This window comes from Cetorhinus maximus, chromosome 6, assembly GCF_964194155.1.
Source record: "Cetorhinus maximus chromosome 6, sCetMax3.hap1.1, whole genome shotgun sequence".
NCBI lineage: Eukaryota > Metazoa > Chordata > Chondrichthyes > Lamniformes > Cetorhinidae > Cetorhinus > Cetorhinus maximus.
Genome location: NC_135884.1, coordinates 58332346 through 58404434, shown reverse-complemented (window position 1 = coordinate 58404434; position 72089 = coordinate 58332346). Strand labels below are relative to the sequence as shown.

Genomic DNA, 72089 nt, shown 5'->3' with positions numbered 1-72089 from the left:
AAAACTCATCCCTAACACCTACAAATACCAATATAACTTAAACTATCTCTATTTCCTAACAATATGCCAACAAAATGAAAGCCCATCTTTGAATTCTGGCAGAGGCTACAGTGGAATTGCTTTATCTTCACTAAATAAACCTATAAGTGGCTTGTAATCTGACACTATGGTGAAATGTTGACCATGCAAATATTGATGGAATTTCTTTACCCCAAATATTATGGATAAGCCTTCCTTTTCAAGCTGTGACTAACCCTTCTTGGCTGCAGAGCGGGTTCTGGAGGCATAGCCAATTAGTCTTTCTGAACCATCTTCCATCCTGTGTGACACCATTGCTCCCACCCTGTAAGGAGATGCATTACAGGTTAATATTAATTCTTTTGATGGGTCATAATGTACTAACAGACATGATGAGTGCAAAAGCTCCTTGACTTTTATGAAGGCTTCTTGTTGTGCCTTCCAAGACATCTATGGTGGTTCCACAATAGTAAGTGTAAGGGAGCTAACACTGTAGACAAATTTGATAATTCATCATGCACAAAAAAAGTTTTGATTTCAGTGATGCTGGTAGGAGAGGGCACCTTCTTGAGTGCCCTGACTTTTTCCTCTACTGGATACAACCCCTGGACATCCACTCAATAACCCAAATAAGTGACTTCAGTCACTTGGAAAGTACACCTCTTTTTTCAATCATATCCCAGCCTCCAAGAATCCCTTTAAAACCTCTTCTAGGTTGGCCATATGTTCGGCTTCCATTGATCCTGTGATCAGGACTTCATCCAGGTACATTACAACTCTGGGAAGTCCTTGTAGGCTTTCCACGGTTCTATGGAAAATCACACCGGCAGATCATACACCAAAGGGTAGACGTGTATATTGGTACAGGCCCTTGTGCGTTTTGATGGTTACATTCCCTCTAGATGTGCTGTCCAGCACCAGCTGTTGGTATGCATGGCTCACGTCCAGTTTGGTGTAGGATTTCCCTCCTGCAAGCTTAATGTACAGATCTTCAATCCTCGGGATTGGATATTTGTCTAATTTAGCAGCCTTGTTCACAGTTAATTGGTAGTCTCTGCAAATGTGAATAGTTTGATCTGGTTCCATCACAGGGACTATGGGCGCTGCCTATTTTGAAAATTGGGCTGGTTGGATTATTCCTAACTTCTCTAAGTGGCACAATTCTGCATCCACCTTCTCCTTTAGGGCGTAAGGCACAGGTCTGGCCTTAAAGAACCAGGGTGTTGCCTTCGAATCTACATATATTTTTGCTTGTAAGTCTTTTATCTTTCCCAACTCATCACGGAATATGCAGATATGCTTTTTTTAACAGCTCAGGAATTTCTCCTGTTCTGACTTGAAAAATTTCTGACCAGTTGAGCTGAATTTCTTTTAACCAATCGCGGCCCAGAAGGCTTCACCTGTTACAACAATCACTGGCAGCTGGGTTGTCTGTTGCCTGTAGGATACAGGTACAGAGATGGTGCCTTTCATCTGTATTGCCTCTCTAGTGTACATCTTCAACTGAGCCATGGTTTGCTCCAGAATCAGCGGCTGGGTACCTTCGCTTAGGTACTTAAGAAGATGTGTTCCCAGCCATTGTGGCTGATGCTGTTGTGTCAACTTCCATGGCTAAAGGCTTCCCACTTACTTGAAGGATGACAGTAATTGGTTCAGTTTTCACTGCCTTGAGATTGTATAGGGAATAGATATCAGTTTCAGCAGCTTCTGATTCATTTATATTGTGCACTTCAATCATCTTGGCCTGCTGTATGATTGGCTGCCTTGATTTCACCCTGCATTGCTTTATAACATGCCCTTTTTTGCGGCAGTAGTGGCATACTGCCTCTTTAAATCTGCAGGTTTCTGGTACATGGTAACCCTCACATCGGTAACAATTTAATTTCTGAATCGCTGGTGACATGCTTCCAGTATTTCTTTTTGTTTTTCGAGTGGTAGAAACTGTCTCCTGCTTCGCTGCTGTCTCCCTGGTTTTTGCGCCACACTCCGCGGTAGGTTCCACCTCAACTGAAGAACGATGCCATGTTACACACTCTGTAAAGCCTGCAAGTCCCTCTCAGCATTTTCTATTGCTAGCGTCATTTTCATGGCATGCTCCAGGGCAATATTAACTTCTGCAAGTAAACCTTGCTGAATGGCGTCATTGTGTACACTGCAAACCAAATGATCTCGCAACATGCCATTGAGCATATCCGTGAAGTCACAGTGCTCAATCAACTGTTTTAATTTCGCAATATACCTTGTGATTGACTTACGCAGGGCCCTTACTCTAGGGTTGAACTTGAATCACCAAATCACTTGCATAATCACTAATGGCTTAGGCTGAAAATGTGCCTTCACGAGGTTTACTATCTTGTTAAAAGATTTGGAATTTGGCGCATTCAGGGCCGTCAGATTACGGGTGAGGTTATGGGCAGAATTTTCCCAGCCCGCTGGCGGCGGGCGTGATAGATGGTGTGCATGGAAAATATGGTGCGACCTGCTTCATGACGACGTGAAGGCAGGTCGCGATCATCCGCTCAGCCCGCCGGTGGCAGGCCACGTTTCCCACCATCGGTTGGCGGGGACATAATTGTAACATGTTAGCATATAATTAAAATGCCATCCCGCCAGGCTCTTGGAACCCTGCTGTATCGTCCGTGCACACCGGCAGGAAAGCATGCTGATGTATTTCACAACAGCACACAGGTGACATGCTCTTGGCAGCCTTAACTTTGGGGGAACTGAGCTGAGTGAGCACCAGCTTTACCGCAACTCGCCTGTTATTTACAGGGGTGCCAGGGGGCATAGGAAACTGATGCCTGGCCCCAGAGGCAACTACTGAGGGAGGTGGGGGGATGGGTGGTGGTCAAGTGCTGCATCCAGCGCACAATTAAGCGAGGTGGGGGTCAGAGTGAGTGAGGGAAGTGGCCACGCATTAGGGACACCTGTATAAAGTGACAATGCCTTTGCAACTAAGACAGATCAGGCACAGCTACAGCGATATGATTGGGGTCGGACTCCTAGCCTGCTCACACATGCAAGCAATGTGGAGGCACCAAAGGGCCACCAAGCCCTCCATACCTTACCCACCCCCCATCCCCCCGGGCACAGACCTTGAGTCCGCCACCACATTTGGACTGCAGAGCTGTTGGACTGCACACGTTGTACAATCTCCTCGCAATGCTGGCCATGTAGCTGCTGGAGGCGCTCACAGCCCCTTGCAATCTCAGCATCCTGGTTTGGACCAGTGTCCCCCATGTCACAGGCTGACAGGGCAGACATGCAGCGCACCTATCTCTGGCCATGTGAGGGGTGACCTGCACTCTCCAGGAAGCATTAAGGGGCGGTCACACAGGGCCAGGAAAGGTGCTAAGTATAGCCATGATAACCATGTCTCTCTGTCTCTTTCATGCTGCAGGAGAACCACATCAGGATCATGGATCCTGGTGACCTAGCTGTGTGCCTGATGGCCTATAGAGACTGTAGAAGACGGAGGAGGGAGCGACTAAGGTTCCTGGCTGTGCAAAGGCTGGAGCAGCAACCTCAGGACGAAGGGGCTGCTGGGGCCCCTGCACACACTGCCCAGGAACGACAGCGAGCTGTGGCTGGTCGGCGCCTAGCGACACCCAGGGTCTATAAACACCGCCTGTCATTCCTGCAGATGACTGAAAGCCAGTGTCACCGATGATTGTGCTTCTCTTGGGACCTGGTGGCTCACATCTGCCATTTACTGCAGGACTTGGCACCAAGGGGACATGGAGGGCATCCACTGCCAGTGGCTGTGAAAGTGACAGCGGTGCTCAATTTCTATGCCAGTGGCTCCTTTCAGGACTCCACAGGTGACCCCTGTGGATTTCACAATCCGCCACCCACAAATGCATCCATGAGGTCACGGATGCCATCTTCTCCATGGCACACAACTTTGTGCATTTCGCCCGGGACTGGGACAGCCAGGATACAAGGGCTATTTCATTCGCCCTGATCTTGGGACTCCCACAGGTGCAGGGTGCAATTGACTGCACTCATGTGGAGCTCAGGCCTCCATCGCTACACTCGGTGGACTTCATCAACCACAAGAGCTTCCAGTTACTGAACATGCAGCTTGTATGCGACCACCAGAAATGCATCCTGCAGGTGTGCGCATGGTTTCTAGGGACTGTGTATAATGCTGACACCCTGAGTCACTCGCAGATCCCTGCAGTCTTGCAGGGTCCACAGAGGCAACAGGTTTGGCTCCTTGGGGACAAGGGCTACCCGCAGAGGCCGTGGCTGATGATACTCGTGCGGTGGCCTCAGACAGCTGCAGAGCGACGCTATAATGAGGCTCATGCAGCAGCTCGCAACTTGGTGGAGCAGACCATCGGGATGCTGAAGGTGCTGATCTGGTGCCTGGACTGGTTCGGTGGAGCCCTGCAATACAGTCCGCAGATGGTGTCACGCATCGTTGTTGTCTGCTGCACCCTTTACAACCTGGCTCCACATTGGGGAGACGAGCTGGCTGAGGAGGAGATGGAGGAGCTGGAGGTCTCCTCCGATGAGGAGGACGCTGATGGGAATGAGGGTGAGAGGTCCTTCGGTGGTGATGATGACGGGGATGAAGCTCTCGCACTGGCTCGACGAGACAGGCACGCTCGGGAGGCCCTCATAGCTGCCAGATCTGTGGAGGGTGATGATGACATGTAGTGAGGTGTCCCCATGGATCCTCATATCGGAATTGTGAATGTTTGACTCCAGTCTGGTTTATGGCAGCGCCAATACCCTCTGTGAGAATGCTCCTGTCATGGAGATGCAGTGGAGGCCCTAATAGTCACTCGATCGCAGGAGGATGATGACGACATGCAGTGAGGACGCTCCATAGATCTTCACATAGCCTCTGAGAATGTCTGACTCCTGTCTGGCCGAAGGCAGCTCGCTTGCGCTCCATGATCAGGGACATCTCAGAGATGCAGCCATGAAACTTTAGACGCATCTGATGCTGTGTCCGCCTTCAGCACCTCAGCCCTTCAGGAGCTGGTGCACAGCGTCACTGGTCGCAGATGCTGGTGTGATGGGGGCCAGCCCCACCTTAAAGGTGCTGAGAGCGCACAGTGAGTATGGGAGAACTCTGTGACACCTGCCCACTACATTCTGGCAGCAATGACCAGCACCGCCGAGGTGCAGGCATTAATAATGTTTCCAGGGAGTGTGAGGCTGGATCATCACTATGGTCTGAAGGCTGCACAGAGCACAGGGAAGAGGCACTGGACTGAGACACCTGCCTTTATCTTGTGCAGAAAGGTTTCACATCTGAGTGACAAGAACACTGCTCACCAGAACAAGGAGCCACAGGCAGGGTGACACTCTTAGGAGTTTATTGACAATAATGAATGTAAGTACAAGCGATCAACAACTGTGTCCAGGCTGCAACTACATTTACCTAACTTTCCTTACTCTGATGCTATGTCTTGGTGCTCCAGACACCAAGAGGTGGAGGCAGCCTGCTGACTTTGATCCCCTGCCCGTGATAAATTTGGCAGGCGTCTTCTGGAGGGCCAAGACTTGGTGGGCCCCAGCCTGCTTTTGGGCTCCTGCATTATCGCAGTGACACCCTCCTCAGCTGTGAAGCTGGAGCTGCAGAGGTCACAAGAAGATAGGATTTGGATGGGCCGGTCACTCCCAGAGTCACCTGGGTGGATGGCCCTGGAGTATGCACTTGCTGATCCTCCTCCCTATAAGTGCGTGAGGGCCCCTGGCTGACTCCATGAGCAGGAGGGGTACCTGGACTGAGATCGAGCTGCCCATCACCCCTCTCATGTACACACTGTTGGAGGCCAACTATGGCATCGGCGATGGAGTTGAGCCTGCTCAGCAGTGTAGAGAATGATGTCCTGGACCAAGGTCTCCATGGCGGCTGCCATGCTACCAGTGTTGACCTCGGTGCATTGCAATGCCAGCGCTATCACCTCTGCCTGAAGGCGGACGGACTCCTCCATCGTGCCTTGCAATCTGAGGCGTGCAGTAGGCATCCCTTCCTGATGTTCCCTAGTTTTCCTTTGCAGCTCCAGCAACTGTGACTTGACCGAGCCCAGAGGCTCGTCATCTGACTCGGACTCAGCAACGTTCTAGCCTCCAGCAGCCCTCCGAGTGCCGGGGGGCCTGGGAAGTCCCTCGCTCCACCTGCTGTGGATCAGAAAATGCAATGTGCTCACCAAATTGTGATCCCGAGGCTACTCTAAAGCTAGGTCCCACTAAGGTTTGTGTCTCTGCGCTGGAGGACGGTGTGGGTGAGCGCTATGATGGGACTTCAGGAAGGAAGCCTTCAGATTCATTTTTAGAGGTTTCTTTGGAGCTTGATTGGAGGCCCTGGGTCATGGACTTTGTCGGCTGTTTGGCAGATGTGCCTGTGAAAGCAAGCAGAGAGAATTAGTGCATGGCAGTGGCCTGTGAAAAAGGACACATCACTCATGGTATGGTTGTCTGATGGATGTTGCATTACTGAATCCTCACTTGCTAGAACAGCACCAACCTCACCGTCAGCACAGGACTGGTCCCTATCATTGCCATCCAGCTTGATGGCTCTGTTTTCGAATTCTGCCAGAACTTTGAATTCTGGCATCCCTCCACCTGTCTGCGACCTTTCCCCCCTGTTGTGTGCCAGTTTGTCCTTCATGGATAGAGATGGGGAAAGTGTATCAGGATGCCTGCCATGCCAAATCATAAGTATGTCTGGCCTGTGTGGGTGGTGAGTGGTACCATGGATGGGATGAGGACAATGAAAGTGTGTGTGAAAGAGTGAATGGTGATGTCCCTTGCACTGGCGGTGAGTGAGTGCCCTATGGACGTGTGATGTCTTTGTGAGTATGTGAGTTGGGAGTGATGAACAGAGTGACTTACCCTGGTGGAACGGAGGAGATAATTCATCTTTTTGCGGCACTGGGTGGTTGTCCTCCTCTGCAGGGTGTTCGCGCTAACCATCGCTGTCACCGCCTCCCAAGCCAGGTTGGTGACATTGTTGCCCATCCTGCAGCCAGAGCGGGGGTAGAGCACATCCCGGCGAGCCTCCTCAGCACCCAGCAGTCACTCGAGGGACCTGTCATTGAAGCGGGGAGCTGCAGTCTTTCTTCTTTTGCTGGCCATGTCACCCAGGCAGCGGTGGTGAGCTGGTGGCTTTGAGCGCTTTGCTGGTGGCTGCCTTTTAAAGATGGCGGCCAGCGCGATGCAACAGGGGTGATGGCGGGCAGGTGAATGAGATCCCATTCACCATGGAAATGGCGTGTTTCATGGGACTGAATAAATAATGAGGCGGGCTGGGGATGATACGGCGACAAAACCCACTATTTTCGTCAGCGGGTAGGACTCCATTTTACTCACCCGCTACCGCACTTATTGCAATTCTTGGAAAACTTTGCTCTATTTTGCTCTTGCAGGCACTTAGAAGAATCGCTTTCTGCTTCTCCTCCGCTGTTAGTCAATTCGCCACAAAGTAGAAACCTAGGTGCTCTATGTACTGACTCCTGTATTCCATGGAATAGTCGTACAGGTCAATTCTGTTGAAGAGTGGAATGACTGGTGAGTATATTCTTCTTTCTTGCCTTAAAAATCGATGTACTCACATTCAGGAGGTGAGTTGCAGCACTGGAGCTATTTATCCTCATCGCCAATTATAATGCACTTGGTATGGCGAACAGGTTCCTTGTTAGAAACAGTAAACTTTATTTACAAAGCTCCTGATGAAGCTACATGCTTAAACAAGGTCCACGGCTAGAGGGCTCCGCCCCTAAGATTACCTGTGTTAGGGCTGATTCGTCTTTACAGTCACGTGACCCCCAAAACCGTATGAAAGGTTTTACTTACAATCACTGCAATCATATATTCTTATAATTTTAATTTTGACCTAACTTTCTTACTTCCGATATCTGCGTGTGTGTGTCATCTTTATTATATTTTTCTCAGGTTTAATAAAATTACTCTTTCTCTGACTCAAGAAATCCTAGTTTGATTGGTTCCTTATTAAAAAAAAAGTACATTTGGATTGGAAAAGGCATTTATGGGAAAAGGGAATTTTAAAACCTTTGTTGGGACCAGCCGAGGGGCTGAATAGAAGGGGAACCAGCTCGCTCCACTTCACCCAGTTATAACATGGTCTTTACCTACTTTCAGACCCTTCAGATACTGTTGATTCAGAAAGCCTAATTCTTCTGTCAGTGCTTTCTGCACTAATTCAAGATAATTATTTTCAAGGCATAGAGACCATGCTCCTTGCATTTATTTACAGAAAGAAGAGGATGCATTATCCACTCTGGCACTCAATATTTGGGCTTAGAGCAAGCATTACGGATTGGAGCATGGGGTATTGACCCATCATGTTAGATCACTCTCCATTTTGCACATCACACACTTTCCCAGTTTCAGGTATCTGGTCACAGGAAGCTTCTGCATAATTTATAATACTGAAATGAAATCGCCAAGGCATCATTTGGACAGGAGTGCATTTTTCAGCTGTTTTCTTTCATACAGTACTAATTCATATTCCTGACCATTGAAAGTGTTTGACCAGTATGGCTTAGCACAGGCAAATGTCAAGATAGGCTTAATGGGTCCTGTCAGAAGATCACTATGCACTTTTGGGGACCCTTTTTTCAATTCTTTTCTTTCCCTGCTTTTGAATGGGTAATTCTGGCTCCGCTATTTAATCCAAAAACAATTGTGGAGCAATTGATTTCCCCATGAGAATCACTCAATACTTGTGCTTGCTGGAGAACTTGGAGGAATATCATGCAAGTTAGGCCACACCAGAAATCCACCCACCATACTTTCACATGTGTGCCTGCAGATAAAGATACACACCCCTTTCTGTCTCAGAAGATTATTGCGTGCAGAGATTCCATCTCCGAAGAAACCTATGACTATTTTGTTTTTTTGCAACTGTGCTGATCTCCTGAACTAATGTTCATAGACCTTCATGCTGGTTTCACAATTTAAAAAAATTGGCTGAGGGATGGATGAGCAAACAGTTGCCAGCCCTGTCTCATTAACAGCCTGGGAGGTACAGATTGTCTTGCTTTCTTTTGCTGTTCCTTCCTTACTCTAGCAAAGTATGTCATTATTTAGTTTGTGTATTTTATTTAAGGTAGGAGAGTGTCCTCGTGAGAAACTACTGTTTTTCTGTTCCACTGTACCACATATCAGTGCACTAATTTAATTGGGTAGCATGTACACCTGATGTACATATCGCAATGAAACCAAGAAAACATTAGTGCAGACAGCTCAATACAGCAGAAGATTTGAATGTATCATTTACACTTCTGCGTGCAGTCACATAGAAGTAATCAATCTTGTGCAATAGTTATTGAGCTCTTTTTTTGGAGTTAGATGACATTGTTGAAGTCTGTTCCATCTCATTTATAGCCTAGATTCAGATAGTTTATTAACTTTGTACCCTCTAGGTCTGGATGTAATCCAAGTTAAAATGACATACTTAAATATTTTGTGCCAGTCATCACTTTAAAATATTTTATCATCGCACTCAATCGCCTTTGCATAATTTCTCCATCCTGATTCACTAGAATGGTACCAGGGATTGAGGGACTTCAGTTATCTGGAAGTGACTAGAGAAGGTTAAGAGGAGATTGAGTAGAGGTGTTCAAAATTATGATGGGTTTTTATAGAGTAGATTGGAAGAAACTGCTTCCACTGGCAGAAAAGTCGATAACCAGACAAAACAAATTTCAGATAGTTGGCAAAGAAGGAGATGATAAAATTTTTTTCTATGTTGTGAGTTGCAATCTGGAATGTAATGCCTGAATGGCTGGTGGAAACAGATTCAATAGTGATTTTCAAAAGAGAATTGAATAAATACTTCACAAATAAAAACTTTCATTGCTAGGGGAAAAGAGTAGCAAGCAGCACTAATTGAACCACTCTTTCAAGGAGTGACACAGGCATGATGGGCACAATGGCCTCCTTTTGTGTTCTATTATTCTATGATGCCTTGGTGCATGTGAAAGTATTTTTTGCGTGCCCATTCTGAATCTGTTAACTATAAAATAAGTCTTTATGATGCCCTCTGAGATGTGTCTTTGAAACTGAAGAACAATCAATTCCTTGTAGTTCATCCCTCTGATTAGCCTTATTATTCTCTTCAAAATCATTTTTAGTGCCTGGATGGTACCCTTATTGTATGACAAGTAAAACATTGCAAACTGTTTTATTTTTCTTCCTATAAGTTTGGTATACATTCCCCTAGTAAAATATTTCAATATATTTGAAAATGCAGTTGCCACGTATGTAAGTCATCAATCAAAAATCCCTGAGAAACTGAGTACTTGTGCATAAATTTATGTACAAAGGTCAGTATTTCAGTACATATCTAGAGTGTTCTCTCATGCATTACAAAATAGATGAGTGACTCAACAGAGGATTGCTCACAACTCGTGTAAATATATCCTTGTAATAAACAAAGCAAAATATCAGCGGCTATCAGTGCAATGAAATGTATTATGAGCTGTGTTTTCCTGGGTCACTCAGCTTTTCATGGTCTGGTGGACAAGCAGAGTTGAGGCCCTAACCTTTCCATATGCACATTTAAATCACTCATGATACCACCTTATTTTATGCGATCTTGTGCTCATATTTACTGCTCTTTGCTTCTGGTAATTTATTTAAATTTTAACCAGCGTGTTTAGCTTGCAAGTGGTATTTATCTCTCTTTAGCTGCCACCAGTTATTATAGTTCGTGATTTTCCCAACACTTTTATTATCGTTGAAACAGCTAGATGGTAGTTCCCATTAACAGTCTCCTAATAACCCTAATTTGCATCATTATATATGCCATCTATGGGTTTGCTTGTCTGGGTTTAGCAATTAATCCCTAATTGTAGTTTTTCGAAGAATATGTCTGATGCCTTGTATAGGCTATAAGTAATTACTCTTTTTTTTGCAAGTTACATAGAAATCAAAAGACAGTAAGCTGTTCAACTATGGATGAGTGTCTTCTTTGCTTCCAAAGCTACAATACTCCCTTGTGTACCAGTGACCTGAATTGGTTATAGGACTCAAGTTTGCTTGAATTTATGAGTTACACACCTCATACTTCTATGACAATCATCATATTGAAGCAATAAAAGGTATCAGTAACTACCACCTGCTGTGCAAGCTGTTGTTGCAAGAGGTGAGCCCATAATATGGATGGAAATAATCGCTGAGAGAAATGCAAACATACACAAATCTTTCGAATTGCAAGTCAACTATACTCACATTTCGCACATCCACAATATGCAGATAAATAACCATATTAAGCTCTTGTGTATCTTCTAACACACATTTCTTCAATGCCAGTAATAGCGCTTCGACACTCATTATCAGCTGCACATTCTGCTGTTTTCTTACTCTAACAATCAGATCTTCCAATTTCTCTCTTTTTAACATGCATTTTAATCCTTAAATGTTATAAGCAGTCAAATTATGCACATGATTGGACAGGATTTTGGATACAGATTAACCTCTGGTTAGTTGCCCTGCATGTTCTAAAGGCTATTGTGCAACAATTTCTGGCTGAGTTTTGTGGCAATGTGAAAGTTAAGGCCAGGCTTGAGAAAAAGGGGAGCACACAAATCACATTGAGACCCTCCTGCAACACAGAATGTATAGATACTACGGATACTTTAATTATTGTAGTAAAACTGAATTGACATTCTGTTTAGAGAGAAGGTTCCAATCCTGTTAATTGGTTCTTTGTTGAAGGATTTTCACAGAAGACATTAAGAGAATCTATGCTGATATTTACATAATGCTCGGGAAAAGAGCAAGAGGATTAATTTTGTATAATATGTGAAAGTGACTTTGGAACCAAATTTGCAAAATTTACAGAACTCATCTTGAATGACAGGTGGGAGCAGGTATGAATAGATTTATGCTGATATTTGCGTGGTACTTGAGAGGACCATTAGAATAGTAATTTTTCAATATCCGTTTTGCATAATTTGTACACGTTCACTTTTAATCAATACTAGATTTTTAATATGGCAGCCAGGAAGGAAACAAAGAAGGAAGATATGTGAAAATGGAACAGTGAATAGCACACAGGTTGAGGAAGTTGTTGAGAGTAATAGTGGGTAAATTTATGAAACTGTCATTAGAATGCTTACCTGTAGTTTTAAGGCAAGTTAAGTACTGTGTTGCATAAGCAAAGGAGATGAATGAAATCAGGTTTTATTGTTGTTCTGTAAGTTGCTGATCAGGGTTCCGCAGACCAAAGTGCAGTTCTGGCCACCTAAATGTAGCTAAGATTAGTGTCCTTGAGTGGATTATGAAGTGATCAGCAAAAGTAGCCTGAAATTTAAGTTGTATTTTTTTTCTCTTCAAGATGGCTTAAATAACATTTTTGAAAGGAATTGACAAAAGACCCAGCTATATTTTTGTTACTCTAGTGAAAGCTTCAAATACCAGGGAAGATGAGTTTTTAAAAAATTAAGTCAAGAGAAAAAGAACATTGGGCGCAAATTTTTCCACAAAAGGGAAATTTAGTTGTGATAAGTTTTTGAAGCAAATACTATAAAAAAAATTCAAGGAGCGGTGGCATAGTGGCATTGTCATTGGACTAGTAATCCAGAGACTGATGATAATGCCCTGGGTTCAAATCCCACCATGGCAGATGGTGAAATTTGAACTCAATAAAAATCTGGAATTAAAAGTCTGATGATGACCATGAAATCATTGTCGATTGTCATAGAAAACCTGGTTCACGAATATCCTCCAGGGAAAGAAATCTGCCTTACCTGGTTTGGCCTACATGTGACTCCAGACCCACACCAATGTGGTTGACTCTTAAATGCCCTCTGAAATGGCCTAGCAAGCCACTCAGTTGTATCAAGCTACTACGAAGTCTAAAAGAAATGAAACTGGACGGACCACCTGGCATTAACCCAGGCACTGAAAGCGACAACGGCAAACTTGGCCGCGTCGACCCTGCAAAGTACTTCTTGCTAATATCAGGAGGCTTGTGCCAAAATTGGGAGAGTTGTATCATAGGCTAGTCAAGCAGCAGCCTGATATAATCATATCTTACAGACAATATCCCAGACACCACCATCACCATCCCTGAATATGTCCTATCCTACCCAGCAGAGGTGGTGGCACAGGGGCATACAGTCGGGAAGGGGTTGTCCTGGGAGTCCTCAACATCGACTCTGGATCCCATGAAGTCTCATCATCAGGTCAAACATGGGCAAGGAAGCCTCCTGCTGATTATCACATACCCCTCCCCCTCAGCTGATGAATCAGTGCTCTTCCATTTAATTACTGCTTGAAGGTGGCAAGAGTGCAGAATGTACCCTGGGTGAGGGACTTCAATGTCTACCACCAAGAGTGGGTTGTTAGCATGACTACAGACTGAGCTGCCTGAGTCCTAAAGAACATAGCTGCCACACTGGGCCTGCAGCAGATCAGGAGGAAATGGGAATGTAGGAGTGGTAGAGGACAGTATAATTAAGGGGATAGATACCGTTCTCTGCAGCCGTGAGCATGAGCCCCAAAGGCTGTGTTGCCTCCCCGGTGCCTGGGTTAAGGACATCTCAGTGCTGGAGAGGAACTTGGAGTGAGAGGGGAAGAATCCTGTTGTTGTCGTCCATGTTGGCACCAACGACATTGCCAGGACTAGAAAGGAAGTTTTGCTGAAAGAATTTGAACAGTTAGGAGCTAAATTAAAAAGCAAAACCTCCAAGGTAATAATCTTAGGATTGCTACCTGAGCCACGGGAAAACTGGTATAGGGTAAATAAAGTCAAGGAGTTAAATGCGTGGCTCAGAAATTGGCGTGGGAGGAATGTGTTTCAGTTCATGGAGCACTGGAACCAGTACTGGGGTAGAAGGGAGCTGTTCCAGTGGGACGGACTTCACTTGACTGTGCTGGGACCAGTGTCTTGGCGAAGCAAATAACTAGGGCTGCAGAGAGGGCTTTAAACTAAATAGAGGGAGGGAGGGTTCTGGAAAGGGGATACGTAGACTTACAAAGCAAAAGGACATGGCAGCCTTGCAGGGCAGCTATTTAGGTAATGATACCCAGAGTGTGACAGGAAGGGACAGAGTGTACAAACATAAAAAAAAATAGCAGCAAATAGGGTCAAAAGGGGAAACAATGGTTAAAAATTAATGGCTCTTTACTTAAATGCAGGTAGTATTTGGAACAAAATAAATGAACTAATGGAACAAATAGATGTTAATGGGTATGATCTTATAGCCATTATGGAGACGTGGTTAAAAGGAGATCAAAGCTGGGAACTAAATATTCAGGGGTATGTGACTTTTTGAAAGGACAGGCAGGAAGGAAAGGGTGGTGGGGTACCTTTGTTAGTACGAGATGGAATAAGTACAATAGCAAGAAAGGATCTTGGATCGGAAGATGTAGAATCCATATGGGTGGAGGTAAGAAATAACAAGGGGAAGAAGACACTGGTGGGAGTAATCTATCGGCTCCCTGACAGTAACTATACTGTAGGACAGAGAATAAATAAAGGGATAATGAGAGCATGTAAAAAAGGCAGCACATTAATCATGGGTGATTTTAACCTTCATGTAGATTGGGAAAATCAAATTGGCAGAGCTTGACATGGTAGAATTTAGCATTCAGTTTGAGAGTGAGAAATTTGGGTTGGAAACATCTGCGCTAAACTTAAATAAGGGTAATTAGAAAGGAATGAAGGCAGAGTTGGCTGCAGTGGACTGGGAAAGCAGTTTAGCAGAAAAGACATTTGATGAACAATGGCAAATATTTAAGAAAATAGTTCATGACTCTCAACAAAGATATATCCCAGTGAGGAAGAAGGATTTAAGGAAGGGGATAAACCAACCATGGTTAACCATGGAAGTTACGAACAGTATCAAATTGAAAGAAAAAACATACAACGTGGCAAAGATTAGTGGTAAGCCACATTGGGATTGGGAAGTTTTAAAAACCAACAGAAGATAACCAAAAAGTAAATAAAGAGGGAGAAAATAAACTTTGAGGGTAAACTAGCAAGTAATATAAAAATGGACAGTAAGAGCTTCTTTAAATAGATAAAAAGGGAGAGGCCAAATTGAACATAGGCCCCTTAGAGAATGAAGCTGGGAAAATAATAATGGGGAACCAGGAAATATTTTGCCTCAGTGTTCAGTAGAAGATACTAATAGCATTCCAAAAATACTAAATAATCAAGGGGCAAAAGTAGGGGAGGAAAAAAATCCAAAAACTATCACTAGAAAAAATGTACTAGGGAAACTAATGGGGCTAAAGGCCAATAAGTCCCCTGGACCTGATGGGTTGCATCCTAGGATATTAAAGGAAGTAGCTACAGAGATAGTGGATGCACTGGTAGTAATCTTCCAAGAATCCTTAGATTCTGGAAAAGTCCCAGAGAATTGGAGAACAGCCAAAGTAACACCCCTATTCAAAAAGGGAGGGAGACAAAAAAAACAGATAACTATAGGCTAGTTAGCTTAACATCTGTCATTGGGAAAATGTTGGAGTCTATTATAAAGGATGTAATAACAGAGTATTTAGAAATACATAATCAAATCAACCAGAGTCAGCATGGCTGCATGAAGGGGAAATCATGCCTAACAAATTTATTAGAATTCTTTGTGGAGGTCATGAGCAGGATAGATAAAGGGGAACCAGTAGATGTAATATATTTGGATTTCCAAAAGACGTTCGATAAGGTACCACACATAAGGCTACTTAATAAGATAAGAGCCCATGGTGTTGGGGGTAGTATATTAGTATGGATAGAGGCCTGGCTAACTAATAGGAGACAGAGAGTTGGGATAAGGGGGGCATTTTTGGGATGGCAACCTGTAACTAGTGGAGTGCCACAGGAATCAGTGCTGGGGCCTCAACTATTTACAATATATTTCGATGACTTAGATGAGGGAAGTGAATGTACTATCACCAATTTTGCGGATGACACATAAATAGGTGGGAAGGCAAGTGGTGAGGATGACACACAAAGTCTACAGAGGGATATAGACAAGTTAAGTGAGTGGGCAAAATCTTGGTAGATGGAAAATAATGTGGGAAAATGTGAGGCTGTGCACTTTGGCAGGAAGAATAGAGGAGCTGGATATTATTTAAATGGAGAAAGACTGCAGAAGGCTGCAGCACAGAGGGATTTGGGAGCCCTTCTGCTTGAATTCCAAAAAACCAAGTTCAATAGGTAATCGGGAGGACAAATGGAATGTTGGCTTTTATTTCAAAGAGAATGGAGTATAAAAATAGGGGAGTCTGGCTAAAACTATACAAGGCCCAAGTTCGACCACACCTAGGATATTGTGAACAATTTTGGTCCCCTTATCTAAGGAAAGATATACTGGCATTGGAGGCAGTCCAGAGAAGGTTCACTAGGTTAATCCTGGGTGTGGAGGGATTTTCTCATGAGGAGAGGTTGAGTAGGTTGGGCCTGTGCTCATTGGAGTTTAGAAGAATGAGAGGTGACCTTAATGAAACATGTAGGGGAGAATTTTCCCCATGTCTGGCGGGCCGGTCGGGAGTGGGCACGGGCGGGCGCGGACCTGATTGCCACCCGCGATCAGGTCTACACCACCATTTTTCACGGGCGGGCCAATTAAGGGCCGCACAGTATACTTCATGACCTGTGCATAGTGGGAGTAGGCGGGCAGTGGCAAGCGCACTCAGACCACCTGGCCCAGTGGTGACCTGGTGGCCTGTATAAAGGAAGGCCTGGTAGCCTTGGAAAGGCTGCTTGCAATGTCTGGGAGAAGGGCTCTGCAGAGGGGCAATGTTGGTGATGCAAGTCCGGAGGGTAGGCCATCGGGGCAGGCCAGGCCAGAGGGTAGGTTAGCAGGGTAGTGTGCCCCTCGTTTTTCAGACGAGTTCCTAACTAACCTCCTGGAGGAGGTGGCAGCGGCGGGAGGTCCTTCTTCCGAGGGACGGGAGGCGGAGGCCCCCCCACCTGACCAAAGGTGCGTGGGAGGTGGTGGCCGAGAGTGTGGGCTCCCATGATGTGGTGCGGCGCACATGGCTCCAGTGCCGCAAAAGGTTCAATGATCTCCTGTGCTCGGGAAGGGTGAGCACCATGTTGCCTCAAGTCACTTAATGCAGCCGTCACCCTTTCCCCCAACCACCCCCCACACTCCACACGCCCTTCAACTCTGAGTACAGTAACGTCATTGAATCCCTCACGGCATGGATCCCTCGCTGGGTGTGACAGCAGAGATTGCCCATGTTCAGTTCACCCTGAGAAGTTTGAGCTAGGATGTGTTCTGCATCCGCAGCATGTGTGACACTGACACCCCGAGAATAGAATGGGGGTGAAAGTCAAGGGTCTGCATCTAGGCAGAGCGCTGGAACTGGGAAGCATGCTGAAGTCAGGGTGAAAAAATGATGGGAGGGGAGCTTACAGTTGGCAGGGCACTAATCCATCTTCTGGTGTTTGCGCACCATGTGCTTGTGCCTTCTTGCTTTGCAAAGTTGCACCTTGTAGTGCCACATGTGAAGGAGGCAGCATTTGGGCAATGGAGAGGGTGGCGGGGGTCAGCCCCAGCTTGTTTGGGTGAGTGTGTGGCAGCTGCAGGGTAACAAAGAACTGGAGTCCTGCAATGTCCCACTCTGGCTGGGTTGTCAGGGATGTGATGGGAATTCAGGTGCAGGCTGGACTAATCAATGCTATTCCTTTTCAGGAAAAGACTGCGCACAAAGTGTCAGAAGGAATGCGGACTGGCAGAGGGCAGGCCCAGTTGGCCATCCTAACAGTTTTTGAGCAGCAGGCCATGGATCTTGAGAGGCGCCATGCTCCCAGGTCCATGGGTGACAGTGAGGCTGGGGTACCACGTGGAGGTATGTTTGGCGAGCACTCAGGTCACCATGTGTGTCACAAAAGCCAAGGCACTGCTGAATGCTCAGTGATTGAAGTTAGCAACACGCGTTTACCCTTGATTATGGAAGAATGAGCACATAATGATCCGGGGAAGCGGCATTCAAGTTGACATTGTCTGCACTGTAACGAATCAAATGTTGTTCTTCTTCCTTTCAGCGTCATCTGAGCAGGGCCGGGAGCAGGAGACAGAGGGCCCACCTCTCACATCTGAAGCCCCCAAGCAAATATATTCACCAGTATCACACCATCTCAGCCGGGCAGGCACCAGCACAGATACTAGCACTTCGGTGGGTATTAGATCTTTGGCTAGTGTCCCGGGGCACAGCGGTGAGGGCACTTCACACTTGCCTGCAGTGCGGGCAGAGACAGAGAGTGCCCAGGGCGCCGGCAGTCGGTCGGTGGCTGATGATGTGCCTCTAGAGTCATCCGTGAGGCAGTGAATGCTGGAAGTGCAACAGGGTATGTGGGACGATCTGGTGGAGATACATTAAGCTATGCGTGGCATGGTGCCCGTGCCGGAGAAGTCCACACGGCGCATCACTGATGCAATGAGCCTCATGGCTGAGCACCATGCTCCATGGAGAGAGTGGTGACTCTCGTGGAGAGGCTTCTCCCAGGAGAACAATCAGGTCCTCCTGGGGTTGTGCTCGGATCTGCAAGCCCTCACAGCGGCATTGGCCACAGCTGGTCGGTGCCAGTGTGGGAGATGGTCTGGGCACCAACTATCCCAGCTCGGTGCCCATTCATCTACGGTAAGCAGGGAGGTCCAAAGCGACCTCACATTGGTGCAGCAGCTGCCTGTTGTCTCTGCCGGCTCCTCTCAGGGTGCTCCGGATGAGAGCAGAAGCTCCTCCACCCCTCTGCCAGTGACCATGGCATCCAATGAGGCTGTGGCAACTGGGGACAAGCCAGCTGTGGAACTGGCCGCTCCCTCCCAGGCGGGGCCATCAAATGCTCCGCAGGCCAGAGAACGTCCGCCAAGGTCATCGAGGCCATCAGGACAGCACAGTGAGCAGGCTGTCTCAGATGCCAGTGCCAGCGAGGGGATAGCACCTAGACATAGCACCCGTAAGTGTAAATTTAAGGCACCTTAGGCACACCACGGGTTTATCAGTGGTGCTTTTATGTTGGCCCATAGTACTTAATCGAAGACTTGGTGTGATGCCCAACACCGTTTTTGTTTTGCTTTATGAATTTACTTTTGTTTATTCAATACATTTTGATATGTTGCCATGCCTCAGGGTGATTCCTTACTTCTGCATGTGTACGGGAAGCCATGATGTTATGAATGAGTTGTTTGACATTGAGCTTTATGGAAAAGGGCCTTAGTTAATGTTAGTATCCAGGCTGATTTAGCACTCAGGTATCGCGTGTGGAGCCTGCAGCCCTGGTGTGTGTTGAAGGTCCATCTGTGGTGTGCTAGCTGAAGGTTCTTTGGATTAAAGCCTCCCGTGTGTCCCTGCCTCCCTGGAGTATGCCCAGGTCAGTGTCTATCCCCTCAGTGTTCTCCTGTGCGTGCTAATCCTCAGACTCACTGTTGGACTCATCGTGTGCATCCGGAGCAACTGCTTCCATGTCTTCCTCATCCACTGCGTCGCCCCTTTCCAGCACAAGATTGTGGAGAGCGCAGCATGCAACTACTATCAGCAACACACAATCTGGGGGGTACTGGAGTGCGCCCCCAAGCAGTCCAGGCATCGGAAGCGCATCTTGAGAAGACCGATGGTTCTCTCCATCACAGCCCTATTGTATCGCTGCTCAGCTTCTGTTTTGGGATGGCGGAGAGGCGTCATAAGCCACCTTCTGAGGGGATAGGCCTTGACACCCAGCAGCCATCCATCCAGCTGGGCTGGAGCACTGAAGAGCCCCGGCACCTCAGGGTAGTGTCCTTGGTCTAACCATCTTCAACTGCTTCATCAATGACCTTCCTTCCATCATAAGGTCAGAAGTGGGGATGTTCACTGATGATTGCACAATATTCAGCACCATTTGCAACTCTTCAGATGCTGAAGGAGTCCATGTCCAAATGCAGCAAGACCTGGACAATGTTCAGGCCTGGGCTGACAGCTAGCAAGTAACATTTGCGCCACACAAGTGCCAGGGAATGACCATCTCCAACAGGAGAGAATCTAAGCATTGCCCCTTGACATTTAATGGCATTAGCATCACTGAATCCACACAATCAATATCCTGTGAGTTACCATTGACCAGAAACTGAACTGGGCTAGCCATATAAATACTGTGGCTACAAGAGCAGGTCAGAGACTAGGAATCCTGTGGCAAGTAATTCACCACCTGATTTCCCCAAAACCTATCCACCATCTACAAGGCACAAGTCGGGACTGTGATGGAATACTCTCCACTTGCTTGGATGACTGCAGCTCCAACAACACTCAAGTTGCTGGCACCATCCAGGACAAAGCAGTCCGCTTGATTGGTACCCCATCCACAAACTTTCAGTCCCTCTACCACTGATGCACAGTAGCAGCAGTATGTACCCATCTACAGGATGCACTTCAGGAGCTCACCAGCCTCCTTAGACAGCACCTTTCAAACCCACGACCACTACCATCTAGAAGGACACGTGCAGCAGACACATGCGAACACCACCAGCTGGATGCTCCCCTCCAAGCCACCTAACATCCCGACTTGGAAATATGTCACTGTTCCTTCACTGTTGATGGGTCAAAATCCTTGAACTCTGTCCCTAACAGCACTGTGGGTGTATCTACACTACATGGACTGCAGTGGTTCCAGAAGGCAGCTCAGCATCACCATCTCAAGGGCAGTTAGGGATGGGCAATAAATGCTGGTCTAGCCAGCAACACCCACATCCCATGAACAAATAAAAACTAAAAGATGTTGAGAAATAAGGTGAGGAGGTGGGGTTGATTTATTTTTTAAAAGTAGTCCAGGCTTCTCCAGCCTATAATTGCCCCTTTTCAATTCTGGAGAATTCTTATGTTCTAAACAATATATTATCCTTTGTTCACTAATCTTAACAAAAAAAATCAATGAGCATAATGTAATGTTTCTTATTTTATACTGATAAAGACTTTATTTCAAAGTTCCAACATATATAGGATAACGGAGACTGGATATCAAGAGAGTAACACGTTAACTGAATCCCAACGTGTGTTGCATTCTGTAAGTATAGTCCAGGCTATGTTATTTTATATAGAAATGCATTTGAGAGTGGGTGCTAGTATGTAATACATGCAATGCATTGAAGTGCATTTGTGGGTGGTGGCTTAAGTGTATGGACTTCGAAATACCAGCAATTTTTTTACTATCAATGGTAAGCTTCCCCCTACATGGCCTTTTGAGCACCCCCGATTTAATCACTCCACCAGACCTTTAGTTGCCTAGGCAACCTCTCTGCCTTTCTATCTCGCTTTCCTCCTTTAAGACACTTAAAACCTACCTCTTTGACCAAGTTTTTGGTCATCTGACCTAATATCTCCTTATGTGGCTCAGTGTCATTTTGTCTTATAATGCTCCTATGTAGCACCTTGGGTTGTTTCATTACATTAAAGGTGCTATATAAATATAAGTTGTTGTGGCATTTATGTGGCTGATGCTCTTTAAATTTCAAATTAATGGTGACTTCCAGAATATTGATAGTGGGAGTCTCAGTGATGATAATGCCATTGAATGTTAAGGGGAGATAGACTCTCATTAGCTGGAGGTGGTCATTGCTGGTATTTGTGAATGTCACTTTCTGCATTAGACCAATATTGGATGTTCTCCAGCTTTTGCTGCATGCACGCATGGTCTGTTTCATTATCTGAGGAATTGCAAATGGAGCTAAACAATGTACAATCATTAGTGAAACATCTCCACTTCTGATTTTATGAGGGATGCAAGACCATTGAAGCAGCTGATATTTGTGCCTAGGACACTGCCCTAAGAAACTGCAGCAGCTAGTCCTGGGGTTTAGATGATTTGCCTCCAATATGCACAATCATCTTTCTTTGTGTCAGGCATATATTATGATTTTCTGAATAATCAGTTTTGCATTTTTAGTTACTTTAAAAAGTGACTGGTAATGACGTCATTAGGGGAACTGGCTAGATGGAGTTTCTAAGCTGGCAATTTTAAAGGAATGGATAATTCAAGTGCTTCTGTGGTTGTTGTATTAAGTGAATTTTCATATCGGTTCCTCTTTCTGCCTTTATTTATTCTCTCTCTCCCTCCCTTCGCACAGGCTCTGTAACTCCTGTAAATTGGTTCACTTGTTAATCTGTAAGTCCTTGACATTTAAATGAAAATATTCCAAGGATAAATGAATAGAAAAGCATTGCTCCTAATGACCTTGTTGTAATCTAGGGGAATTCATTTAAATGGGTTCTGCGGCTGTATGAAATGTCCAGTCAAATGCAACTTTCCAGGGAGGATCACTGAATGACAATCAGGGACAGGTACCTTAGCCAACTTAATTTAGTGATGCTGTGGTCTATAATAATTCTCCATTCACATGAACATAACTGAATGAGTACAGGTAAGCAATTGAACATGGTGGTTTCCTGTTTTTTTTAATGATGGAACATTAAGCACTGCAATGCATTCACCATCTCCTCCACTTTGATAATCAACATTTTTCAAGTATGCATCATTTAAACAATTGTTCTTGTACATGCACTTTACTCTCTATCATTATTAAAAGTAAAATTATAAAAATGTACATAGTTGCTCTGACTGCCATTGTCTAGGTTTAAACATTTTCTCTGCTCTGGTGAGAATAGTTTACTCAGTTTACAACTGAAATATATAGGCACCGATATGGATGAGAAGGATGTGGGGGGAAACCCATCAAGGAGCTGGTGCTGAATTAATGGCAGGGCCTAATTTGTTTCTGGGCAGCTGGCCAAATTAACAGGCTGGCCTTCAGCTGGGCATGAAAACCAGGCGGGCATAACCTTGAAGACAGTCCCTGACAATCACAATCATGAGGCAGGCTGCAAATTGGAGGTTGGGGAGAGATTGCCAATGGTGGCAGGTGCTAGAGAGTGACCACGATCAGCAGAAGAGAAGCCAAAGGTTTGCTTGAGGGGCTGGTGGGAGCACTCCTGGCACACAAGGAGCACTGAAAAAGCATTTACCTGCTGGAGCCAACAGCTTCCATCTCTATTTTAATGCCAGGTTTTCAAAACCCTCGGCAGCCCATGTAACAATCGTTAAAATTAAATCAACCTCCCAATTTCATGGTAGGAAGATGATTTAAATAGGTTAATAAAGTCTCCCATCTCTCCAAGACAGATCACTCACATGCTGGAAAGCAGGTGCCACTGTGGGTTAGGGTTACATTTCCTGTTTTTTAAAATATCTAATCCCACCATCAACCCCTACCAACTCCCTTCCCCCACCCCACCCAGCCCTCCACACAAGAGGCCACCTCCTGCCCATTGTGGTCTGTTAATATTGAAACATAGTGTTTTACATTGAGATGTGGGGACCCTGGCAAGTATGTCACTGGTCAACCTGGAGATGCACTTGTGGGCAGCAGATTGTGAAATCCTGCAGATGTCACAAGCAGACCTGGAAAGAATCAGAGGTGAAGACATTTACGGCTGTGGCGACCTTTCTGGCCAGTGGCAATGAATGACCGACCACCTGGTCCACTGGGAAAGAGGTCTTGTCCCAGGAGGCTGCAGATGTCAGCAACAACCTGCTAGGAAGGTATAAGCTGCCTGATTCATGTTGTGAAAGCTGATTTTCTGCCTGGCGGTATCACTTCCTTCAAGCTGCAGCAGTGTGTCCATCCTCTCCGTCCTGTGGAACAGCATGTGGTTAAGGAGAAGGCAGCTGCTGGTGTTGCTCTTGGAGCTGTTGATGTTGGTATTACTGCTCCTTCTTCATCAGGAGCCCAAAGTGGAGCTGCACAAGTTGTTCCCATGCTGTAGTGGAAACTGATAACAGGGAAGTACAAATCAAAGTGAATAAAGGCGAAGTTATGCAGAAATGATCTCTAAAAGTTTAGAAATGGCCTCTAAAGAAGTGAAAGCACATTCTCAGAACAAGTCTTGTGAGCAAAAGCCTTTCACCTAGACATGGAAGCAGCTGCCCTAGTTCAGTATTTAAAGGCTATCCAACCTGTCAGTTTTACAGAACCATCAATCCCCACTGTGCTGCCAGCTTCTTGACCTTGGTGGATTTCACACCCGTGCGCTGGCCGTTAATGTCAGAATGTTGGATTAATTCTTCATCCAATTTCCTTTTTACACATTTAAATATCAGATTTGTCATTCCCACAGTGGTTTCCCACATGCCTCCACATGTGCAGGGGCTAAAGGTGGAGGTGAATGGGATCATGTCTGGTTTTTTGAGGCTGTGACCCTACCACTTCCACTGGCACCTGTCGCGCCCTTTATATGTTAAAATTCTGCCCCATGTTTTGAAATTTACCTAAGCCATATGCTTCCAGATCTATCACACAGCAATTACAATATACATCAGGGTCAAATGTTGTAAAATTGTCGGCTTTTATTTGGTGTGTACTATGCACATATAGGAGTTGACACTAAGACATAAAGAACCAAAGACTTTACCCAGCATGATCAGTAAACTGCTCATGTGGTTAGCAATGTAAGAAATGAATTGTTATCCAATGACTTTTGTGATTCTGCCAATTTAATTTTGTTTTTGGGTGCATAATTATAATCTACATGAAACACTTAAATGATACCCTGACTTGTATCGGAATGAGTCAGGGCAATGTTACTTGTTTTAAAAATGTGTGAAGTCCTATTATTTACCAGTAACACTTAAAATTGAATATTTTGTTTATTTGGAACTTGGCGATCTTATTATTTTCTGTGCTCTTTTACACACCTTACAGACTTTTGTGTCACTGCTTAGTATTGAAAAAATATTCGGATGGTAATTATTTGAACATTTACCTTTTTCATTCCTAGTAAGTCAGTCTATTAATTTCAAAGGTTGACTAATTGGCCTTCATGTTGCCACCCCATTCTTATCTTTTGGAGGGATATTACATTTTTTTTGAAGATGTAAATAGTAGAACAAGAGAACAAAGTATAAATAGTGTGATGCATCCAAATGTTATAACCCAATAAAATGAAATGTGTTATAACACATGTTAAGGAGTCTTGTAATTGATGTAATATAGTATGGTATGCACAAAGGAGTGCCATATTCGAGTGTGCTAGAAAAGGTACCCATTCTTCCTTTCTTGCTATTATGTTGACCTTATTTTCTGTTGGTTACTTCTAAATTTTCCTTCAGGTACAATCTATCCCTCAAATTCACTTACATAGAGTCACAGTCATTTGGCCTATCATATCTATGTCACTGAAAAAGAGCTAGCCAGCCTAATCCAACTTTCCAGCTCTTTGGTCTGTAGCCTTGCAGGTTACCACACTTCAGGTGCCTATCCAAGCATTTTAAAAATGTGATGAGAGTGTCTATCACCCTTTTAGGCTGTGAATTCCAGACCCTACCCACCTTCTGTGTGAAAAATCTCTTCAACTCCCCTGTAATCCTTCAACCAATTACTTAAAATCTTTGCCCCCTGGTTATTGACCTTTCTGTTAACAAATATAGGTCCTTCCTATACAATTTATCAATGCTCCTCATAATTTTATACACCTCATTTAATATTCCCCTCTGTTGCAAAGAAACTGAGCTCCAGTCTATCCAGTCTTTCCTCATAGCTAAAATTCTCTAGTCCTGGCAGTATCCTTATAAATCTCCTCTATGCCATTGCTAATGCAATTACATATTTGTTATAGTGCGTTGACCAGAATTGCATGCAATACTCTAGCTGTGGCCTAAATATTAGGATTAGGGTTAGGTTTGAGATTAACTTCCCTGTTCTTATATTCTATCCCTTGGCAAATATAGCAAAGTATTCCATATCCCTTCTTAACCATCTTATCTGTCCTACTATCTTCAGGGATCTGTGGACATGTACTCTAATGACATGTACTATAATGTTCCTTTATACTTTTATTGTATATTCCTTTGCCTCGTTTGCCCTCCTCAAATGCATTACCTCACATTTCTCTGGATTGAATTCCATTTGCCACTTTTCTGTCCACATGGTCAGTGCATTGATATATTCCTGCAGTTTGCAGCTTTCTTCCTCAGCCGTTCTCTGCAACACCACTATTAAAAAACATATTTAACATATATAGCATTACATTATGACATGTGAAAAAGTTCCCAATTTCAGACTAGGGGTTCCCCCATAGTTCAGAGCTGTCGTGAACCACGACACCTTCAGAAACTGGCCGACTCCACTGCTGTGACCTTCAAGTAACTGTTTCCAATCCACTTTCACTAAATCACATCTCAGCTTGGTGAAATTGGCCTTTCCCCAAATAAGACCATACGACATAGGAGCAGAAATTAGGCCATTCGGCCCATCGAGTCTGCTCCGCCATTCAATCATGGCTGATAAGTTTCTCAACCCCATTCTCCCGCCTTCTCCCCGTAACCTTTGATCCCCTTACCAATCAAGAACGTATCTATCTCAGTCTTAAATACACTCAATGACCTGGCCTCCACAGCCTTCTGTGGCAATGAATTCCATAGATTCACCACTCTCTGGCTAAAGAAGTTTCTCCTCATCTCTGTTCTAAAAGGTCTTCCCTTTACTCTGAGGCTGTGCCCTTGGGTCCTAGTCTCTCCTACTAATGGAAACATCTTCGCCACGTCCACCCCATCAAGGCCTTTCAGTATTCTGTAAGTTTCAATCAGATCCCCCCTCATCCTCCTAAACTCCATCGAGTATAGACCCAGAGTCCTCAAATGTTCCTCATGTGTTAAGCCTTTCATTCCTGGGATCATTCTCGTGAACCTCCTCTGGACCCTCTCCAGGGCCAGCACATCCTTCCTGAGATACGGGGCCCAAAATTGCTCACAATATTCTAAATGTGGTCTGACCAGAGCCTTATAAAGCCTCAGTAGCACATCCCTGCTTTTATATTCTAGTCCTCTCAAAATAAATGCCAACATTGCATTTGCCTTCCTAACTGACTCAACCTGCAAGTTAACCTTAAGAGAATCCTGGACTAGGACTCCCAAGTCCCTTTGCACTCCAGATTTCTGAATTCTCTCCCATTTAGAAAATAGTCTATGCCTCTATTCTTCCTACCAAAGTGCATGACCTTACACTTCCCCACGTTGCATTCCATCTGCCACTTCTTTGCCCATTCTCCTAACCTGTCCAAATCCTTCTGCAGCCTCCCTGCCTCCTCAATACTACTTGTCCCTCCACCGATCTTTGTATCATCTGCAAACTTAGCCAGAATGCCCTCAGTTCCTTCATGTAGATCATTAATGTATAAAGTGAAAAGTTGTGGTCCCAACACTGACCCCTGCGGAACTCCACTAGTCACCGGCCGCCATCCTGAGAATGACCCCTTTATTCCCACTCTATGCCTCCTGCCAGACAGCCAATCTTCTATCCATGCTAGTAGCTTGCCTCTAACACCATGGGCTCTTGTCTTACTGAGCAGCCTCCTGTGCGGCACCTTGTCAAAGGCCTTCTGGAAGTCCCAGTAGATAACATCCATTGGCTCTCTGTCTAACCTACTCATTACCTCATCAAAGAATTCCAACAGATTTGTCAGGCATGATCTCCCCTTGATGAAACCATGCTGCCTTTGCCTTATTTTACCATGCACTTCCAAGTATTCTGAAATCTCATCCTTAATAATGGACTCTAAAATCTTACCAATGACTGAGGTCAGGCTAATCGGCCTGTAATTTCCCGTCTTTTACCTCACTCCCTTCTTAAAAAGGGGGATTAAATTAGTGATTTTTCAGTCCTCTGGGACCATCCCTGACTCGAGTGATTCCTGAAAGATCACCACTAACGCCTCTACTATCTCTTCAGCTAGCTCCTTCAGAACTCTGGGGTGTAATCCATCTGGTCCAGGTGATTTATCCACCTTCAGACCTTTCAGTTTTCCTAGCACCTTCTCCTTGGTAATGGCCACCATACTCACCTCTGCCCCCCGACTCTCTTGAACTTTGGGGATATTACTCGTGTCTTCCACCGTGAAGACTGACGCAAAGCACCGATTCAGTTCCTTCGCCATTTCTTTGTTCCCCACTACTACTTCTCCAGCGTCATTTTCCAGCAGCCCAATGTCCACTTTTGCCTCTCTCTTACCCTTTAGATATCTAAAAAAACTCTTACAATCTTCTTTTATATTACTGGCTAGTTTACCCTCATATGTAATCTTCTCCCTCATTTATTTTTTAGTTGTCCTCTGCTGTTCTTTGTAGGCTTCCCAATCCCCTGGTTTCCCACTGCTCTTCGCCACATTGTATGCTTTCTCTTTAGCTTTTATGCTGTCCCTGACTTCCCTTGTCAGCCATGGTTGCCTCGTCCTCCCTTTAGTATGCTTCTTCTTCCTAGGGATGAATTTTTGCTGTATCTCCCAAATTACTCCCAGAAACTCCTGCCATTGCTGTTCCACTGTCTTTCCTGCTAGGCTCATCTCCCAGTCAATTCTGGCCAGCTCCTCCCTCATGCCTCTGTAGTTGCCTTTATTCAACTGTAATACCATTACATCTGATTCCAGCTTTTTCCTCTCAAACTGCAGGGTAAATTCTATCATATTATGGTCACTTCCTCCTAAGGGTTCCTTCACCTTAAGCTCCCTTAACAAATCTGCCTCATTACACATCACTAAATCTAGAATTGCCTGTTCCCTAGTGGGCTCCAGCACAAGCTGTTCCAAAAAGCCATCTCGTAGACATTCCACAAATTCCTTTTCTTGGGATCCACTACCAACTTGATTTTCCCAGTCTACCTACATATTGAAATCCCCCATGATCACTGTAACCTTGCCTTTCTTACACGCTTTTTCTATCTCTTGGTGTATCTTGTGCCCCACATCCTGACTACTGTTCGGAGGCCTGTACATAACTCCCATTATGGTGTTTTTACCTTTGTGGTTCCTTAACTCTACCCACACAGATTCTACATCATCTGACCCTACGCCATTTCTTGCTATTGATTTAATTTCATTTATTACTAACGAAGCAACCCCACCCCCTCTGCAAACCTGCCCATCTTTTCGACAGGATTAGCTCCCAGTCCTGATCCCCTTGCAGCCATGTCTCCGTGATGCACACCACATCATACCTGCCAATTTCAATCTGCGCCACAAGCTCATTTACCTTATTTCATATACTGCGTGCATTCAGATACAACACTTTCAGTCCTGTATTTCCTGTCCCCTTTCTCATTGTCGTCCCTTTATCTGATGTGTTTGAAGTTAGATTCCTAGCCCTTTCCAAACACTCTGTCCTATTTTGTGTTCTGGAGACTTTAATAGCCTCTCCTGGGCTCTCCTTTCTTTTCAGTTTTTTCATAATTTTCCATGATGTTGATTCCACCCCCCCACACGCTAACCTACTGCTTTGTTTCCCATTAGTCATACTTCTTGGAGTTTTACCCTTTCCTTCCCCCCCACTTTCTAGTTTAAAGTCCTGTTGACCACCCTATTTACCCTTTTCGCTAGAACATTGGTCCCAGATCAGTTCAGGTGGAGGCCATCCCAACGGTACAGATCCCTCCTGTTCCAATACTGATGCCAGTGCCCAACAAAATGGAACCCCTCTTTCCCGCACCACTCCTTTAGCCACGTGTATACTTCCCTTATTCTCGCGTCCCTATGCCAATTTGCATGTGGCTCAGGTAGTAATCCAGAGATTATAACCCTTGAGGACCTGTTCTTTAATTTAGTTCCTAGTTCCTGATAATCCCCAAACAGGTCCACTTTCCTAGTCTTACCTATGTTATTTGTCCCGATGTGGACCACAACAACTGGATCCTCCCCCTCCTTCTCCAATATCCTTTCAAGCCGGTCAGAGATATCCCTCACCCTGGCACCAGGCAGGCAACATACCATGCGAGACTCTCGATCCTGCTTACAAAGGATGCTATCAATTCCCCTAATTATAGAATCCCCTACAACTACCGCTTGTCTTTTTGCCCCCCCCTCTTGAATGGCCTCCTGTGCCACGGTGCCATGGTCAGCTGGCTCATCCTCCCTACAGCCCTGTTCCTCATCCACACAGGGAGCAAGTATCTCATACCTGTTAGACAAGGTCAAGAGCTGAGCCTCCTCTGTTCCTGAACACAGGATCCCTCTACCTGCCTCACTTGAAGTCACACTCTGCTGACCCTGACCACTGACCGAACTTGAGGTACTTAATCTACCGGGTGTGATCGCCTCCTGAAACAAAGCGTGCAGGTAACTCTCCCCCTCCCGGATGTGCCGAAGCGTCTGGAGCTCGGACTCCAGCTTGTCAATTCTAAGCCGGAGTTCCTCTAGCAACCAACACTTGCTGCAGATATGGCCACTGCGGCTCGCAATGGGATCTGCCAGCTCCCACATCATTCCGCTACAGCACATCACCTGCCCAGCCATCTCGACTTAGATAATTAATTTATTAATTAGCTTTGCAATTTTTTTTTCCAAATTTGGTGCAGATTTCCTACTAACCAATCAGGTCACAGCTTTCCTGTGATGTCACTTTTTCAGTTTGGCTTCAGTTACTCTGGGCCCCGAGGTCACCGCTCTGATGCTCCTCCCTCCGAGTCTGCTCCCTGGAGACAAGGCCGCGAATACCCAAGGTAAGCTAGATTTATACTCACCGCTCCGGTGCTCCTCCCTCCGAGTCTGCTCCCAGGATTTACTCACCAATCAGCTGCTTTTTCTTTAAAATCCACTTGCAGAAGAGTGTCCCTCGCAGGTCTGGTGCACTCCTGAAGGCACTGCCTCTTCCTCTCTCTCTTTCTTTTTATGTTTGAGGAGGAGGGAGGGATGGAAACACTACAGCAATGTAATGTTTGGGGCTATTCCGTAATTTGACAGTGGGAAATAAGAACTTTTACTCAGGGTCTATTATTGTCCTTTTCCACAACTACACTAAATCTAACTGAATTATGATCATGACCACCAAAATGATCTCCCACTGATATCCCTTCCACCTGCTCAGCTTCATTGCTTAAAAGGAAACCCAGAACTTCTGCTTCTCTTGTTGGGTTTGCTATGTACTGGCAAAAAAATTCTTCTGAATGCATTTTAGGAATTCTGTGCCCTCCATGCCTATTAAACTGATTCTCTGCCATTTAATGTTAGGGTAGTTAAAACCCCCTACTGTTGCTGCCCTATTGTCTTTGCACTCTTCAGAAATTTGCCAACATATTTGCCCAATTCTCTGACAACTTCTCCTTCAAAGTTACAATCTCTCTCTCAGATTCTTTCAGGTACAATCTTTTACTCTGATTCTCCTTAAGATCCAGCCTCCCATCTCTCCCTCAGCCAACATTATAAAACCAGCATAATTGATTATTTGTCTTATTGGCTATATGTAGGACCTTGCAAACTCACTGTTACATTTTTAGTAAGTAATTCATTGGATGCAAAGCACTTTTTCTGATACAGTCAGATACTAATAAGGGAGTATCACCAGATTACAAATTTATATGAGACACTCACACATACTGATACATGTCCAGGTGACCATTGACTACAACCACGCAATGAAAATTGGTTTGCTGGAAACTCCATAAGACCAGTTGACATCACAATTTCCAAATTATCGTTCCTTGGGTTTTCTGTTTACGCTGATTGATTTTTCCATGTTTCTGTGGTTACGTTCACCAAATTTACAGCGGATGAGTGGGAGAACGCGCATGGAAATTTGCTGCCATGTTCCAGGTCAGATTGCAAGATGATCCCTATATTTACAATATCTAGGGCAGTTACACAACCATATTGTTAGATACTGGGCAGTACAGACATGCTACAAAAGATGCTCAGTTTACTTACAAGAGTGATCAGCACTGCAAGAGTGTGAAGCAGGCTTTATATTAGTAATATGGTATTTAAGCCAAACGGATGCAAGTTACATATGTACCATGGACATGGAGTCATGGGACTTTGAATGCTGAAATGTAGTAACTGAGTAACAGAGGGGAAGAAATATCTAGTTGCTCTTGTTAATTATATTATAAATGTATTGAAGTTTTCTTCTGACTGATATTTCCATCAAAATTGTAAGTATACTGCTTTAACACCTATCTATCTTTATTTTCACTTCCATCTCTTCTATTTTTTTCACTCCTTATCTCCAGAGTATGGGGACATCTGGTTGATACTTTACCCTAGTGGCCATTCTTCAGGTATAGCAAGCATTAGGAACACAATTAATGGTGCAAAGCATTAACGCCAAGTTGGATCTTGTTTTCACCCAATATCAACACACAAGCACACTGCTGCAGTTGTCATTATCCAAGTGTTGAGACCTTGATTGAATTCTACCACAATATCCTCCTCCCTGCCCCCCTGCCTCACCTCTATTCCCTCCATCCTGCCAAACCCCTAACTTAACTTGGGGAGTTGAAGCCAATGTCATACACTAACATATGCCTCAGCTAACTCAGCACAGACTAGGAAAGAAACAAAACATTGCTAATATTCCTCCTTTACCAAGAGAGACTTCCAGGTGCAAAAATAAGCAGTGCCTTGCAGCTGCATGCCACGGGGGTTGGAGAGTTGCTGTGGCACTTTCACTGTGTTACTTTCAACTAATGAAACAGAGGAAACAGGTCTGAGTTGCAGAGACAATGGGTAGTGCACTGCTGAAATAAACAAATGTTAATTTCCTAAAATAATATCCGCCTACATATGCAATCAGAACTCTTTATTTTATTCAGCAGGAGCAACAGTTCCCAGTTATTAGCACTGTGGAAGCCAGCTCGCCTTCAGTGTCAATAGGATCTACTAATAAGCAGTTGCATTGTCCTTTGCTGCTGTTAGTATAGCACAACGACAGAGTCTGTTTTGTGGTGGGTGTCAAGTTTCATATTTACAATGGAGTGATGAAAACGCTTATCATTAAATCCTAGAAACTCTTCTTTAAATAAAAAGCACCAAACATGACATTTTCCACAGTTAAAGATCATAAGATCATAAGAACATAAGAAATAGGATCAGGACTAGGCCAGTCAGCCCCTCAAGGCTGCCCCACCATTCAATAAGATCATGGCTGATCTGCCCTGGGCCTCAACTCCTCCTTTGTGCCAGCTCCTCATAGCCCTCAACTTCCCGATATTTTAAAAATCTATCTACCTCCTCTTTAAATATTTTCAGTGATCTAGCCTCCACAACTCTCTGAGGTAGAGAATTCCAAACATTCGCTACCCTCTGAGAGAAGAAATTTCTCTGCATCTCAGTTTTAAATAAGTGTCCCCTTATTCTGTAACTATGTCCCCTAGTTTGAGATTCCCCCACTAGTGGAAACTTCTTCTCAACATCTACTCTGTCAAGCCCCCTCAGAATCTTGTACATTTCAATAAGGTCACCCCTCATTCTTCTGAACTTTAATGAATAAAGGCCTAACCTGTTTAGCCGCTCTTGATATGTCAACTCCTTCATCCCAGGAATCAGCCTAGTGAACCTCTTTTGAACAGCCTCCAATACCAGTGTATCCTTTCTTAAAAACGGGGACCAAAACTGTACAAAGTACTCCAGGTGCGGCCTCACCAACACCCTGTACAGTTGTAACAAGATTTCCCTATTTTTAAACTCCAACCCCCTAGCAATACAGGCCAAAATTCCATTTGTCTTCTTAATTACTTGCTGCGCGTGCATGCTAACCTTTTGTGTTTCATGCGCAGATCCCTCTGTGCTGCACTTTTTTGGAGTGTCTTTCCATTTGAATAATAGTTTGCCTTTCGACTTTTCCTATCAAGGTGCATGACCTCACACTTTCCTACATTAAACTCCATCTGCCAAGTTTTTGCTCACTCACTCAACCTATCTATACCCCCTTGCAGATTCCTTATGTCCTCATCACAAAATGCCCTCCCACCTATTTTTGTATCGTCAGCAAATTTGCATTCATTACACTCTGCTCCCTCCTCCAAGTCCTTAATATAGATAGTAAATAATTGAGGCCCTAGGACTGATCCTTGTGGCACTCCACTAGTTACGTCTTTCCAACCTGAAAAAGACCCATTGATCCCGACTCTCTGTCTTCTGTGTGTTAACCAATCCTCAATTCTAATACATTACCTCCAATACCATTGGATATTACTCCTATCTTGTGCAATAGCCTTTTATTTGGCACCTTATCGAATGCCTTCTGAAAATCCAAATACAGTACATCTACCGGTTTCCCTTTATCAACTCTGCTTGTTATATCCACAAAGAACTCTAGCAAATTTGTCAAACATGATTTTTCATTCACAAAACCATGTTGACTCTGATTGCGTTAAGCTTTTCTGAATGTCTTGTTATTTTTTCCTTAATAATGGACTCTAGCATTTTCCCAAGGACAGATTTTAGGCTGACTGGCCTATAGTTTCCTGATTTTTGTCTTCCCCACCACCCCCTTCTTGAACCGGGGTGTCACATTAGTGGTTTTCCAATCCGCTGGGACCCTCCCAGAATCCAGTGAGTTCTGGAATAGTTTGACCAATGCCTCCACTATCTCTGCAGCCACTTCCTTTAAAACCCTTGGATGCAGGCCATCAGGTCCTGGTGACTTATCTGTCTTTAGTCCCATTACTTAGTCTCTATCACGAGGGATAAAGCATTTGACAGTTACTTTCCTCCCATTAGCTCCTTGCTTATCTGATATCTTTGTGATGTTTATGGTGTCCTCCACCATGAAGGCCGATGCAAAATATTGGTTTAAATTATCTGCCATTTCCCTGTTCCCTGTTATCCAGTTCTCCAGTTGCATCCTTCAAGGTTCCCACACTCACTTTAGCCACTCTCTTTCCTTTTATATACCCGTAGAAGCTCTTGCTGTTTGTTTTTATATTTCTTGCCAATTTACTTTCATAATCAATTTTCTCCCTCTTTATTAGCTTTTTAGTCATCCGCTGCTGGTTCCTAAAAAAAATTCCAATCTTCTGGCCTACCACTAGTTTTTGCCACTTTGTATGCTTTAGTTTTTGATCGGATACTCTCCTTGACCAAATTTGTTAACTGTGGGTGGTTCATCCTTCTCATTGAATCCTTCTTTTTGACTGGGATAAATTTTTGCTGAGTGTTATGAAATATCTGCTTAAATGTCTGCCACTGCTCATCCACTGACCTTCCCCTTAATATATTTTCCCAGCCCGCTTTAGACAACTCTTTCTTCATGCCTCTGTAACAGCCCTTATTTAAGTTGAGTACACTAGTTTGAGACCCGGGTTGTTCACCCCCAAACTGAATTTGAAATCCTACCATGTTGTGATCGCTACCCCCAGAGGAGCCTTAACTATGATATCTCTTATTAATCCCACCTCATTACGCATTACTAGATCTAAAATAACCTGTTCCTGGGTAGGTTCTACAACATATTGCTCTAAGAAACAATCTCTGATGCACTCTACAAATTCATCTTCCATGTTACCCCTGCCAATCTGATTTGTCCAGTCAATATGCAGATTAAAATCACCCATGACTCCTTCCCCTTGGTATTCCTTATTTTCACCCAAACTGATTCCACACCATGATCTATTGTACCTATATCACGACTCACCACCACACGGATACCTTCCTTAATTAAAAAAACTACTCCACCTCCTTTTCCTTTTGTCTATTTTTCCGGAATGTTGAATACCCTTGAATATTGAGTTCTCAGTCTTGGTCACTCTGCAACCACATCTCTGTAATAGCTATCAGGTTATATTCATTTATTTCTATTTGTCCCGTCAACTCATCTATCTTGTTACAAATGCTGCGTGCATTCAGATAAAGAGCCTTAAGCTTCGACTTTTTACCATTTTGGTTCTAATTTCTGCTGCACTCTTCTGCTCATTTTTCTGCTCCTTCCTGTCACACTTTGATTATTGTTTGCCTCTTCACTACCCTGCACCTCTGCTCACTCGTTTCTTTTTGATTTCTTAAACTTCCCTTCAATTGAACCCTCCCCCCCTAATTAGTTTAAAGTCCTATCTACAGCTCTAGTTATATGATTTGCCAGAACACTGGCCCCAACATGGTTCAAATGAAGCCGGGAGGTGTCAGCTATGGCTCAGTTCATAGCACCCTCGCCTTTGAATCAGAGGGTTGTGGGTTCATGTCCCACTCCCGGAAACCAAGAACTGTGATTGTACTCGAAAGAGTTGCAATCTGTGACTGTTGATAACTCGAAAGAGTTTCAAATGAAGCCTGTCCCAATGGAACAGCTCTCTCTTTCCCTAGTACTGGTGTCAGTGCCCCATGAATTGGAACCCATTTCTCCCACACCAATCTTCGACTCTTTGGTGTAAGGAAATCGCATGGAATTTTCTTTTTCCACGAGGCTTTGTCTTTCCATAAAGCAATGAGAAATAGTCGCGCTTTTTTACGTACTGTTTGGGGGCAGGTCCAGAGGAGAGCCAATAATCTCTGTGAGCAGGGAGCTTTGCAATTCTACGAGGTCTCTGAAGCCTTGTCCTAATTCATGCCTTAATTACAGCTTGGACTGTGGACCTCAATGCCTCAATGATTTGGCATCATCTCATAGACGTTTACAGCACAGAAGGAGGCCATTCAGTCCATCGTGTCCACGCCGGTCAACAAAGGTCTGACAACACTAATCCCAGTTTCCAGCGCTTGGCCATAGCCCTGGAGGCTATGGCAATGCAAGCAAATATCTAAATACTTCTTAAATGTTACGAGAGTTCTGAATATTTATATATACTATACATCTGTTGGGTATCCGTGAGAGGTGCCTGAACTGTTCTTGAACCAATGTTGTTCAATGGTCAAAGTGCAAATTACTATCCATAACAACTTACTTCAGGCTCTACTAGGAGATGGGTGACTTTACCCAGTCATGCACATAAAATATTCTAAGTTTCATTACTAAATCATGAAGCAACTAAGCTAGGTTTAGTAGTGGTTAGTCTTCCTCAGTCACTACCTCTGCCCCTTCCATTACAAATCATGTATGAACAGAGGAAATGATCAGTTAATCAAGCCTATTCTGTCAAGGTGTGACTTCTCCATAGCTCTACTTACAGCTGCTCCTGCCATCTAACCCCCCAAATCCACCAGCCATGCAATCTCCTGGGAGAGGCAATCAGGGGAACCATTTTTGGTCAATTTAGGGGTAAAAGATGTGTTCCTCTTTTCCTTGTTTTCCCTCATAGGAAATGGAAACATTCCATTCCAAATGTGGACACATTCATTCCTGACCTGGTGCTTTCTTCATGTGTGCTTGCGATGAAAAGTTCAATGCCCAGGGGTTAATGTACTGAAGAACTTACCTGCTGATCCTGGGGTTTAGACATATGTGAAAAGAGAAGATGGCCCAATATGATGGATGTGAATATATACACTAACAAAATGCAGGCCCTGGGGCAATCAATCAGCTGTCCCAAGGACTGTGGCTAGAAAATCGCTACTGCGCTCCATGATGACCTTTTTGTTGCTTGTCTCATGTTGTAGCTCATAGTTGACATTAATGAGGGGATTATGTGCAGTGAAAATTTGGAGTCTTGCAATAGATTTCGCAGTAATTCGCACCTGCAGTACATGCAGTCTCCTCTCAAACTGAAGCTGCAGCATTAGTTGTAACTGTGGCCTAGATCATCAATGAGAGACATTGGCCGAGATTTTGCCAGCACTCTGGAGAGGGTTGGGAGGTGAGAGTGTTTGCAATATGGCGGTGAAAGGTGTTGGGAGGTCAGCCCGATATCTCCCTGCCACCATGGAATATTCCCAGAAGCCAGAACAGCAGCATCTCAACCACCCACCAACCAGAGGCAGGCAGTCAATTAATCCAATTAACTGGCCTAATAATGGCCATTTTTACACCCTCACCAGCATTATACCCATGTCAGTACGCCCACCTGCTATGTGCAGAGACTGCCGGATACTTTAAAGCAGCTTCCTGTACTGGGGGCCTTCCTTTCTGGCTGCTACATGGCCTATGGAGGGGTCCACTGGCAGCAATGACCAACTTTTCACTCTGGCACTGCTGCTGGATGATTTGTGCACCATTGGCCTGCCTATCTGTCTCAACATGGAGGCAGCATCTCTTTCCCATGGTAGTCTCTGCAGTGGGCAACCTGCAATCCTCTGGGCCGGCAGCTCGGAGAGGCAGCCTCCATGCCTAATTGGACAATGAAGACTTCTTTTTTTTAATTCTTTCACATGATGTGAGCATCGCTAGCAAGGCCAGAATTTGTTGCCCATTCTTAATTGCCCTTGAGAAGCTGGTGGTGAACTGTTTTCTTGAACCATTGCAGTCCATGTAGTGTAGGTGCACCCATAGTGCGGTTAGGAAGGAAGTCCCAGGATTTTGATCCAACAGCAGTGAAGGAACAGTGATACAATTCCAACTCAGTTTTGTATGTGGTGTGGCTTGGAGGGGAACTTGCAGGTGCGTCTGCTGCCCTTTTCCTTCTCGGTGGTAGAAATCATGGGTTTGGAAGCTGCTATCAAAGGAGCCTTGGCAGTGCATCATGTAGCATACACACACTGCTGCCGTTGATGAAGTGCATGACTGTTTAAGGTGGTGGCTGAGGTACCAATCAAGCGGGTTGCTTTGTCCTGGATGGTGTCGAGCTTCTTGAGTGTTGTTGGGAGCTGCACTCATCCAGGCAAGTGGAGAGTATTCCATCACACTCCTGACTTGTGCCTTGTAGATGGTGAACAGGCTTTGAGGAGTCAGGAGGTGAGTTACTCGTCACAGGATTCCTAGACCCTGACCTGCTCTTGTAGCCACAGTATTTATATCACTGGTCCAGTTCAGTTTCTGGTCCATGGTAACCCCCAGGATGTTGATAGAGGGGTATTCAATTATAGAAATTCCATTGACTGTCATGGACAGATGGTTAGATTTTGTCTTTTAGAGATAGTTATTGCCTGGCACTTTTGTGGTGCAAATGGAGCATGGAGCCATATCCATACCAATCTGCTGGTAATTTTCTTTACTGCTCTTTGTATAATGAGCTTGGTCAGCGTACAAGAGGCTGACTATACAGGAACATTACAGCCCAAGCTCAATAAACACAATTTCAGCAATCAACACCAGATAGTGACCAAGAAAGAGAAATCTGGCTTTTTAAGTTATAGAGGCCACATATATCTCCTTCACTGGCATAAGGTTAACTAACTCAACCAGGTGAAGGATTCAACCTGGGACCTTCCGGTCTGCTGCACAACGCACTGCTCATTTACATCCTGAGCCACTGACGTGTGTACTGCCTGATATTGAGGTCAATATTTTTCCTTCAACCAGCACTACTAGAAGTAAATTAACTAGCCATTGCTGTTTGTGAAAACATTATTGTGCTCAAAATGGTTGCCACTATTGCAGACATCACAATAACACTAGAATTCATTTTATGAAAAGCACTTTGGGGCAATTTTGACAAATATTGGCTAAGTTCCTATTGGAAATGGAGAAATATTGCGGAGGGTGTGATATTTCCTAGATACTGTGAACAGCCAGCTGAATCACAATAATAATTTTCTGGTCTTGAACATTCCTACATCCTTGATTTCCTAAGTAGCGCAGGTGCAGGGCAGTGCAGCACTCAGAATGATTGTGAGGAGGCAATTTTCAAAGTGTGAATGATTGGCAGTACACTTGTCCCCCTGGCCGAGTAATGAACAAAAACTGCATTCAGGGAGCTATTACTATTTCTGGAACAGCAAGGCTTAAAACCTGATAACTTTCAGGTTGGATTGTTGTGTGAGAATCCCCCCTGTGTGGTGTTGGTGTCCTGCTGATATGGCTGGAGCAAACTGCACCTGTTAGTCAGAAAAAGCATGTTCAATTCAGGAACTTTCTCTTTGTTGCTGGTCGAGTCCCTGCTGTGTTCTACAGTGAAGAGAGGTCAGTCTTCCTTCCTGTTTCTGTTGGGAATAATGGGTTTAAAAGGGGAAAAAAAGAAATGTGAGCAGAAGGTGCTGTGTAGGCCTCAGGCTGTGGAAAATAGCTCATAAACTGGAAGTAAATTGAGTCAGTCAATCGTCTGCCAAATTAAAGGCATCTGAAGACCAGAATGCTTTGGCAGGTTGTTGTACACAACTGGGTTCTTTGCTGTGCTTGATTAAACAGTGCAAAATAACCCTGGTGTTAAAATGGTCTTCATCATCTGCCTGTGTTCGAAGCAATTGTTTTCTTGTTTCTTAAATGTCACTTGTAAAAGCAACTTTGCCCGGAAGGTTTCTACCTTATGGAAACTGAGCAGCTGACCAATCTGTTTGACTCACAACTCTTAAAGGGACATAATCTTCATGAAAATATGTTTAGTAAACCTATTTTCACTTTTTTTTGTATTAGATGCTCTATGCTGGTGTAAACTACATTATACGATGTTATTTGCACAAATACAATACTTCTACGTCCTCAAACAAATAAGTATCCCAAACATTTTTGTCTGTCGTGACAGTGCCCCTTAAAGAGATCCTGAGGCCCCTGAATTATATTTTGATGTTCATCAGACAGTTGTCTCTCAAATTGGCAGGACATTTGAATGGATAAAGTTGTTACAGTACTTCATTTACATGTAACCAATGTTTCTCTCTGACTTGCCTTCTGGCATTGGAGACTGTTCTGATAAGTCTCAAATTGCTGAGGACTTCTGAAATTTCCTGACACCATAAATCTGAAAAGATGCCTGGTCCAATGCAGAGTATGACAAATTGTTGGGTGATCAGTTTGCACAATTTAACACCATGGTAACGCTCTCCACTAAGAAAGAACTCAATTAATTTGACTGACTTATAAAGAGTTTCTTTTTGGCAAATTGCTTTAGCACTTGTGAATAAATTGCTTTTTTTCTATTACATTAAATATTCAAGTGAACCAGCCATTAATGAAGTCAAATAATCACTCACCTAGTTAATAACTTTTTGCCACACAATGATGAATCTCAAAAAGCCATTCAAATGTCAGCACAGCTACTGACCATACCTTACACTCGACAATACAGCACAGCCAATAACCAGCTCTTATAATCTTTGCATTGCAGTACTACTTGGTACATGTGATAAAATGCTAGCAGGACAGGGAGCAGATGAGCCTGGTACACTTTCCTCGTTTCCTCCTCCTTGTGTCACATTTTGAGGAATAGCAGAGAATTAAGATGGGGTTACTGAGGAACAAAGTTCATTTAAGGGTTTCTCTGGAGATTTGAAGGTTTCGCCATTTAATATGCTGACAGGTTATATGTGACACAATAACAAAGGAGAAGCAGATTGTCAGGATGCTGCTGTCATGCCAAAAAGATGCTCTGCCTACCACACAAATGAGTAACGTGGTATATGACTTACAGTGCCAGTGTAATGCCAGGTATGTAGGCTATATGTCCCTTTGGCTGTTCGCAATAGGCAGAATATTGCCTGCACTCAACCAACCCATGCTTGCAAAACTCAGAACATTAATGTCTAATGTTAGATGGGATCCCATGACTGGGAGCTGAACAATTCCAAGTGTGCTAAGAATTACACTAACAACCAGTTTAAGATTATCAATTGGGTTTGCAATGTAGCTCATTTACACTTGCTGGAAGCTACATATCTTCATATGCAACGACTTGTCCTCTGCAGGCAAAAGGAATTTGTCCAGACATTGCATCTTTTTTGTATAAGCAAAAGTATGGGGGACAATAGCTCCCTGGCCCATTCACCATGGCAACGTCTTGGCTAATCAGAGCCAATATGCCAACTAATCAGCATCCCCTTTCTAATGCAGTTATTCCCTTTGAAATTTGGCATTCTTGTATCTGTCCTAATGAGTGCAAGATGAAAAGCTTTGACAGCATATCTCTTTTATCAGCAATACTCAATTTCTGTACTACCAATTGACTATATAGCAGTAGCTTCAGTGACAGTGATGGTCACTTAATCTAACACCATCTGTAGTACAGATGCCGAAAACACTAGCTTTCAGATAAAATTGAATGCATCTCTTTTATTTACCTCTTGTATTTTTTTTATCTTGCCCCCACTCCTCTCCATTTACTTTTTTCTGACACAAGTTCACATGCACCAGTTGTTTTCCCAAGTGATGATTCTTCATGCGTGAGTCTAACAGCGAGAGTCAGTAAGGGAGTCGGTTTCAAGAGGCAGAAGGAGGCACGTGGCTGAATCTCGCCTTTACTTGACATCCAAGTGTATGCACAAGTCAAGCAAGGATCACTAGATAAGAATCAAGAACAGTAAAGCTGCCAATTTTCCTCTTCTGAGCCCAGGCTGTTGAGGCCAATTGTGCATCTACTCCCACCTGAGTTTAGATCAGATAACTCAACACATCCTAGGGGTTGAGTTATCGTTCTCTGTGACTTAGCTAGTAGCTGCATTAACCCACTGAGCCTGCAGGGAGAGATGTAGGTTTTCCTTTCTTTATTTTCTTTCTTGCTTCCCAACTCCCTTTCTAACATTTACCTACGTTATTAGCTATACTTACGTCTTTAGGCTTCATTATGCAGTCTTTTTGCAAAGAATTTATTGAAAATTGCGAATCATAGAAGTTTATAGCAGAGAAGGAGGCCATCATGGCAATGTGAATTTTTTACTAGAGCAATCCAAAACTAATCTCACTGACATAGCCTTGTATTCTCCTCTGCTTCAAATAATTATCCAATTATTCTTAAAGATGCAATGGTCTCTGCTTCAACTGTTCCCTGTGGCGAAGCATTCCACGCTCCAACAACTTGCTGCATAAAAAGATACGCTAACCTCGATCCTCATTCTGAGTGACAATTTTGAAATTGATGACCCCTCATCACTGACTTCCCAACCAGAGAAAATAGTCTCTCTATTCTGCCAAAATCCTTGATAGTTTTAAAAACCTATTTTACATCTGCTTTTAGTCTCCTCGGCTTTAGTGGGAATAGCCCTGTTATCTCTCCTTTATAGCTATTGTTTCCCAGCCCTGGCATCATTCTGGTAAATGCACACCGTATGCTCTCTGTAGCTTTAATTTCTTTTCTATTTGCAATGCCCAAAATCTCTCACAGATTTCTAACTGTGGCCTAACCAAAGCTTTGTACAAATTAATCATTACTTCTTTACTATTCTATTCTACATCCCAGTTTATAAAACCTATCAAATATTCCCTGTTTTTAGTGCAGGAGTGATTAACAATGGAATATTTTAAGACATAACAAAAAAAAAAGAAATCTAAAGGCCTATTGACATGCACACTACAACTGGAAGCTCACCTGCTGGCTCCAGCTATTGGAATATGTGAATAACGTGTCTAGGGATTCATTAATAGTGTGGATAAGGTTCCCTGCCAGTAGTGTCATTCATAAGATCAGCCCTACGCCGACAGGATACGAATAATCAACCTTGCAAAGGCCAACTTAATTGAGAGGTGTCCTTCTTGGAAGTACATTTTTTGTAAGATATGGCCTGGATGTGCAAATGTCAGATTAAAGCAATGGGTTACTGGAAATTCTAAGCAGGCCACAACTATGCAGAATTTGACTATTCTTACCTTGTTATTTCAAAAACATCTCTTCATAATAATGACTATCTTTTTTAGAGTCTCTGCTAAACATAGATCATGACAAGCATCCACTTGTCTGTAAACTTCCTGCCAATCCATACATACTGCATCATTCCAATTAAAGATATATCAATTATAACGACTTGCATTTATATGGCACCTATAATGTAGTAAAACATCCCAAGACTTCTGAGGAGTGTAAACAACCAAAATTGACACCAAGCCAAAGAAGCAGAGATTTGGAGAGGTAATCAGAAGCTTGGTCAAAGATTTAAGTTTATAGAGCGTCTTGAAGGAGGAGAGAAAGGGGTGAAGGGGTGGAGAGGCTTAGCGAATGAAATCCAGAGGTAAAGCCTGGACACCTTAAGGTTCGACCACTAATTATGGAGTGAAGGATGTACAGAATACTCAAGAGGCCAGAATTGGGGGAATGTAGTTCTCAGATGTCACAGGTGTAGAGATGTATTACAGCTGCAAATATGTCACTTGCTTTGATTTTAGGGCTTTCTTTGGTGAATTACACTTGTCAAAACTTATCTTTCAGTGCTAGTTAACCTTTGAAAGGTTTCTTGTTGTTTATTTGGGAAGACGAGAGTTTAAACTTGTGAGCCATTCTCACTGGGCTTTCCATCTGTCCAAAAGAAATTTGTAAGCAACAGCTGCAACCATGGAGTACTGTATTGGTTGGATACTAAGTAGTCAGTTGAATTGATCCATAGGTGCACAAAAGTTGGTCGTATTATCCATGTTATGATTTGGGCTGTACCTAGTATTTTTTTTACTCATTTTACTCTCATTAGTAAGTACCCACTTTCTATGAAACAGAATTTGCTCTTGTACACATAGGCCTGAGTTCCCGCACAGGTCAAGAGGCTGTCCATCTGTGTGAAAATGCCAGCAGAGGGGCAAATCCAGAGAACCAGCCCCTGAACCCTTCCTCTGCCATTTTCACGGGGGCTTAATGGGTTAATGGTTCCCAAAGGCAGCTGCCGATATAAATCAGCAACTGCCTCTTCTCATGTGATTTTGGAGAGGTAGGTATCTGAAACTCGAAGTGTGCAGATTAGATCCGGCGGGAGCAGATTTGAATCTTTTAGATTTGTTTGGATAGCCAGGACACCTTTTGGAGAGATCAGGTGCCCTTTGGAGGAGGTAAAGTACCCTTTGGGAGAGGCCATATGCCCTTTTGAATTGTTAAAATTAGACATAACTTTGTGTAAAAAGCACATAAACTCACTGGGACTGTCAAGAACTATCAAAGCTGTCAAAGGAATGTCAAAATGTGAAAGAACTGCCAAAGCCCATTGGAACTGTCAAAGCTCATTAGAACTATCAAAACTGTTGAGGGATTTAACTCTGCTGGTCTCTAAATTTAAATAAAATATGTGCGGTGTTTAAAAAAAAGTGCTGGCTAGTTCATTCTATCTGTTGACATAAGCCTGAGGGCTACCATTAAAGGACTGGTGCTGCTTGACCGAATTAAGTGGGGCACCTGTTAAGTGAACAGTTTTGATTGACAACTCCAAGTGGTTAAAGAATATATTTATTTTCATAGATTAAACACTTAAATTTAATTTTTGTTTTGTATGAGATTAGTTGATGGCTCAATGTATTGAATGTTTTTTTAATCAATGAGGGTGTTTTTTTTTAAATAGCGATATCATCAATAGACATAACTTCATTTTATGTCAGCATAGCTCCTGAGGTTTGCCATGGAGTATGCTAGATGAGTTGGCATAGAGGGGGTAAAGCGAATGGTGGTGGGTGGGGGACATGGGTTGGAATAGGGGATATTAGGGGCCATTGTGGTGGCCATGGGGTGGTACAAGGTGGCATAGAGTGTATGAGGGGCCATGGGAGTGGGTACAAGGGCATAGGTTGGCATGGAAGTTATGAGGGGAGATGGGGGTTGGATGGGGGCATTAGGTGGCATGAGTTGACATGGATGGGGCATAGGGAGCATGTGAGGGTGAGGGCTGGATGGATGTTCTTTGTTTTATTGTTTTTCCTCAAATCTTTCACACGGTGCCAGTGCAGCCCCCCTCATGCTTGGCAGCCTCCCCAATCGTTCGGGTGGGGGGCAGGTCCAACTTTTAATTGAGCCTGCATCCCCCCCGCACCCTCCCACCAATCCCACCCCCCCAACCCGGATTGAAAATACCAACTTTTGAGCCTCTTTTGCCTGGGAGAGTTTCACAGAGTTGGAAAATGTCACCCGGCCTGGGAGCGAAAATCCAGGCTATAGTATCTAGGGTAGCAGGCCACTGTGCAAGCATTTTATGATTTTGAGGTGTGGACTGGAAACAATATGGGATATCATTGCACACTTGAATTTTCACCTCGGTGTGTGGGCGCGTGCCCAATACGCACGAGCGTGAAATAGTGCTTGATGATGTTGGGCGAGTGTCCCGGTGTCTTTGCGCGCTCACACGAAATTTTGGTCGACGGGCGCACGCGGGAATTGGCAATGCGTCCACTGACAATTAAGAGGGCTGGTCAGCCCATTAATCGATCAATTAAATAGGATTTTTCCCTGCCCGTCCAACCTTACGGTTGGCGGGCGGGTGACTAGGCCAAGCAGCCTTTCGATTTTTGAGGAAACCTCACCCACGGGCTGGATGAGATTTCCGATGTTAATTAAAAATGAAAACATTTAAATCTCATTCTAACATGTCCCTGCTCATGTGACAGAGTCACATGAAGGGACATGTTTACCTTAATTTTTAAATCTTTATTTTTAATGTGATAAACCTTCAGGTCGCTGAGGCATCTCTGCGCCTTCAGGGAGCTTTCTGTGAGTGCACCCCCAAGCATGCGCTGACTTCCACGCTCGCCCTCCTACCCCCCACCCTGGCAGCGCTGAGCATTTCAGCGTGCAACTCACACTGGCTGGCCGTTAATTTACCGATAAGGGGAAAATCCTCCCGTTCATACCTTTAACTGATGAAGTATTTACTTAGGTTTAAAACTAAACCAAGTTTAATTTTTAAAAAGTAACATTAAACAGAATCAAGAATAGATGTAATTAGATTCCAGTATTAATTCATTTTATAGAATCTATTTCAAAACAATAAAAGCTATTAAGAATAGTAGTAGATGGTAGAGGACAGAAAGACTGGGCCCAGGGGCCATCTGGAGGAGGGAAAAAGGTGTAAAGGAATTGGACACCTAAGGTCATAATTATCCATTGCAGCACTGGGTAGAGGAAAAAATGAGCCAGCTCTCCTTCTGCATATCTCTGTGATGATGCAAACTAGAACGTCACTTGTATGTGATTGAGTTCAAAATCAGGATTGATTGTGATGCTTCCCCCATGACCTAATGGCCTCCTGTTGTTTAAGATATGAGTTACACACACAGGCCAGAATATTTCACTCGTTGGGCGGGCGTGCGCCTGACCCAAATGAACATAAAATGATGCGCGATGACGTCGGTTGAGCATCCTGGTGTCATCACGCATTCGCACGATATTTCAGTCGGTGGGCGGGCACGGGAGTCGGCAGCACGCCCGCTGACAATTAACAGGCCCATTAAGGCCCTTAAAGATCTAATTGAATTAAATTTTTTGCTTCCCGTCCAACCTTATGGTTAGCGGGCAGGCGGAAAAGCCAAACAGCCTTTGGATTTTTTGTGAAACCTCATCCATGGGCGGGATGAGGTTTTGGTCCATCATTAAAAAAATTATAAAATTTTCAAACTAATTTCTAACATGTCCCTGCTGATGTGACAGAGTCACATGAGGGGACTTGGCTTGCCAGTGTGAAATCACAATTGCGGCCCCATCACGGGTGGCGGTCGGCTTCCCGACCGCTCCTGCTCACCCCCGCTGAGCCTGTCCGACAAGGGCAAAAACTCTTTCCACAAAGAATGAGTGCCTGGGTGAGGTACTTGAGGCTTTCTGGTGCAAATAGACCTGTAACCAGCAATAAGACACTGTCTTCAAGAGAGAAGGGTAATAAATTGAAAGACAGGGCTGAGGAAATTAATAAACTTGCAGAGGAAATTAATAAGCTTGCAGAATGGACAAATAATTGGCAAGTGAAGTTCAACACAGATAAATGTGATAGGAAGAATAGAGGGTTATTTATTACTTGGAAGGTGCTCGACTAGGTGGGGGAGAGGAGAAATGGGATTTCAGAGTAGATATACGCCAATCACTAAAAGTTGCACCATAGGTTAGCAAGGCCATAGAACAAGCAAACCAAGCACTGGGCTTTATTTCTAGAGGAATACAATTGAAAAGTAGGGAAGTTATGTTAAACCAGTAATGAACCTTGGTTAGACCACACTTAGTATTACGTGCAGTTCTGGTTGCCATATTATAAAAAGGACATAGAGGCAGCAGAGAAGATTTACAAGGATGATACCGGAAATGCGGGTATACATATCAGGGTAGGGTTGATAGACTGGATTTCTTTTCTGGGCTGAGGGGTGACCTGATAGAGGTATTTAAAATTATGAAAGGTTTTACTGGATTGGGTATAGAGGGAATGTTTCTACATGTGGGGAAGAGCAATGCTAGAGACCATCAATATAAGATAGTCACCAAAAAATCCAATAGGGAATTCAGAAGAAACTTATTTACCCAAACAGTGGTGAGAATGTGGAACTTGCTACCACAGGGAGTGATTGAGAGACAAGTGTAGATAGATTCAAGGGGAAGCTAGACGAGCATATGAGGGAGAAGGGCTTAGAGGGTTACAATGATAGATTTAGATATAGAAGATGGGATGAGGCTCCAGTGGAGCATAAACATCAGCACACACAGGTTGGGCCGAATGGCCTGTTTCTGTGCCACATATCCTATGTAATCCTTTGTTTAAAAAAAAAGGAAAATTAACTATTAAGAAACTTAGTTCCAGGAAAGGGTTAATACAGAGACCATAAGACAAGCAAAAATGAATAGCTGAAAATCTTTCAGCCTCCCACTGTATTATTGGTGTGAAAACCCATCAAGCACTACAACATGTTTCTTTTTTTTAATTTAAAAACCAGTTGGAGCACGAACCATCCTATCTGGCTGATTGCTTTCCTCATTCCACCCTGGAACTCTTTCTTTCTTTCTATCAAAAAGACTGTAGTACTTCAACTGAAAATGAGTTGGATAGAACTAGTCAGGCAGGGAGAAGAGGAAAGAACAGTCAGACTCACTGGCCCTGCATTCATTGGGTTAATCATCACTCAGTGAGCAAAGAAACCTATCAATAATCCCTCCTTCGGTGCATGCAGCTGGCAGCTCAGGCTTTCCACATAATACTTGCAATCAATTTCTTCAAAATGGGTGAGGCTTTTTAAAAAATAAATCGCAAGGAGGTAAAATGAAGTCATGGTGATGGTTGGCAACTGTTTCAGGAATTGTGACATGGATCATTTTATGTGGAATTTATGGGTGAACACACATGGTAACTCAGGACACACAGCAAATACCACAGCTCCATATTAATCCCATTCTTCCTTCAATGTTGTCTAAACTAACACATTAGTTAAGGTAGGAGTAAATTTTATTTGAATAAGACAGTTGGGTTTCCTCCTGCTTTTGTTTTGCTAGGGGAGTGGAAGCGTTAGGATGTGCTATAAAAATTAAACTAGAAGTAGCATTTAATAGCTGTTGGTGTTTTGCTTTGACACCACTCACCGATGTCATATTATCTTCTACCTAAATGTCAATTTGCTCTGAAACATTTGACCATCGGACTTTATTATCCTCACTCTGATACATGATCAGATCATTATAATTAGTTTCTGATCTTTATGAAACCATAATTTGGATTTCATTATATGATGCATTTGATTTAAAAGGACAATTACAATAATATTTCATACCTCTTAACTTTCTATTATTAGATTAATTGATGCAGAGAAAGCTAATTGGACACATAGCTGGTTCCTTCTCACTGTTGTAACAAGAAATATTAACTGCTCACCAACCTCAGGCAAAAAGAGAAGCAGAAAATGTGTAATGTTCAGTCAGCATTTCCAGACAATTGGTTAGAGATTTGAGGAGTCCATCTCTAATATGAGTACTATGATGTCTCAGGCATTCATGCTGATTTCAGTATCTATGGAAAGAATGGGCCATTGCATTGAGCATCAGACATGGCAACTGGATGTATTCTGACCCTCACCAATGACCAGCATGCTCATTCTGCCACCTTAAGCAGAATGGAGGAAAGCCTCATGTTGGCTGTTCAATGCCTCACTGAAATGCAGTGAACTATTCTCCAGGCCTTGGCTAGCAAGGAAGTGCAGGTGGGCCATAAGAAGGAACATGGAGGATGGAGGAAAGGCTTATGGAAGTAGACTGCTTAAAATGTTCAATTCCACTCTTCACACTTTGCCCCACCCCATTTCCCGAATCCGCCTCCTGTCCCAATAGTCAAGTCTGCCCCTGTATAGATGCAAGTGGAGCAGTCTTTGGTGAGGCATTCACAGTTCCAGTACCTGAAGACCCCGGCATAATGAGCATTCAGCGCAGAGGAATGAGCAACCTGCTTCTAGCTCTGCTGAAGCCACAGTGTCTGTGTCTCATAGGAGTAATAGGAAAAGGAAGAAAAAGCTTGTAGCTGTACAAAGCTAATCGCTTGTATGTTTAACACTGTGTAAAATTGTCACTTCCCTGTTCAATAATTACGAGTCATAAACTTTGTTTCAAAGCTTCATTGTCCTGTACTTCCAATTGTTGCCTGCTGCCTGCCAAGTGGCCTTCAACCTTGAGGTAGTTGGAATGAATAGAGTAGAAGATGAACAATGGGTGTCAGTGAGAGGGTTGAATTGTTGACTGTGGAACTGTTTGTGCTGGGGTCTGGGTGAGTGGCACATTTAGCTCAGAATTGGTATATCAGATGGCTGCACTGCCTCAGACTAGGCAAAGCATGCTTGAACAAGTCCACTGTGCATCCTGACAGCTAAGTGAGTAACTACAGGTGCCCTTGCCACATCAGGCTTCTCCTCCTCCTCCACTGAAGAGGTAACGCAGTCATCATTTTCCTCTATCCAGGTTGTGCAAGGCACAGCAGACTCCTATCACTCTGGGCCCCGCTGCTTGTGCATACTGAAGTGTGTCCCCAGATCTGTCTGGACACATGAATCGCATTTGCAGCAATCCATTGGCTTGCTCAAGACCGCTGTTGTGTTAACGTAGTTTTGGTTGTATCAGTCCTGTTCATCAGTGGTAGGCTTGTTGCAGGTGTTATAAGCCATGTTCCAAAAGCGGAATCCTTGTCTCCAAGGAGCCATTCGCTGACTCTGCATGGAGATGCAAAGACCTATGGAGAATTGACTGGTGCAGGATGAGGGAATGGGTATATTGCACAGACATGCATGATGGTCTTTCTGTGGTTGCATACCAACTGATTTCTATTGATAAATACTGCTAGTTGATCTGAGGGTGCCTTGATTGTCACATTGTGCAATCCCTAGGTTAGATTTTCAATCCAGGATCAGGAACCCAATGCCAGGTTCATATCGGGGCCCTGGCCCCCTTCCATATTAGCATCACTGGCGCGACGAGATTTTTAAACGGAAAGGTCCTAATCAGCCTGCAGATGGATTCGGCTCCCATTTAGGGGTGCCAGGAGCGGTCTGGAGCTAGCACCTCATGACGGAAGCAAATGGAGGCCGTGACTGAGCTTGCTGTTGCCTGGAGGAATGGAGCAGGCAAGAGAGCAGAGGGCCATCAGCCTCATCATATCATATCAGTCCACATAACTGTCCAGATGCTCACTCCTCAGGTACTCAAGCTGCTCTGCTCAAGAGACGGCAATTCTGTGTCCCTGAATAAGCACCTCAGTTTGACTGTTCCTTCTTTATACAGGATTTTTCATCAGCAACCACAATTAATAATGGCTCCCCGCTGTGCTCCAGGCAGCTATGCATGAACATGCCCCAGACTGTTCACTCTTCCTGTTATTAACATTGAAAATTTGATCCTGTCCTTCACCAGCCTGTTAACAAGCTCTTCATTTAGTTTTTAACTGTGAGTTAATTGGAGGCATGTCAGTTGTTGGATCCCCAACCCCCCTCCACCCTGCCTTTAAAAATTCCAATGTGCCCTGGAGATGTTGGAAGAGTGGTAGCCTACCCGAGTGCATGATTTTTAAAGCATATCCACTCCAAACCTCGCCCCTACAGGCAATTGAAAATTTGAGCCCCCTGTACCTCTGGAAATCTAGCCAAAGCATCAAACCCAAGAGCTCTCTCATTCTGTCTAATCCCATCAATAGTGAAGTGGTGGCGATGGCAGGCATGGCACCAGTTATCAATGCGCTAATGTGTGGCAGATGGTGAAATTCTGCAGATGTCACCAGCAGATCCCTGGAAGGAGACAGGAGTGAAGAAATTCAGGGTTGTGGTGACCTTGATGACCACTAGCAAGGTGTGCCCACTTGGTCCACTTGTCAGGAGGTTTACTTCCAGGAGGCTGTCAGCAACCACCTGGTGGGAAATTCTGAGCCTCCTGAGTCACTGCTGCTCAGTCATGTCCACAAATCTAATCCTCTGCCTATGTACTCTGTGTTGGGATATCACTTCCTGTGAGCTGGAGCCCTGTGTTCATCTCTTCTCCCCAAGTCGCAGGTGGTTGAGGAGAAGGCTGTTGCTGCACCTGCTGCTGGTGGTGTTACTGGTGGTGCACCTCTCATTCCTCATCAGAGGTCTAAGGCAGAGCTTCTAAGAAGGCTGACCACTGGGTAGTGCAAATCAAAGGCACAAAAACTTCAAGGTAGCAGAAATAGCTTCCAAGGTATTTGGAAATCATCAGCAAAACAGTCAAGCCCTGCAAGCAAAAGCCGTTCACTTGGGCAAACAAGCAGCTGTCATACTTCAGAATTTAAAAGCTTTCTAGCCAGTCAATTGTTCAGCCCTATAAATCCCTATTGTCCTCTTGCCTTGTTTGACCTGGCGAGTCCCAGGAACCCTGGGAAATGTTGAAAGGTATTAACTGAAATGTTAACTCTATTTCTCTCTCCACAGATGCCTGTTTTTATTTCTGTCTACAGTATCTACCTCAACCGTATAAAACAAAATATGAAAACTTGGGCATCCACACCAGCCATTTTAAAGTTCTTGGTCTCAGCTGGTTAGCTGGAGGCAGTCACTTCCCCAGCAGTAGCTAATGATTGAAAAGCCACTTTGCTGGAGTGTGTGGGGTCAGTCAGTCAAAAATCACAGCCGCTTCCAACAGCAAATCAATTTATATCTATGCCTGCAGAAATAAAATATTTCTGTGATGTACACTTCTTGGAAGGACAGCAGAGCAAGCTCATTTACCTTGCCCCTGGTGAAACTGATCTGGGCAACAGAAAATGGAAATGCCATATTAAGCAAGAAGAATGGCATGATAGATAAATCTGTAAACTTTACAGGGAACATTGATTAAAAGGCACGTTGAATCTTTAACCCCTTCATCTTAATTTCTTACCAAGGAACCACCTGAAGTTTTCATGTCTATGGATGATGGCATGCGTGCATATTAGCTTGCTGGAGCCATTTTTCATAACTGATGCAAATTATATTCACATTCACACAAACCTAATCCCTTCCTTCGGACACACAGTACGCTACTGAGTGAGTGACCAGCTTTCGAAGAGGAAGCCAAACAACAAAATTATAAACCAATAACTCTATTGACACCTCATATGGTAACCAATTGTCATTTTACTAATGATAGAAGGCAAAAGTTACTTAAACAGATATTATTGATTGACATAATTATTATCCAGTGGAGTAAATTTGCGTGTCTGGAGTGCCCTGGATTAAGAAACTCTTTCTCATTCAGTACATTTATACAATCTCTCCCGTGTGTTGATTCAGTGATGTCTCTGGAGGTTCTTTGAGCCTGAATACTTTTCTCACAGTCAGCCTGGTATTGCCGTGACAGCTTGCTCTACAACACATAGCTCTTGCCACATCTGTCATAGATCTGCATGTCGCTGTGTGTGACATTCATATCCTTCTCTAGACACGAGCAGTTTGAAGGCCAAGAGCAACTTTTGCAGAGGGAAGTGCTATTTCTCTGCAATTTTCACCTTCAGTCCAATTTCCACCATAGTGGTCTGGAATCTCTCATTTAGCTTTGCACCTAACGGAATGATCTGAAAATTTACAAGTAGTTATATGTCAGATGCAACAAGAGCTGATTTTGAACACTGGATTAAGTCTTACCTATTGGATAAACTGATATAAATGTGACAGTTTCTGGTCTTGATTTTATATTAGTCAAGCAATCGTTGTATTTAGCAAGCAGATCTGGAGAAAAATGTAATAATTTGTCATTTCCAGATATCCTAGAAGCCTGATATAATGCCAAGATGCTTTTCTGTTTAAATTTCAGTAATGTTGGTAGATGAACTAACTGTAAGAAACAATTAAAAACATTTGGTGTGTCTGCTTATCCTTCATAGTATTAAAACAATCCTTCAATATCCTTTTTGCCACTTCTGGTATATGTTTACTATTGCAGGCCAGTTTGTGATTTGTTGAAATAAAAACAGAAATCCCTGGAAAAACTCAGCAGGCCTGGCAGCATCTGTGGAGAGAGAAACAGAGTTAATGTTTCATGTCTGATGTTACTCTTCTTCGGAACTGAAGAGAGATAGAAATGTGATGGGCTCTGTGTTGTTGATAAAACGGGGATGGTTGAGTGGAGCAAAAGGTAAGGTCAAGGATGAATTTGAAGACGGGCGAGGTTAAATACCAAAGATGTCATGAAACAAAAGGCAAAGTGAGTGGTAATGTTGTAGAAAAGAAACAAAACATAGGTCCAGAGTAGGTGTCAATAGCAGAATGAAGGTCAGCTCAATTTGAAAGCAATAACAAGATACAAACTGGCACTTGGCAAAAACAAAAAATCAAAATGGAGGTCAGAGTTCAAGGTCTGAAGTTGTTGAACTCAATGTTGAGTCCAAACGGCCTGAAAGTGCCTAATTGGAAGACAAGGTGTTGTTCTTCCAACTTGTTGAACTTTCATTTGCTGCATCAACATTAATTACTTAAGGCTTCGGAAGATTTCTGCTTTAGTACCTGGCTTCGTTTTGATCTGGTACCCTGGGGTTACCTATTTAATGTTGTGTTTTGCTTTGATCCTTACTTACTGACAGTTTATTTGTTGACTGTATTACCTGTCACATTTTTGCATGGTTCCCAGTTTCTTTGTTGTGTTTCGCATTGTGCTGAGAAATTCTTCAGAGCCCCGATCAAAACCCCGACACTGCCATTTGTTGCACTGGAGCTGGGCTCATCTGCAGCGAACTGAAAGCATCAGAGCTTCTCTGGCTAGGAAATCTCAATCTCAAAGCTAGTATGCAGGTACAGCAGGTAATAAGGAAGGCAAATGGAATTTTGGCATTCATTGCTAAAGGAATAGAGTATAAAAATAGGAAAGTGTTGTTGCATATGTACAAGGCATTGGTGAGACCGCGCCTGGAGCACTGTGCACAGTTTTGGTCCCCTTACTTGAGGAAGGATGTAGTTGCATTGGAGGTGGTTCAGAGGAGGTTCATTAGATTGATTCCAGAGATGCGGGGCTTGTCTTATGAGGAGGGGTTGAGCAGTTTAGGCCTATACTCGCTAGAGTTTAGAAGAATGAGAGGAGATCTAATTGAGGTATATAAGATGCTAAAGGGGATAGACAAAGTAGATGTGGAGCGGATGTTTCTCCTTCTGGGGCATTCTAGAATGAGAGGCCATAGTTTTAGGCTAAGGGGTGGTAGATTTGAATCAGAGATGAGGAGGAATTACTTTTCTCAAAGAGTTGTGAATCTGTGGAATTCACTATCTCAGAGTGCAGTGGATGCCGGGATGCTGAATAAATTTAAGGAGGAGATAGACAGATTTTAAATTAGTAACGGATTGAAAGGTTATGGGGAGAGCACGGGAAATTGGAGTTGAGGCCGAAATGAGATCAGCCATGATCGTATTGAATGGTGGGGCAGGCTTGAGGCACTGAATTGCCTACTCCTGCTCCTAGTTCTTATGTTCTTACGTTCTTATATGGAGTCCCCACCACAACAAAAATGTAGGCAAAATTCTGAGTTACATCATCAAAAAATGGATCTTGGTAAATTAACAGAATTGAAACACAAGCAAAGAGCTCCAAGGAGTTGACCAATGGAGAAGTTAATCTAAAAGCAGAAGAGAGGAAAAAGAGAAAGGAGTCATAATTTCAGCAAGTTCCAAGCTTCTATGTCCATTGGTGTTGGGGGAGGGGGTTTCAGATTGCTGTATTTTATCTCTGGAGCCTAATTCTAGTGGTAAACTGGCAGCTGAATTAATTAGTGCTCATCCAAGGCAGATTTACTCTTAATTGTCACTCCCTTCCGTAAACCGTCATTATTTTCAATCTTTCTCCCATCAGTTGTTTCAGCACACGACACAACGAACACTTATCTCTGACAATAACAAAATGGGTCATTAACCTAGCTGTGTGTAATTTGGGACAATCTACAAGCATACTTCTTAGATTGCCTTCAAGTAATGGCCACAAATTGAAATGTGCTTAGCATCTCTACTTTACTGCCAACCATTGTTAGCATGTTGCACTGTCAAAGCATCTTTGAGGTGGTTCATACTTTCTTATATGCGTTTACACAGAGTAACAGCCTATGCAAGAACTGCATACACCATTTGGTAAAATGGTGCGAACGATTTGCTGCATAAATGACAGTGCTAATTCTCTGTAACATACACATAAGAATTTAAGAAAGGATGGATTGAGAAAAAGCCATTCAGCCTCTCAAGCCTAATCCTTCACAGGCTATATATAGTTCACTTCTAACATGGCCTCTGCTGTTTGAAATCCTGAGGAAATAACTTGCTCTATGATGCTAAAAGGGGATCAGATGAAACTACAGATTATCTACCCATCTCCACGTTCTCACCATTCAACTTTGTCATTTTGTTGGTCCTTGCAGCACAAAAATTATTTCATTACAATGGCAATATGTTATGCTCATCTCGACACGTGAAAATAAAAATAGGTTAAGAAAGGGAAAAAAAATGTTTGATTTATATAGCATCTTTACCAGCCTTTAGATGACAACACATTTTACAATCAGTGGATTTTTTTTAAATGACAACCGCTGTTGCTATGTAGGATCTGCAGACGTTTTTTCATTTAGCAATCAATAGGGTAAATCTTGACTTTGTGTAATAGTATAAAATGGATGACGATGATGTATTAGCAGCCCATCATCTTTCTTGATTTTTTTAAAGTTTCAGTTTAATCAGGGAAAATCGAGAGACATGTAAAACAGATAACTGACTCGCTATCACCTGCTGCCTCCAGCCGCCCCACACATCATGTCCATCCTCACGGCGCACTGTCTTCCACACCTACTTGCTTTGTTCCCTGATTTGATGCTTTTTGAGTCTCAGACAAACAGACTTTCTCCCCCATATCTAATATTTTGAAAATGAATAAGCAAAGTGTTCAAAAAAAATTTAAAAAAACAACACTTTTTTAATGCCTCAGTGATTATTTTTCCCTTAGTTGCTTTGAGAAATTTGGGGAAATTCATCTTTGATTTCTGGAGACTGCAGTTCAATCTTCAAGGGTTGGCAACCCAAAATGTGAGGAGCACCAAGGCTCATATTGATGTCTTTCCAAGGCTGGGGCAATGGAACTTTTTGGGAGGAGGTTGGGAACGTTTGATGCTTACGCTGGGTAACAAAGTTGGGGGGAAAAAAAGAGTTCCATTGCCCAGCACCAGCATCCATCACGGAAGTTCTTTTGGAAATTATTTTATGGTAGGCAGCATCAATTTAATCCACTTTATTGTCATCAATCCATTATTGTGAGCCTAATCTTTATTACACAAAAAAATGTATTTCTTTTGACATAGTCTTAAAGTCTGCCATGCCGACATAGTAGACACTGAGCACAAACACCCTTGTATTGGTACTGGTGAAGACATTCACAGTGTAATCAAGCACATGGTGAGGGGGAGGGGAAATTCATGCAGACTGATTAGTGTCTGTTCATGTAAATGTGCACCTGCTGTATGTGTTTACAGTGAGTTCCCCCTCATTAAATTGCAATCGCCTACAAACATACCAAACAGAAATTAGACTGATTCATTATCATTGGAGCCTTTCATTATCCTGGCTCACTCTGAATGCACTGGCATTAGGGGATTTCAGAGCTTTCCTGGCACAGCTCACCTTAATCCCCTCAAGGGCTGAAGAATTTTTTCATTTAATCTGTGCAAAACAAACAAGGTTTCTATAATGCTTTCTGTTTAGCTCTTCCAGACATACACAATGGTTTTAGTTCCGCAGCATGTGCGTCAAAGGGATTTTGAGAAAAAAACTTTCAAAAAAATCCTTCTTATGAGAACTTATGCATATGGTAGACACCTCATTCCTTACAACAAAAATTGCTGGAAAAACTCAGCAGGTCTGACAGCATCTGTGGAGAGAAAGACAGAGTTAACATTTTGAGTCTATATGACTTCTTCAGAACTAAAGAGAAATAAAAATGTGGTGAAATATATACTGTTTAAGGGGGGTGGGACAGTTGAAGCTGGGTAGAAGGCCAGTGATAGGTGGAGGCAAAGGAGAGATTGCAAAAGGTGTCATAAACTAAAGATCGAAGGGGTGTTGATGGTGATGATACTGGTTAAAGGAGGTGCTAATGGTGACATTAACAGTAGAAAGCAGTATGAGCAAGTGAGAGATGGCCCTAGTGGGGGTGGGGGGAGGGGACGGTATGGGAATAAAGATCGAAATAGGCTAAAAGGTGGGGATAAAACAATGAATGGAAATAAATATCAAAAAATAATAATAATAGAAATAGGTGGGGAAAAAAAAATATATATATAAAAATTAAAAAATAAATATTTGATAAAAAGGGGATCAAATAGGGGCGAGGATAGAGGAGAGAGTTCATGATCTGAAGTTGTTGAACTCAATGTTAAGTCTAGAAGGCTGTAAAGTGCCTAATTGGAAGATGATGTGCTGTTCCTCCAGTTTGCGTTGAGCTTCATTGGAACATTGCAGCAGGCCAAGGACAGGCATGTGGGCATGAGAGCAGGGTGGTGTGTTGAAATGGCAAGGGATAGGAAGGCCTGGGTCATGCTTGCGGACAGACTGAAGGTGTTCCACAAAGTGGTCACGCAGTCTGCATTTGGTCTCTCCAATGTAGAGGAGACCGCACTGGGAGCAGCAAATACAGTAGTCCAAATTGAGGGAAGTGCAAGTGCAGCGCTGCTTGACTTGAAAGGAGTGTAGGGGCCCTTGGATGGTGAGGAGGGGGGAAGTAATGGGGCAGGTATTGCACCTTCTGCGATTGCATGGGAAGGAGCCACGGGAGGGGGTTGAGGTGTAGGGGGTAATGGAGGAGTGAACCAGGGTGTCCCGGATGGGAACTGTCCCTACGGAATGCCGATGGGGGGGGTGAAGGAAAGATGTGTTCAGTGGTGGCATCATGCTGGAGTTGATGGAAATAGTGGAGGATGATGCTTTGAATGCAGAGGCTGGTGGGGTGAAAAGTGAGGGCAAGGGGGACTCTTTCATGGTTCTGGGAGGGAGAGGAAGGTGTGAGGGCAGAGGCGCAGGAGATGGGTCGGACATGGTTGAGGGCCCTGTCCCTGTGGGAAACTTCGTTTAAGGAAGAAGGAAGACATGTCAGAAGTGCTGTTTTAGAAAGTGGCATCACTGGAACAGATGCGACGGGGGCGAAGGAACTGAGAGAATGGGATGGAATCCTTACAGGAAGCAGGGTGTGAGGAGTTGTAGTCGAGGTAGCTTTGGGAGTTGGTGGGCTTGTAATAAATATTGGTGGACAGTCTATCACCAGATATAGAGACAGAGAAGGCAAGGAAGGGAAGGGAAGTGTCAGTGATGGACCATGTGAAAGTGATGGAGGGGTGGAAATTGGAAGCAAAATTAATAAATTTTTCCAAGTCCAGACGAGAGCATGAAGCTGCACCGAAACAGTCATCGATGTACTGGAGAAAGAGTTGTGGGAGGGGGCCTGTGTGGGACTTGGACAAGGAATGTTCCACATACCTCATAAAGAGACAGGCATAATTGGGGCCCATGTGGGTACCCATAGCCACACCTTCTATTTGGAGGAAGTGAGACGAGTTTAAGGAGAAATTGTTAAGCGAGAGAACAAGTTTAGGCAGACGGAGGAGAGTGGCGGTGGATGGAAATTGTTTGGACCTCTGTTCAAGGAAGAAGCAGAGAGCCCTCAGACCATCCTGGTGGGGGATGGAGGTGTAGAGGAATTGGACGTCTATGGTGAAGAGGAGGCGGTTAAGGCCAGGGAACTGGGAATTATTGATATGGCATAGGGCATCAGAGGATTCGCAGATGTAAGTGGGAAGAGACTGGACAAGGGGAGAGAGAACGGAGTCAAGATAGGAAGAAATGAGTTCCGTGGGGCAGGAACAGGCTGACATGATCGTTCTACCAGACTAGCCCTGTTAATAGATTTTGGGGAGGAGGTAAAGGCGAGCTGTCCGATGTTGGAAGACTTTGAGGTTGGAAGCTTTGGAGGGAAGATCTCCAGAGGAGATGAGGTCAGTGACAGTCTTGGAAACAATGGCTTGATGTTCAGAGGTGGGGTCATGGTCCAGGAGAGGTAGTGTCTGCGAGTTGGCGCTCAGCCTCTGCAAGGTAGAGGTCAGTACGCCAGACAACAACAGCACCACCCTTGTCGGCAGGTTTGATAACTAAGTTAGGGTTGGACCTGAGAGAACCATGATAGGGTCCCCTTTGTCTTCACTTTTGACCCCACTAGCCTCCGCATTCAAAGGATCATCCTCCGTCATTTCCGCCAACTCCAGCATGATGCCACCACTGAACACATCTTCCCTTCACCCCTCTGTCGGCATTCCGTAGGGACCATTCCCTCTGGGACACACTGGTTCACTCCTCCATCACCCCCAACACCTCAACCCCCTCCCACGACACCTTCCCATGTGATTGCAGAAGGTGCAACACCTGCCCCTTTACTTCCCCCCTTCCTCACCGTCCAAGGTCCAAACACTCCTTTCAAGTGAAGCAGCGCTATACTTGTACTTCCCTCAATTTGGTCTACTGTATTTGCTGCTCCCAATGCGGTTTCCTCTACATTGGAGAGACCAAACGCAGACTGGGTGACTGCTTTGTGGAACACCTTTGGTCTGTCCACAAGCATGACCCAGACCTTCCTATCCCTTGCCATTTCAACACGCCACCCTGCTCTCATGCCCACATGCCTGTCCTTGGCCTGCTGCAATGTTCCAGTGAAGCTCAACGTAAACTGGAGGAACAGCACCTCATCTTCTGATTAGGCACTTTACAGCCTTCCGGACTTAACATTGAGTTCAACAACTTCAGATCATGAACTTTCTCCTGTAGCCTCACCCCTTTTTGATTCCCTTTTTTCAAATATTTATTTTTTAATTTTTACATATATATTTTTTCCCACCTATTTCTATTATTATTATTTTAAAAAATGTATTGCCATTCATTGTTTTATCCCCACCTTTTAGCCTATTTCGATCTTTTTTCCCACGCCATCCCCTCCCCCCACCCCACCAGGACCATCTGTCACTTGCTCACTCTGTTTTCTACTCTTAATGTCACCATTAGCACCTCCTTCAACCAGTATCATCATCATCAATACCCCTTCGACCTTTTGTTTATGACACCTTTTGCAATCTCTCCTTTGCCTCCACCTATCTGGCCTTCTATCCAGCTTCACCTGTCCCACCCCGCTTAAACAGTATATATTTCACCACATTTTTACCCCTCTTTAGTTCTGAAGAAGAGTCTTACGGACCCGAAACGTTAACTCTGTCTTTCTCTCCACAGATGCTGTCAGACCTGCTGAGTTTTTACAGCAATTTTTATTTTTGTCTCAGATTTCCATCATCCACAGTATTTTGCTTTCATTCCTTATAAAGTTCACTCCCCAGGGACGTCTGGCAGTTCTTTTTATGATTTTCTATTCATTTTGAAGAAAGCAGTTCTTTGCAATGTTTTAGTGTTCGTTGTTAAATTGTTGTTTGTAAATTGTTCTGAGGTTAATAGTTTTTGTTGAGTCTAGTTACAATCCCCATAGAGATCGAAAATGTTTAAAAAGAAAGCTGAACTTCCAGTTAACAGCTGAAAGAATGATACAATAAGATTTCGCATTTAAGACATTTACTGTAACAAAAGACTAAATGATCTATTGACTAAACACTCTCTTTGTCGACAACTTATACTTTAAAGCACAGAATGGAATACCCCTTCCTTATTTTTTAGCACAACTGGCATCACAAGTATATGTTCTATTGTCCTTTAAGTAGATATTCAAATCCCCCAGAATCAGTCCAAATTGAATCATATCTCTGCTCTTTCCCTTTCTCAGCCGGGTAACATCTAACCCCAGAATTGTCCTTCATGGTGAGAGTATTAATGGAGATCCCCCCTCAAGCACAAGCTAAGCAAATCTTCCAGCCTCATTTTAACTCCTCACAATTTGGTCTTTTCAATCTGAGCATGAGCTTCCACCCACATTCCAGCACAATGAACAATAGAGACTTTCGGTCTCTACCTGCTCACTCTCTCTCGCGGACCCAGGCAGACTAACCTGGCTGTGATATTCAGTGATATTTTAGGAAAGCATGTGACCCAATATCTCAATGGCTTCCTCTGCAGCCTTCCCAACTCAATGCCTATCACCATGGCACCGTGCATCACATGGACCTAGCATTCAGGTAGAGATGCAAATTAGCTAACTTTGAAAGTCCAACTCTCCTTCATCTTGGAACTAAATGGACATTTAAGGCACAATGGTTTACAACCTGACATTCTCAACACTTACCTGGAACTTAGAGACTCACACTCTGTCCACCAACATCACAGGTGCCTTCACCATTGCCTGCAAGTATGAGTACCTTGCATCTTTTTCCCAGTACAACAATCTAGGCATTCCTTTAATCTTTAGCAGCCCCATCACCCAGACCCTTGTCAGGCAGACTTCAGCACCTTGACTCCTTCATTTTACCTTAAAGACATAGGGTGGGATTTTGTGGCCCCGACTGCTGCTGGGATCGCCCAGTCCCTCGGAAAGTGAATGAACTTTTGGCTGGACCTCCGCATCCACCACGGTGGGTCCCACCACAATGGGGCAGGAAAACCCTGGCTATTGTCTCAAAACATCATAATCTTAAAAACCTCGGGTGGAATTTTATGGGGGGGCGAGGGGTGGGCAGCACACCACCCCACGCCCCCCACTCGGAAACCATGTTGGCGTGGAACGGATATGCTCCATGTCAACCAACCCTAAAGCAATAAAGCGCCACAGAGCTCATTATCGAGGGCCGAGTGGGACTTCCGCCCCACTGACCCGCCCTCTGGTGCTGCCGGCCAATCCAACTGGCCAGCAGCTACCTCAGTCCCAGCGACGGCAGGACGGCGTCAGAGGCAGCTGCCGGGACTGCATGTTTGGAGTGGAGCCCCAGGCCTAGGATCTCTGGAGTGGGCAAGTCCAGGGTCTTGAGCCGGGAGGGTTTAGGATCATTAGGGACAGTGGCAGTGGTGGGGAAGGGGTGAGTTTAAGAGAGGGGGCAGGTAGGAAGGAAGCGGGGGGTTCAGACTAAGGGGTCTGCCCCACAAACTGCAAAAGGCAACACCCGAAGAGCGATTCCCCCTTTCCTTCCCACCCTAAACATGGTTAAAAATTGTGTTTCTTGCTCCCGCCCTGCTCTCCATGTCAAATGTATGTTGGCGGGCGGGCAGCATTTTATTATGGTCAATAGGCTTGATTAGCTTAATTGACCCTTAATTGCTTATTTTAATATGACAGGCGGGCAGCCGATTTCGGCACCTGCCCGTCCGTATTATGGGGATGAGCTCCTGGGTGGGCGTGAAGGTGGTGGAATGGGTGCCAACCCCATTTTACATACCCATCCCCCTGCCCCCTGTAGGAAACATGCCCGCCAGGGGCACATAAAATTCAGCCCCTCATAGTTGTAACAGTCTTTTATTGAAGAGGACAAAAAAAATGGACTTACCTTGAGGGGCTAAAGGGATCAACAGCTACCAACCAGAAGCTGGAGCTCTGGCTGATTTCCACCCACCTCTCCCTCTCTACCCTTGGGGCCCTGAGACTAATTATTACACCTTTAATGTTGCTCTGGCTGAGATCAGTTAACTAACTAGTTCAGCTCTGTACTAGGCAGTGAATTTATAACTGAGGCATCCGAGCTCTTGACACTGCTTTTGAAATTCATAGGAAATTGTTTTGGAGCTCTGCGTATGATAAAATGATGCGAAAGCCATTATCGGACAACTTAAATGCATATGTACCATGTGAAAACTATGTTTATCTGTTTCCCTTCCCTATACGCCTCTAGTAAATACTTTGCTAAGTGGACCATGCCCTAAGATCGAACATAGGCTCTCATGGGATGTAACACAGGCAAGGCAAGAAGGGGCTAATTTTCTTCCCCACTCCCCTCACCCCAAGCGTAAGTCAGCTGAGATGCTATTAATGCTGCTTGACTTTGTATAAGCCAAACTTGAATGTTTTTCTGAGTTCTGCTGGTTTATCTATTTTGAGTGAATGGTGATGAAGGAAGGAAGAAAGACTTGCATTTACATTGGTTAGCATCACTGTGAAGCAGAACGGGATCACTGTGAAGCAGACCGGGATCACCGTGAAGCAGTATGGGAGCGGAGTGAAATAAGCTGGGAAACGAGGGAAAAAAAAACTGACATTACAGGAAGGCTGTGAGTTGATTGGCTGGTGAGTATTGTGGCTTTGTTTCCCCTTCTCCAAAGTTAAAAGTTAGTCTAAGGAGCTTGGAAATTTAAAAATTCAATTTTCTTTCAGATGATAGGGGTTAAGTTAAACATTTTGATTAACTTCCCTCTATTTAAGGAATGGCAGCCAATAAGAATTGAACAGTGGATTTTTATTTTTCGATGTAGTAAGTTTTAATATCTAATGGATAGAGGGCAGGCCTGACCCCGGGGCAGAATTTTGCCCTTGTTGGGCAGGCTTGGCGGGGGCAGGCAGGAGCGGCCGGGAAGCTGACCGCTGTCTGCGATCGGGGCTGGACCGCGATTTCATGCTGGTGGGCCAATTAAGGCCCACCCAGCATGAAACATGAGCAGCAGCGCTCAGTGCTGCCAGTGCGGGTGGGGGAACGAGGGCAAGCATGCACTTGAAAATCTCCCTGAGACACAGAGCTGCCTCAGGGAGATGAACAGTTTTAAAAATTATAAGTGAACATTTAAAAATTGTTATAAAACATGTCTCCTCATGTGACTGTCACATGAGTAGGGACATGTTATAAATGAAATTTAAAAAAAATATTTTATTTTTATTTGATGTTGGAAACCTTGCCCCTGCTGTGGATGAGGTTTTCAAAATAATGTAAAGGCTGCTTGGCCCTTTTGCCTGCCCGCCAACCGTAAGGTTGGACAGTCAGCGAAAAATATGTTTCAATGACCTTACTAATGGCCTTAATAGGCCTTTTAATTGTAGGCGGGCATGCTGCTGACTCTGGCACGTGCCTGCCGACCGAAATATCGCGTGGCTGCGCGTTGATGTCAGACACTCGCTGGACATCAACATGAGTCATTTTATGCTCGAGCAGGTTGGGCACCTGCCAAGGTAAAAATTCTGCTTCTGGAGTGCATATCCTGTTCCATGTAGGAATTCCAGGACGCTTCCCTTGTCCTGGATAACGATATGTGCAGAAAGTATTATCAGCTGCAGGAACTTGAACTCCGGGTTTTGGAGCTTGAGCAGCAGCTGGATTCACTGCAGTGCATTAGAGAGATTGAGAGCATGTTTATAGATGTGGTCATCCTGCAGCTTAAGAGTATGTAGGGAGAGAGGGAATGGGTGACCACAAGGCAGTCAAAACGAAACAAGCAGGTGGCTTAGGAGTCCCCTGAGTGCATCTCACTCTCCAACTAGTATTCAGTTCTGATGAGAGTGATGATTCATCTGAGGAGTGCAGCCAGAGCCAAGTCCATGACACCATGGATGGCTTAACTGTACAGGGTGGCATGAGGAAAACTAGAATAGCATAGTGATAGGTGATTCAATATATAGAAGAACAGACATGTGTTTCTGTGACCACAGACGTGAATCTAGATGGTATGTTACTTTCCTGGTGCCAGGTTCAAGGATGTCACTGGCTACAGAGCACTCTGAGGGATGAAGGTGTACATTCAGTGGTTGTGGTCCTGCAGTCAGAATTTAGGGAACGAGGTAGGAAATTAACAAGCAGGACTTCAAAAGTAGCAAACTCCAAATTACAGAAATAGGAGGATAAAGCAAATGAAGGTATGGCTGGAAAGATGTTGCAGAAAGGATAGCTTTAGATTCCTGGGACACTAGGATCAGTTCTGGAGGAGTTGGGACCTGTACAGGCCAGACACATTGCACTGAAACAACGCTGGAACCAATTTCCCTGGGGGGAATTTGCCAAGGCTATTGGGGAGGGTTTAAACTAACTTGACAGGGGTGTAGGAGCCAGCTGGTAATATTAGAGAGGAATACCAAGGTATGCGGAATATTCAGAGAGGAATATAGCATTAACGTAGGAAATAGTAAGGTATTAGGTGAGCTCAGCTTAATAGGAAAGGTAATAAAGTCTAAATTATGGCTATTGTGCATGCATGTGAATGCACAGAGTATGGTAAATAAGACTGGTGACTTGAAGGCGATGATAGCCACATGAAAACATGATGTTCTGGCAATAACGGGGGCTCAAAGAAGTTCAGGCCTGGGTATTAGATATTCCTGGATACAAGGTGTTCAGGAAAGATAGGGAAGGGAAAGAGAAGGGGTGGCAGTATTAACTAAGGAGAACATTGCAGTGCTGAAGAGGGAGGATGACCCAGAGGGGTCAAGGACAGAATCTATTTGGTGTAGTCTATAGGCCAACAATTAGTGGGAAAGAAGTAGAGGAACAAATTTGTAGGAAAATTACAGAGAATTGCAAGAATTATTATATTTATATTGGGGACTTTAATTATTCAAATATAGCCTGGGATGGTAATAATGTCAAGGGAAGAGAGGGGAAAGAGTTCCTCAATTGTGCTCAGGAGAATTTTCTACAGCAGTATGTTTCCTGTCCAACCAGAAAGGTGGCACTGCTGCACCTGATTCTTGAGAATGAAGTGGGCCAAGTGGATCAAGTGTCCGAAGAGGAACATTTAGTGGACAGTGATCATTGTATCATAAGGTTTAGACTGGCTGTGGAAAAGGACAAGGAATAATCCAGAGTAAGAATAATTAACTCTGGGAAAGCCAACTTCACTGGGGTAAGAATGGATCCGGCCCAGACAAATGGGAATCAAAGGTTGGCGAGCAAAACTGTAACTAAGCAACGGACTGCCTTCAAAGAAGAGATAATCTGGGTACAGTCCAAGCATATTCCCGTGAAGGGGAACGATATCTGGAGCCCCCTTGATGACGAAAGAGTTAGAGATTAAGATGAAGCAGTTAAGGTGTGCTTATGACAGATGTCAGGTGGCTAATACCACTGAAAGCAAGGTTGAATGTAGAAAGTTCAGAGGGGAATTGAAAAAGCAAATAAGAGAAGCAAAGAGAGAGTATGAGAAGAGACTGACAGCTAACATAAAATGGAATCCAAAAGTCTTCTCTCGGCATATAAATAGTAAAAGGGTGGTAAAGGAGGAGTGGGGCAGAATTGGGACTAAAAAGGTTCCAATAACAAAAAAGGTTATGCATGGAGGCAGGGGGTATGGCTGAGGTACTAAATTAATACTTTCCATCTATCTTTCCCAAGGAAGAAAGGTGCTGCCCAGGACATGGCGAAAGAGCAGGTATTTTAGATGCTTCAGAATTTAAAATTGGTAAGGAAGAGATATTGGATAGGATGCCTGTACTTAAAGTTCATAAAGCACCATGAATGGATGAGATGCATCCAAGGATACTAAGAGAAGTGAGAGTAAAAATTGCAGAGGCACTGGCCATGACTTTCCAATCTCCTTTAGACTTAAGGTTAGGGTTCCAGAGGACTGGGGATTTGCAAAGGTTACACCATTTTTCAAAAGTGTGTAAAAATAAGCCCAGCAGCTATAGGCTCAGCAAAGTAACATATGAAATATGATGACTATTTACACATGTCAATGGAGTTTCCATCAGAGTTACAGTGGCAAAGCAGGAGAAACTCACTCCCATTGAATTTAATTGCTCTCCCTTGTTTGAGATCTGGCATAACACGCCTCCATTTCAATTTTCTGCACTTAATGAACCTGGCACACAGAATACATTAGAGAGGGAAAATTCTGTACCAAGGTATCAAGGGATGATGTTGAGATCGAACTTGACCTGTCAAGGGGATGATCTTGAGATGGGACACAGGAATGAAGCTAATGTAGAGATGAATGCCTGTAGAGTATAGGCGCAAATAGAATCAGATGCTCTTACTTATGTAGTTATGAATAATTTATTTCTTACAGATCAGGCTACATTCCGCCCAATTTATATGTAATTATTAAATTCATGTAATGTAAGCATCAAATGCAGTTGTCACTTTCCATGATTTTACGTGGAAATGGTTCTGTAATATAAATGGGCTCTCATTTCACTTCATTATCTGAGCTGACTTTCAGTGCACAGTGTTGCTGTTTTTCGGTTTCACATTGCTTCAGTCAGATAAGAGTAAAAATGAGAACAAGTGTTTTTATCCTCATTCATTTCCCTCCGTTTGGGCCAAACATACATCGACTAGCATGGATAACAATCCTGCTTGGTGTCTTTTTTTGAAAGCTTTTCAGAAGGCTCAGAAATGTATTTTGATGTTTTAAAAATGTATCCTAGCATTTGCTCTTCTGTAATCTAAAAGTGCCTATAATTGGCTCCCTGGTCCCATTGTGAATACCCTTACTCCAAGCCTACTCTTACACTTCCCCTTTCATTCTTAGACAGGTGTCTGCAGCCATCAATTGTTTCAGAGATTCCACTTAAAATGCCCTCAGGTGTTCTCAAAAATGCGATTGCTTATACCCCTTACATCAGAATGTTGTAGCATCTTACAATATTGTTTCTCTTATAACATTTTCAATGTTTCCAGTCATTACACACTCTCAGGGTGGCTGTAGTGCCCACTTGAGTGAAGAGTGACTTACAGGAAGAAACAACCCATAATTCTGCATGAATTAACATAAAATTGGCACTCAGTCAGAGTTGGTGAATAAAATGTAAACACCGCAGTGGTGTGTTATTATGAGGTTGCGGCATATTGCGGTGGTTGTGTGAAATGTTCTTTAGCCTGAATTAAGCCAAGGCTGTACTCAAGGCGTGAACTTGATGCTGATAGCACATGCAATAGTGGGAAATCCTTCTCGTTCTCAGTATTGACGTCCCTTACCTTGGGAATGTACAGATTCACCCAGGTCATTTTAAGAATTGCTGATATCTTGACCTCTCCACTGAGTTCACTGTAAACTTACTGCACATCAACATAATCTTGCTCTTTTCGAAAAGGATCAGGAAGACTTTTGGACAGTGTTGGTTGCCTGTTTGCAGAATTGCATTTTCTCTCTTCCTCTCATCCACTGCTCAGTGCCAGAAAGGAAAAAAAAAGACAAAAAATTTGAACAAGACCAACCTTGACATTGATTTCATTTGATACCATAAATCCCACTTCAGTGAGTCCAAACATCCGTCACATGCAGTGTAAATAATTGTCCCAAATTCCTCTGATTGCTGGCAACCTACAGCCCACTGAAAAAAAAGGTAGCACACAGAGGGTTGCCATGGAGATTGGCACTTCCATTTATCTCTTTTGTTTTGCTGTTATTTGTTCGTGGCCTGTACTTTTGTTCCATGTTTTAAAGAAAAAGGCTGTTCACATATTTTTGGACTCAAGTGAAGGAAGCTCTATTCAGATTGACTTGGGTTTTTTTGCCTCTCTCCTTGCTTGAATTGAAAACAAGGAATGTTATTAAACAAGGCATTAGAGTGTGAGAATACTTCCTAGGAAGCATTAATAACAGAATGGCATTATACTTCAAACACCTTTAAGAAGGCTTTTCAGATTTATAAACCCAGATAAAAAGCTTAGAAGGTCTGTTTAACCCCCCCCAGCAATCAAAGTGGAAGACAAACAATGACGCAGTACGGAAATGTAGATAGCTTCCAGCAGTCATATGGAGTAAGGAAAACACTCCCAAATTAAAAAGAGTAAATTAAGGGACTTGGGAACTCAGTTTCAGAATCTTGAATTGATCTAAGGTTTGATGCAAAACTCAATGCAAAATCTAAACAAAAGCAGAGTAAGAGCAAACTAAGAATGAAGATACTGGTTAACTTAGTAATTGGGCTCAGAGTTGCCTTTGAAGGACCTATCCTGAATTTATGGGACATTCAAATGTCTGAGTTTATGAACCACGTTATGCAGTTCAAAATGGCAGCAATTCTCAGCTATACCCCTTCACGTAAATGAACTTGAAGGTTCTGGAGAGGTCTGCAATTCTGGCTTGCTTTAATAAATATGGAGAATCAGCGCTATTAAGCAGTTTAACCTTCGCCCAGTGTCGCAGCAGATAACTGCATTGCATGGTTTGTGACTGAACTATACTGACCAAGAAGATCTCATTTCAATCCCTGGTCTGTGTTGAGTTAGATGATTTCACCACAGGGTACACTAGAACTAACTCACTTTTCACTGAGCTAGGTCCTGCTTATGGGAGTTATTCAATGACTTCTACTATAAAGTGAATTGGAACAGATGAAAGATGAGGAAAGGATCACGCTTAGCAGTGATTAATCTCCTTCTCTCACACCCCACCTTCCCTCCACATCCCGCCCACCACCACCCCCCCACCCCTGCCAAAATCATCAAATTCTCTGCTAACACTGTAGGTTTACTAAACACATTAGGATCTAGATTTTTAGATAGTAATACCAGCAAAACCATTTAATTTCATTACTCCTCTGAAACTGAGAGAACTTTTGGAGTCCCTACATGCACAGTTAAAAGTAGCAATCTAGAAGTTGGTGTCAATCATTCTATGCTTCTCCAGAGAGTGTTGAGGCCTTCCCAGAATGCAAACGATTAGAAATCACTGAACAGAGGAGAACTCCCACTCTTACACTCTTAGTCCTGCTATAAAAACCCTTCAAAAAAGATTTTTAATGGTATACTAAGTTCATAATTGCTGCTAACACCCTCACTTGCCCTGAAAGCATAATTTTATATTTGTAAAATGTCAAATTTCTCTCCAATTACAAAAGCATTCCACATATTTATAAAAAAATATTTTTATAAATATGTTTATTGTATTTCAGCTTTTACCTTAGTCTACTATGCATGTCACAATTGCTATCGGTAAAATTGAAAATTCAAAGTGCAGAGATTCAGCAATTTTACTTCCTGGTTTGCTGACTGTGAGAACACTTCAATTTGATTGGCAGCTTATTCTGTTTGATGACATCACTGTTGCTGCATGCCTGAAGATCCCAAGATTCAAACTAACATTGGGAAAGGGCAAATCCAAATCACAGAAATGGCTAAATCTTTGAGGGCAGTTTTGTTGAGGTCACCTGCAACTGCTGTTGCTTCATTACTAACTGCACAATCCAGCTGAAGTTTCTACCAACCTACCAAAAGGCTGCCCCAAAAATAGTCACCACCTTAGGAGAGGAATGGAGAAAAAATATTACCCAAATTCTCAGGTTTCCTAAAGAACGAAGTAGAGAGCAAAATATGTAGTAGCATTTGAATATTTAGGCAATAAAGTCAGTAAAAGTTAGTAGGTTCAGAAGACTAGTTTAGCACTTAAAGCTTTAAAGACTTTAATTTGTAGTTCTGTATGACTAAGTCTTCCAACAGGTGCCTGCGTACATCAAGTTCAAAACTGGCATTCTGGAAGACCTGGAGAGGTGGATCCAGCTATTTTCAATCCTGATGTGTTCTCTTAGGAGTGGACTATGAGAGGACTGCTCTCATATTGCGTTTTCTGGATCTGTAGGCTTTACGCATTTATGAATAGAAAGGGTTACTTACCTTTCACAGTCAGATGTAATATTACTAAATGCAAAAAATAATGCAAGTTAGTATGTTTTCCACAAAATGCTGATTGATATACATTGTTCAAGAAGATAAAATACCACACAACTCGATATAGGGCTACTTCCACATTTTTTGAGAATTCTGATATGAATTAGATGACACTAACTTGCTATAGTTAAATCAGTTTATTAAAGCATTTTATGTTCTGCTGAGAAATGAAGTACCAAATATTTGCAATTTAATTAATTGTGCTAGTTCTTTAAAAAAATGAACAGACCTAACTGCAGGAAGAAAATTTCAAAGGAATCTAGGGAATGAAGAAAATTCCCTTCCTACCTAGAAACACAATGGGCAGAATCATCCCAGATTTGCACTAAGTGCGGTAGCAGGCAGGGAAAACGAGGTTTTACCAGCTGGCCGCAATGGCGGCTTCTCACGCCATATCATCCCAAAAGTGCAGCGTTAATTATGCATTCCCAGGAAACAGGCCGTTTCCACGGTGGGCGGGTTCTCATCTGCCCGCCACGCCATCACTTCGCTGCTTCATCATGCCGGTGTCATATTTAAAGTCCAGCCATATGCACACCTCTCAGGTCTTTCAGCCTATGACTGCTGCACGGGAGACATGACTCCGAAAGGCAAAAAGACTGCAGCCCCCAGGTTTAACGATGCGGCCCTCGAGTGCCTTTTTGATGCTGTGGAGGCTTGGCGTGATGTCCTCTACCGCTGCTTTGGTTGCAGGATGGGCAGCAACATCACCAATCTGGCTTGGGAGGTGGTGGCAATGGTGGTCAGCGCCAATGCCCTGCAAAAAG

The 72089-nt window shown here is 43.7% G+C and overlaps 1 long non-coding RNA gene across 2 annotated transcripts; it reads right to left on the bottom strand.

Annotated features, from left to right (window-relative positions):
- Nucleotides 1-23246: 23246 nt before the first annotated feature.
- Nucleotides 23247-68810, bottom strand: LOC144681776 (uncharacterized). Of its 2 annotated transcripts, none has more exons than XR_013576852.1 (4): nucleotides 68629-68810; nucleotides 31336-31592; nucleotides 25863-25975; nucleotides 23247-23757 (listed from the first exon to the last, which is right to left on the bottom strand). It is a non-coding gene; the product is annotated as an uncharacterized LOC144681776 (long non-coding RNA). The 2 variants fall into 2 exon arrangements; XR_013576851.1 differs by having other exon boundaries at nucleotides 31342-31592.
- Nucleotides 68811-72089: the final 3279 nt, after the last annotated feature.